This window comes from Pavona decussata, unplaced genomic scaffold, assembly GCF_977016875.1.
Source record: "Pavona decussata unplaced genomic scaffold, jaPavDecu1.1 SCAFFOLD_102, whole genome shotgun sequence".
In the NCBI taxonomy this organism is placed as follows: domain Eukaryota; kingdom Metazoa; phylum Cnidaria; class Anthozoa; order Scleractinia; family Agariciidae; genus Pavona; species Pavona decussata.
Window position 1 is genome coordinate 2,753,452 of NW_028145517.1, and position 64,049 is coordinate 2,817,500.

The 64,049-nt window shown below is 39.6% G+C and overlaps 3 protein-coding genes across 4 annotated transcripts; 1 reads left to right on the plus strand and 2 right to left on the minus strand.

Moving 5' to 3' along the window:
* The first annotated feature begins 19,742 nt into the window (after positions 1 to 19,742).
* Positions 19,743 to 40,266, plus strand: LOC146471628 (tolloid-like protein 1). Of its 2 annotated transcripts, none has more exons than XM_085120111.1 (8): positions 19,743 to 19,939; positions 22,545 to 22,589; positions 24,994 to 25,350; positions 26,987 to 27,376; positions 28,240 to 28,992; positions 29,935 to 30,324; positions 31,007 to 31,378; positions 32,265 to 32,669. In XM_085120111.1, exons 1-8 carry the CDS (start codon positions 19,924 to 19,926, stop codon positions 32,453 to 32,455), a joined length of 2,514 nt encoding a protein of 837 aa, XP_084976237.1. In that variant the 5' UTR covers positions 19,743 to 19,923; the 3' UTR covers positions 32,456 to 32,669. The 2 variants fall into 2 exon arrangements, with proteins under 2 accessions (XP_084976237.1, XP_084976236.1); XM_085120110.1 differs by lacking the exons at positions 31,007 to 31,378; positions 32,265 to 32,669 and adding exons at positions 37,896 to 38,267; positions 40,028 to 40,266 and having other exon boundaries at positions 19,756 to 19,939.
* On the minus strand, positions 39,974 to 47,291 carry LOC146471629 (tolloid-like protein 2). Its single transcript, XM_085120139.1, has 6 exons — positions 46,968 to 47,291; positions 45,536 to 45,568; positions 44,665 to 45,048; positions 43,600 to 43,956; positions 42,469 to 42,843; positions 39,974 to 40,869 (listed from the first exon to the last, which is right to left on the minus strand). The coding sequence occupies exons 1-6, from the start codon at positions 47,011 to 47,013 to the stop codon at positions 40,787 to 40,789; spliced, it is 1,278 nt and encodes a 425-aa protein (XP_084976265.1). The 5' UTR covers positions 47,014 to 47,291; the 3' UTR covers positions 39,974 to 40,786.
* A 2,354-nt stretch (positions 47,292 to 49,645) lies between these two features.
* Positions 49,646 to 58,027, minus strand: LOC146471630 (membrane frizzled-related protein-like). Its single transcript, XM_085120157.1, has 3 exons — positions 57,629 to 58,027; positions 52,618 to 53,013; positions 49,646 to 51,384 (listed from the first exon to the last, which is right to left on the minus strand). Exons 1-3 carry the CDS (start codon positions 57,669 to 57,671, stop codon positions 51,023 to 51,025), a joined length of 801 nt encoding a protein of 266 aa, XP_084976283.1. The 5' UTR covers positions 57,672 to 58,027; the 3' UTR covers positions 49,646 to 51,022.
* Positions 58,028 to 64,049: the final 6,022 nt, after the last annotated feature.

The following is a 64,049-nucleotide window of genomic DNA, read 5'->3' on the forward strand; positions in this document are numbered from 1 at the left end:
AAAGATTTGTATTAAAAAAAAAAACAGTCGCATTTCTCCACCTCTCTCTCATTTTGGTTGGTCATCGATCTGTCATGAAGTTCTATTATGAATTGTTCGTGAATAAACTCCAAGTTGTGTTTTCAGACTTGTGCAGCTCTTTGTACGTTTGTCAGGTTGAACTTTTTAACAGCTTATGGGCCCAAAACGTTCAATGAGCTAGTCGCTTATCGATTCCCGCCATATTTTTTTTTGCATTGTGCTGTGCTGCCCGTCCTAAGATGGCGTCCGAATCGCCAATGGTGACTCGTGACTGTTGTTCCTTTAACGGCTCGAATTATTCAGCGTGAAAAGTTGTGTTGAATGGCTTTGTTGTTCCTTTGAAGAGTTCCAGTTATCCAACGAGGAAAACTCAGTGTCCAATGGCTTTGTTTTAAAAAGAAAAGGTTTGTGAGAGGGATTGTGAGTCGTACTGAACAGCCTCATGGGCCGAAAAGAGCTGACACATGTATCCGACGTTTCGTGCTCGAAAGGACAGAGCGTTGGCAACCATTGTGCTTTCTGTTGAAACGGGGTCCGGTTGTTTCGTTCCATGGTCGTTTAGTTCCAGTCATTTCGTGCCATAAAAGAGTCGCTTCCTTGTCCAACAGAAATAAGTATATAGCTTACCTCAAGCCTGGCAGCAACGGAAGATTGAGAAATTTGTTTCAAACATGTCCCTCTCCCTAGTGTTCTAGGATGCGCTCGTATGCGAACACAATGGACTAACATACCGGCCACGAGCCCGGCGTTATTTATCGTGTAAACTTTGTTAGAAACGTAACATGACGGTCACAACCAATCTTTAATAGACAATAAGTATGATAAAGAAAAAGGAAAACAACTTTCTACTTCTTTAAACGTCTTCAACTGAAACTTTATTCGAACTATGTACGATGTGCGAACTTATGTTAATTCAAGGTGACACTTAAAATCATACACAATTTGTGAAGGGCAAACAGTTAAATGTAGGATTTCCCATCTCCTCTCCTTTTACCGACGATCTTGAAGGAAACTGGACCGGCGTAGTCGACACCCACTACTTGGAAGGAAACTGTTCTGGTGGTGCGGTTAATAGGCAGGTTCCCAGGTGGTGGACTATGGAAAGCTGTAGCTTGGAACCTTTTGCATCCGAAACAGCCTCTTATTGCCTTCTTTGTTAATTGTCTCAGCCGAGGCATTCAATAATCGCGTCTGATTGAGGCCATTGTGAGGTCAAGTACTCCCCCATGAAACGTCAAGAGGGGTACAACTTGAACCCACTTCTCCGATAACACTGCACTTCCTGGTAGATAAATTGGGTAGCTTCCTTGTATTCTACCACGGTACTCGTACAACCCCTCAGTGTCCTTATATGAATTGAGCCTCAACTGGTCTTGCATAAACTTCTCTGTGTTACTGTAGCTTCCTTGTTCCCGTTTGATCCATCATTGGACTTGCTTATCCATCGACTCAACTGTTGTCAAAGGCCCAACCAATCGTGCTGCTTTCTTCAGCTTGCAGTTGCTGGGAAATCCTCTGATCCATGCTGTCACACGGTTTGTCCTCCAGCAGCTGTTTCCCTCTAATATCTCATCTAGCTCGTCCTTGGTCTCCACTGCAAAAGCGAATACTTCCTTTGTCAGTTTGGCTTGCGCATCTGTTCTTTATTCTGTTATGTTAGCAGTTTGACTGGCCAACGGTCAGATCTTTCAACCAGTTAGGTCCCTTCAACCACCGCGCTGGTAACTTGTCTTCTTAGCAGCTTTAATTGAGATGCAACCTTGTGGTTCGTTTTGGTTTAGAATTCGAAGGGTTTGCCTTTCAGTTAGTTTTGTCATAGAATTATTCTGCTCTCTCTACCCAGGATCCCATTTCTCTAATGGAAAAAAGATCAAGATAAACAGTCAAACGTCTTAACATAAAAACTACTATGTTGAGATTCATACTGACAGGCCTGGGAGGAGAGTAGGAGGAAGGTACTCAAGACAGTTCTACACAGGGAGGCTCTACTCTGAGGTCCAAACCCTTAGTCATTTATATACTATTTTTTAACAGAACGAGTAACCCTGGTACCTTTCAATTGCAGTAGAATTTCTAGATCGCTTTGCCATGGGTCTGTTCCAGATATCTTGAGAGGCCTTTTTAAAACCCCAATTGACGGTTTCCTCACCCTTTGCTATGCTTCAGCTCATGAAATCCCTACCCTTTTATATTCCTCCAGCATTGAAAAGGTACCCTTTCAAAACTCCTCCCCCCTTGCTGGTTACCAAAAATCATTAGTTCTTTTTGATGGATTGCACAGGACCCCCAGTCAAGATTATGACGAGTGGAATCATGGCCTAAACTTTCTTTTAACTTCAAAATTCCCTTTGAAGCTGAATTTGGCTTTTGAGACTCCACTTACCCCCAACTCCCTCAACATCTCCCCCGCCCCTCATCGCCCAATTTCCTCCCATTTGAGACTTTCCAGGGGTTCACATTTTGTACTAAAAACTGACTTATCTGTCTGATCCCGAAATCTTGTCTCCATATATTTTTTTTTGCGTCAGGTTATCATTGATGGCTAGAAACAAAATATGGGAGAGGGGGAAGGGGGAGGCAGAGCTGGAGATAAAAGCTCAGCAAAACTTTCATCTTAATTTTTTTCTGTTATTTCTGTGTATAGGTTTATGTTTGCTGTTCAAGGCACTTGCTGCTCAAGGTATTTGTAACTGTACTTTCTTTTTTTAAATAGGCTTTAATTCCAGCTGTAGCCAAACTTTTCACCATTAATTTTGTACTGTGCTATTGAAATTAACAGGTCCTGTTTAATATAAACAAAAACATTTTCCCCTTACAAAAGGTGAAAGAATAGCCCATTTTATCAGCGTACTGCAGGTCTATTTACAGCGATTTTTGTTTTGTAATTTCTTCAGAAGTTTCTGCTCCGGTTTTACTACCAATTTTTAAATACTCATAGACTCAAATTATTGCTTTTACTTTAGACAGTCTGTTTTTTCAACCTTTAATATTAAAATTGTGCTGGCTTTTTTAACCTATATTTTTGGTTGATTTCTTTACTTTCTTGATGGGCTGGAAGTTACACATGAGACTTTATTAGAGATCAACTGAAAAAGTTATTTTTCTACTCCTGAAACATAATAATGATAAAAAACTTCCTGACTCAGAGAGAAGAGGAGAGAAAATAGAGAAAGATGTGAAGATTCCGTTTCCAGCAGGCCCGTAGGAGGGGGCTTCGAGGGGTTCGAACGAACCCCCTTTGAAGATCATTAATGGCGGAAGAAAAACTTTTAAATAAAGTTCCTGTGGTCAAAATATATCAACCAAGGAAAAATATAGATATAAACCTGTTCTTTAGGCCTTATGTCTTATCCTCAGTAAAAATAAAAATTGTCAAGAACCCTTGGAGATTAATTTTAATGACGTTTCATTTTTGCGGTAAAACCGCATCCGCCCGAAAAAGCCATAGAAAAGCATGCTTTGCGATACGTTTTGTTCTCTGAATGCGATTCACTTCAAACTTAATAGTTCAAGCCTTGTTGAGTTTCACTGGCAATAACGTACAAGTTCGCCTGAGAACATTCACTTGTGAATGTGAACTTCCATAAGCGTAATGTGGAGGTTGAACAACTACATGAGGTGTACCATGGGAGAGAGTAGGCTGTCCGCCCTGGCTCTAATACATATCAAATATGATATGCCTGTCAATCTTGACGAGATAGTCAATTTGTTCGAAGGCCTACACCCGAGAATGATGCAGTTTACCAGCTTGGTGTATGACTATCAACAGATTGAATAGCTATCGAAACTTTACAGGGCGCGAATTGTACATTGAACTTTCTTGTTTAAGTGGAAACAATTATGCCGTCGAGATGATGTTTATAGCGTAAAAAGCTGCTGTAAAACAAAGTTGTGATTTGCCTAAAATGGGTCTCAAAATGCAGGAAATGAGGTTCCTGGGAACCTAGATATTCAAACATTTCTGGGGAGCATGCCCCCGGACCCCCCTAGTAAGAGCGCCTCCGGCGCTCAGTAAGATTTGGGGCTCAACGAACACCCCTATCGAAACCTTAGCTTCGCGCCTATCTAGACACGTGTACACGTGAATGACGATGGTACAACAATGGTCACCGTGTACAGAAAACGGACTAACACAGAACAATATCTTAATTTGGCCTCTAACCACCATTTGGAACACAAAGCCATCTGTCGCACGTTCTCTCCTCCGCATGCCAGCCAACCTGGTAACAGAGCATGAAGATAAAAATAGGGAAGGAGAACAAGTCATATCTGCTCTTCAAATGAATGGCTACCCGGAATGGATATACAACCTGCGGACTAAACGAGAAAAGCAAGATGGAGTAGTAGCGGATGGAACGAATTCACCAAGGAGGATACATGTTGAATTACTTTATGTATGTGGACTGTCAGATAGGCTTCAGAGTCTTTTAGCTCACATGGGATTGCTGTGCATCACAAGCCGTTTGGCTCACTAAGATTGTAGTTGACACCAAAAAGATCACACCCCTCTGGGAAAGAGAAGTAGTGTAGTTTACCATATAAGATTCAGTGCCTGTAAAGACCATTATGTGGAAGAAACTGGTAGACCATTTGGGGTACCCCGTGGGTTTGCAAGAACATATGGCGCGCTCCAGTCTTCAGCAGTTTACTTACATTGTAAGACCTTTAAACATCCTGATCAAGCTTTGAGGATGTTAGAGTTTTGGAAACAGAAGACCACAAGGACAAACGCCTGGCCAAGGAGGCAATGCTGATTAAAAAAAAAAACTAAATGCAACATTGAACACCGGTATACGACGCTATATGATGGTCACGTAATGGATAATCACGTCACCGATTGACAAGTTCAAACGACTGAATGAAGACGTTGAGATAACATTACAATATTTTGTTCCGTTCCTATTTGCTCTGTGTCTAATTTTCTTATCATTATTTAGTAGAGATTTTCTAAAAATTAAAATCACTTTCATGTAGAGGCATTATGGTCAAATTCGATGTTAACTGAATTTTGTTTTTGGGATGGAAACTCAACATATGCATGAACACAAACGTTTGACATTGATATGTAAGGGATCTAAGCGGGTGACCGGGGGGAGGGTTCACCCCCTAATTTTTGGGAGCAGAATTGCGGCCCGTATGGTTGGGGAGGTCAAGATATTTCGTCATGTGAAGAGAAGCCAGTCTAAATGTTTGCATCCGCCACTGATCATGGTATTAATGCACCTCCTCATCATTTTGAAAACATGTTTAAGGTGAAAGTACTCCTCCCCTGGACCTATCCTATAACCAACTTTACTTTACCAATTATCCCATCTGGTGCAGGGTTGGATGGGGCGAGAACGGGTGGGATGGACGTTTTTACACTACAGTGCAATGGTTCTTTTAATTTTAACAGCAAGTGAAGTAGTGTACGTTAAAAATTCATAGGTGCATGATTGCGCTTGATTATTTAATTATTTATGTCATAATTGATTCCATTTTGATGGGTAGGATTTGCTTGAAACAACGCATTTCAAGTTCATTCAGTTTCTTTAGTGGAAAATTGAATTGGAATTAGATGTTAAGTCCGCAGGTTGAGCCTCTGCCAACAGAGATCACTTGTATGCTTAGGAAGACATCTTTCCAAACCAGACATCTTAGACGTTCCTGTCACAAACACTGTTAATGCATTTAATTAACATCACATTTCTTAAGTGGACATCTGAATGTGGCTGCACTACAATATATTGGTTGCACATTGTTCTTAAAAATTTACATTTCTATTTCTCAGGCTGCAGTGCTAACCAACAATCATTAGTAAACCTAGTAGCTGATCGGGGACGCCTACCAAATGGTTCTTCAGTTCTGCCTGTAAACGCTACTTGCCAATGGAACATCACAGCCCCTGTTGGGAAGGTGGTCGTGATTAGGGTCCTCTTTGCGCGTTTTTCTGGCTCCTGTAGTGATGAACACTTTATGATCCATGATGGACCTAACATCATTGCACAGTACTGCAATGGTACTCGGCCTCGGAATACGGCTTTCATTTCCAGTGGCCGTAGTTTGTTTTTGGAAGCAAAGACGGGATACTCCAGCTCTCCGTATAAGATGCGTACGTATTACTACATTTCAGGTAATAAATTCTAAGTAATTAACCTTCAATGTACTAGGCTAAGAGCCTTTAAGGACGGTGCCTCCTAAAAGAGAGTTTTTTTGCTGTTTATGACTATATAGGAAAAGCAGATCTTAGCAAGGGCTACTGGAATACAGAAAGAAAATGGGGGTAACCACGCTTTTAAGACTTTAACAGACATAATTAAGCACTAATAATTCTAAAACGCGTTAAAATACAAAACAATGTAACGCCCGGCTTTTTCTCCAACTAACCGAAGTGAAGCCATATCATCTCTGAAAAATGCGTAGTTATTCCTTATCATTGTCTATGATGTTTTCTTCTTGGTGCTATAATTTGTTTGAGCAAAGGAACTTTACCAAAATTTTGTGCAGTTTTGCTGAAAGCAATTAGCAACATCTCAGATTAATTAATTGACGTTTCAAAATTACAAGACGTAGATGTTCAATCACAGATATCCAATTGGAGAAATTTCTTAATTGGATAGCAATAATTTATTATAGAAGCACTGAGCAAAGAAAAATAAGTTGAATCCCAAATAGAAAAAGAAACCACATCTTTGACAGAAGCTTTAATCACTCGCTGCAAGGATTGAGACTTATATAATAGTGGCCTGTACCTTTTCTTGATGACATTCCCTAGAGGTTTTACTCAGACGTCCAGGCCCGTAGCAAGGCTAAAACAACTGAGGGGGCTTAGCAAAATGTTGAAACAAAACTACCCCCCTCCCCCCCGTCACTCAAAAACAGACTGATTTGGGAGTTTAAGATGCAACGAGAACATAAAAAAACCCGGTAGATGTATTAAGTAAAACAATAACTTTGCACCTGGATCACACTCTTAGGTACATGTTTTTTTGCCTTTTCTATAATGTGGACTTGTACGTGAAGTTTCCTAATTTTACGTTTGAAGGAGGACGTGGACAAACGACGACAAATTTTTGCTTTCTCTTTTTAAATTTGGAATCGGGCAGTAAGAATCCGACTGCAGGAGAATTTTTTTCTCTGGTCTTGAGGACATATTTGTGTGGCTTTTATGTGTGACATAGTGGGAACACTAAATTGTTATAAACTAAGGACATTTGTATTGCTTAAAATGAGCGGATGTCTTAGAAAACAAGTAGTTTATTTCGACAGCTTTCACGGCTTCAGATTGGTTGATTTCAATCCATTTTGATTCTTATTTCCGATTCACAAGATAGGAGTGCCTGTTAGCGAAGGGAACTGACAGGTAGTAAACAGACTATTAAAAGTTGTGAAAGGGCACTTGCAGCGTCAGAATTCAACATTAATTTGTTTTAATTATATATTTTTGGGCACATTGCTTTTTAACTTCCAAAATTTCTGGGGGGGCTCAAGCCCCTCCTGCCCCTCCCCCCGCTACGAGCCTGGGGCCCGTTTCTCGAAAGTCCCGTAACTTACCGGGCCCGGTAAGTATATTTTTAAGTGTTTTTTTTTTTCGCCGATTACACTGTGATTACAGACATGGTACTTGGCCAATGTGTTTATAGAATTATAAGACTTGAAATTTAGTATTCAAAGCTAACAAAAATTGACTTCTGTTAAGTAAGATTTTTCACCAAAGACACTTATCGGGCCCGGTAAGTTACCGGGTCTTTCGAGAAACGGGCCCCTGGACGTACAAAATAGCCGATATCTAGCATGTCGAATATCTGCAATAGACATTATTTCATTATTCTTCGTATTCAAATTAGCCTTACTAACCTCGTTCTTAAGCTCCAAAATCAAGAGAATATTTAAATAGGCCATTTCCGAGTTGCTTTGAACCTCACTATGAAATTGAGGCTAAGTGCAAAACTTTTTATATTAAAATTAGTTTTGTTTGCATATGAATGAAAACTAATTATCAAAACAAAAACTTTGCACTTAGCCTCGCTTTCACAATGAGGTTCAAAGCAACTCGAAAATGGTCTATTTGAACGAGCCAAGAAGAGCTAATTTGAATGCAAAAAGAAAACATTAAAAAGGAGGCCATTTAAGAATATGGTTTATGAAATTCGTCATCATTCGCCTAGTTTGTCTGCTCCCGTAATTTTTCACACTTGTCGCTCCAAATCATCGACTAATTCCACCAATAAAGATTGTGCGATTTGATCACATGACTTTTCAAAATGGCAGACAGCACAGAAGTGGCGTAGAAAATCCACGACTGGGGTAAAAAAAAAAAGCCTGGTGTGCCTGTTTCAAGTGGCTACAAAATTCACTTGTGATCAAATTCGTTGCGATCGGTGTATAAATTTGCCAAGTGTGTGGCTGGTTTAACTGTTTGTTTCAATGTTATTTCCTCAGCGAGCTCCTGTTCGTCTTCTAACTCAAGGGCACAAAACATGAACATTATACTGCGAGATTCCTCTGGTGTGATCAAAAGCCCCGGATATCCCTCCAGCTACAACAAGAATTTTATTCGCCAGTGCATGTGGAAGATCACTGCTCCAACGGGACAAGTTGTACAATTGACCGTTTCAGGCTGCATTGATATTAAAAACAGCATAAATGAGAAAGACCCCTTAGAAATATTCCGCTGTAGTAAGACGAGGCCATTTACAGTGTACTCAACTGGGAGGGATCTCAGCATCAGTGTCCGCACTTATGGTTCTTATTCAGAAAGAGGAGGATTCATTGCAAACTACACATTTGTGCCTGCAGGTGAGAAACAAATTCGAAGAGCGGATACAGTAATGCAATGAAGGCGTATTTCTCTGGGAAAGTGAACGCTTAAGCCACTATCTTGGATTTTAAAAGCAGAGGAAGATCAGGGAGAATAGAAAGTGCAAACAAGGGGGTGGGGGTGGTGGTGGGTATTATGCTGAAAGAAAAACGATTCGAAGATTTTGCAAATCCAAAATGGAGGCTACTATTAAAATGCCTGCATTTTAGGGTGGGTACAGTATGACATTACTTTACTTAGTTGCCACCATGCACTTCCCTTAGTTGCATGCATAATTTCCAAGGTGGTGGAATGGGGTGAATATTGTTTTGAAACAAAATATATTATGGAAAGTATTTAATAAATTTAGCCTGACAAACTTGTAAAAAGGTTTAATAAATCTATTATGTTTTATTTCTTTATTGTCCTGTCAAATTGTCGCCTTGAAAACCATCAAAATTACATATTTTTTTTGGTAATTGTGGCATAATTTTTTTTTTGTTTAAACATATTTTATTGTCGAAGTTTGCCCTGAGAGAAAAAAAAACTCATCGAGAGGGCTCACTTCGAAATAACATTGAATTGAAAAATTAACATTAAATAATAATTAGTCAAAGCGGCAGTAAAACAAACAAAAAGCAGCATTAAGCAATGCTAACAGGTGGAAAATACATATCTAGGTACTTTTATAAAATCTCTTCGATTCGGATGTAAAAGACTGGACATGAAAAAAATAGATCATTATTTTGCTTAGGAGAAAGTAACTGGATCCAAACAGAAAAACTGATACTTTTTGTGACTTAGACATGAAAAACCACATGTCAGCAAATATGCGAGCAGCAGAGAAGAGCAGATTAATTCTAGGGGCAGGATAAAGTGGACATTCAAGAAGAAAATGCTCAATTGTCTCGTTGTAGAAACCACAAAAACACACGGGGCTTCCTTTGCAACCTATTTTATAAAGAAAATAGTTAAGCGCGTAAGTTTCTAAACGTAAACGAGTGTGGAAAATTACATTAAATCTATCAATAGCAAAATCATAACTAGTGTTATAACTAGGTACATTGTAAAAGGAAAATAAAGGATAATTTTCCACACTCTTATTTCTTTATCCTATCCCTGACCTCAGACCTCCCCCCCCCCCCCCCCACCCACCGGCCTTAAATGTGTTAGACAGCCTTCAACACCACGCTTATATCCATTTCCTGAAATGAATCACCCCGAACGGGGGGGGGGGGGGGGGAGTGGTACTACCTATAATGCATTATACGGGGGATGGCACTGCTCAGCCCCAAAGGGTGAAGTTGTGTGTAAAAGGGTAGGGAGCTGAAGTATAGAGTAGGTTAGAAAAAAACTGTTATTAGCCCATACTTATTTCTCATCTCTGTTTTTCTGATATTCAAGGCTTGTCATCTGGAACTTGCATCCTCAAAGACAATAGCACCATACATTTGGCTGCTGGCGATGAAAGGAGCTTTGCAACCCCGGGGAATCCCTCATTGTCGGGGACAGGAAGTTGCAGCTGGAACATTACCGTGCCACCAGGAAAGTTTATAAAACTTAGCTTTTTAAGTTTCAGCTATTCATGCAGGACCAACTATGCAGAAGTCTTTGATGTGACAAACTCCACGAGAAAAAATCTGAAAGGAGCGTTCTGCAAAAAAACAGTTGTTTATTCAGAAGGCAATAACATACTCGTCAAGTACACAAGGCTGACATCAGATTATTTTGTAAAGGGTTTTATTGCCTCGTATGTAGCTGCCCCTGCCGTTTATTCTTGCACCAGGAGATTCCCTTATGTCTACAATCTCACGGGAACTGATTCTGGTGAATTTGCAAGCTTCAATTATCCCGTGCTTTACTCTAATGATGTTAGATGTTCATGGGTCCTGGAAATTCCAGTGGGGTATCGCATCGAGGTAACTTTTGATTCATTTGATGTACAAAACTCAGCTGAAGGCTGTTCAAAAGACTATGTGGAGGTGAAACAGGGCTTTAAAGAAGAGTGGGCATCAACCGTTAAGAAACTCTGCGGTTCTGAGCTCCCTAAGCCTGTGCATTTATATTCCAATATGTACGTGGATTTTGTGTCTGACAGCTCAGAAAAATACCCAGGATTCCATGCAAGCTACAAGGTGACTTCTAACCGTAAGTATTTGAAATCTTAACAACTGTTAAAACAGAGTAATAAGTTTGGGTAGATTGTCTCCACCAGGGAGCAGGGGAGACTTAAATTTCTAAGGTGATCAGATAGTAGTCTACGAGCAGTCCTTATTTTTCTTAGGGATACTAAAGCGAGCGAACCACGCACGCGGGCGATGATTGCCTCCCGCAAGGAGACGCGACCCGCAAGGGAAAGCGAAAAATAGCTTCAATCCGCGCGAGGGGTGCAATTTTCGCGCGCTCGCGAAATTCGGTCGCTTTATTAATCCCTAAGGAAAATAGACAAGTAAAAATAAACGATAAAACCGAACAACGTTTCGGGGTCGTCATGAGGAAGACGATAAAGGACTGCTCGTACCCTGAAGTGATGGGGAAGTGAGGATGAAGTCATTATTCCATTACTTTTGTCAAATGCAAAAGAATCACTTGCCACTGTCGAAAATGATCTGGACGTTTGCCATGTTACTAGTAAGGGCACAAGATGAAAATCAACATTTATGAATAGTGTCCGTTCACTAGAATAGTGAATTTTATTAACATTTAAATGCCTTGGGTCATATATGACGTAGAGTGCTTTTTTGACCGCTATTTGATATTGTGGCTCAGATCTGCCGGATTTGTTTGCATGTGGCCGGCCTTTATTCGTGTAGGAAACGTTGCCCGATCTTTTCGTTTTTTGCGGTTCGTTTGGAGTAAAAACTCATATGAGCAAGATTGGATTAACTTCGTGATATTTCCCACGTCATTTTGAACATAAATAAACCCATTCTCATCAGGCAACCTGAGTCCAGATCAACCATAAATAAATCAGTTTTGCTTACATTTAAGATTTAACCTTGTTACATGGAATGTCGAAAAATAGTCGCTGTTCACGTACCTTTGCCAATAACTGTGATTATGTAATTTCAGCGGACATGGGACCATGCAAACTTCAAGGAGTGGACAATGTTATTCCGCTGACTGGCGAAACAGGGAGGCTTTTCTCTCCTCTGTATCCGGATGCTTATCCACCAAACATGATGTGCACATGGATGATAACAGTGCCCAAAGGGCGGTTTGTACAACTAAGCATCAAGTCCTTCAATCTGGAAAAGGCTTGTGATGATCCTTTTCTTGACATCCGAGATGGTCCAACGTTATCAAGCAAGTTGCTGAAATCTTTCTGTGGAAAAGATTTTCTGCCGTCAGTATTTGCCAGCGGCCACCAACTGTGGATTCGGTTTCAGACTCCATCGGATAAGCATTTGCGAGGAACTGGCTTTGATGCTTCATTTAAGGCAGTTACTCAATGTAAGACTGACGATTTTTTAATGTGTAGTGTTGCACTGTTCTGTATATTACCGTATGTGTTTTTTTTGTGTCCTCCACCCCATCTTCATAAGGTCGTTTCTATTTGCAGATGGATGCTATCTTGCATTTCACATGTTGTTCCAACACGGAGCAATTGCGGATCAAATCCGGAGTTTGTGGGTTAGATTCTTGCCGAGGTCGACCCATTTCCCCACTAGGGATAACGCGTTCACTCTAGTTAGCACTCTCATATACCCTCGGAGTTAATTCTCTGATTCATCATTTGAGTCTGGTTACAGTATAATATCTGTAAGGTCATCTAAACCACAGTTTTTGTTTGTTACAGTACCAGCTAGTTTCTCCTGTACTGGGGGCCGTCGCGATATTAAATTGGATTCGGATCAGTCTGCCGGTAGCCTGGCCAGCTTCAACTATCCTCTGCCCTATGAAGGTAAAATGGAGTGCACCTGGGTCATCCAAGCAGAGTCTGGTTATCAAGTTGAACTTACATTTGACGTCTTCAATGTGTCCGAACCCGATGGCACGTTCTGTTTTGAGGATTATGTGAGGATTGAAAGCCCATATGAAGAATTTTGTGGATCAGAGAAACCGGAACCGGTAACCTCGTATACGTATGAATCACAATTAACTGTTGTGTTCAAGTCAAGTGGAAAGAAGAAATATCCAGGATTTAAAGCCACTTATCAAAGAAAGAGTAAGTTTAAGAGGTTTGATGCGAAGGGAGGATAACTGAAGGGTCTTATGCAAGATGTATCTCATGTGACTTTTTTTGCTTTGAAATCGAAATTCGAAAGATAAGCTCTAGTTTCGCACAGAGACTGGTTATCATGTAAGGTGGCTTGATTTTGAATTTAAATTTGACTCAAACGCTTTTAAGGGAAAAATTAGCCTCTTACTTTTTACTGAAAACAGAACCAACATTACTTGAGTTAAACAAAAAAATCGGTCAATAAGCATCGAACCTTTCCACTTATACGTAGGTCACTTGCATGCGTTTTTTAAACAATTAAGAAACTAATTCTTTGTTTTCGCAGTAGCTACACTGTGGCAGATTCCTGGGGCCCTTTCCTTTCAACCAAAATTTTCGGTTAGACCTTTTGAAATGCAAAGGGAAGGTGCCAATATACCGGAATTTTCCGGAAGAAAGCGGGCGACCTTTGAGGTACTACAAACAGTCGAACGGAAATTATTGTTCCAATGATTTGCACAAAGTTTCCATTTCCATTTAACTGGCTTTGTACTACATCATACTGAAGGTTTTTATCTACTATTTGTATTGGAAGTGACGCTCTTCTCCTAGATAGCAAATAGATTCTCCATTTGACACAGTTCCTGGAATTTCAACCGCAAATTTTGTCATAACGGAAAACACCCCAGATTAAAATGGCCAGAGTTTGGCATCTCTGGTTCATATTGCCTGCACAGTTTCTCTGTTTTTCTGCCCTTACTTCTGTTTCAGATATTTGTGTACTGATGTCAGCCTGTTTTACCCATTTCTCTTATTTTAGAGACCCCATTGTCCTTCATCGTAATCTTTGGGATTTGCGTTGGTGCAGTTTTCGTTTTAAGCCTGGTGATCAGTGTGGTGAGTTATAAGTGTTGGAAGAGACATAAAGAAGTTGCTGCTGCGAGGCAAGAAATAGCCCTAGGAGTGAACCAGGGTCACGAGAGCATTCAATTAGGGGAGCATGCTACCTGACTTAGTGTTGTGTCAAACTTGACACTTACGACTCGGGATGTCTCAAATTTTCAGACTTGTGAAGATTTTCTGAATATTTCCGAGGAACATTCCGAATTTGTCAGAAGACCTCCTCAAGACTTCCGAAGGCGGTCGATAGTGCCCTAAACATTTCTGAAGATGGAAGCCGGGAGATGTCTTGAGCATTTCCAAAGATTTCCGAAGATGTGTCGGCGTTTCCCGAAGATATTGATTATTCCCCCATATACCAGGGATTTGTCAGTCGTGTAAAAAAATCAAGTAGTGCGACTAACTTAGATTGTTCCTTTGTCGAATTGATTTACCTTTCTCAGATTTGTGAGCCAGGCGGGGTAAATTGGCCCTTCTTGCCTGTGAATCGCTCATAATTAGTGATAGTAGACCGGTATATAGCTTCTTAGTACCATTTTGATTTTTAGTGAAACTCCGTCATATGCAGGGTTTATTTTAAAAATTGTTTTCCGAGGTCCCACCAGGCCCCCTTAGAAGATTTTAGAGGGCATATTTAATAGGGGCTTATTTTAGAGAGGCTTCTTTTAGGGATCCTTTTTTACGTAAAAGGGGTCCAAGACATTTCAGCTTCTAAAATACACAAAATACAAGATTGGTAGCGTAAAATTAATATTTCGAGATACGTTCAGGAACTTTTGATAAGTTGTTTTTACATTAGTAGTGGTAATCTTTACTGACTCACACTTTGATTTATTACAGTAGGAATATTATATGCATTGCAGGTTAATTAGCTAGAGAAGAATAGCCGAAGTCATAGAGTAATTGCTAATTGGAGAATAGAAGCTAAAGGAACCGCAAGGTTTTCGAGTTAGCGCCGTAATAGCTGTTTAGAGTCAATTATATGAAAGAAAAAGAAAAGAGAAGCAAGAGAGAGAAAAAATGGTAGTGTAGTCCTTTTAGTTACGCTAGCCTGATACAACGCAGCCTGAACCGTTGTATACGTCAGCACGTTTTTAGACTTGTATTTCAAAATTAATTATCTTGCCCTCAGTTATATACACAATACCAGTGTGGGGTGGATGTACAAACATTACAGAGCTACCAAAAATCACGATAAGCTTAATGCAGCGGTGCTCGACGAAGAGAGGTGGAACTCACTTTTCACCACACACAAGCCTGAGTTAGTAACATTAATATTTAAAATATACAGTGATGCGACGCTGTCATGTATGACAAACATTATTAACAGTAAGTATAATCTATGGGAGTTAACGTAAACGTAAACTTGTTGTGCCACGCTTCAACACGCACTACATGAAAAATTCAGTTGCACACAGAGGATACGTTATTTGGAATGCTTCAACGCCATATTATCAAAAATGTTAACAGCACAGGAGATTATGCAAGACAATTTCGAAGCAGAGCGTACGTGTTATTGTCAACTAGACTGTACAGTATTATTTATATTAGTGTTATAGTGTAAGGGAAGAAATTAGTATCAAGAAGTTTATTTGCATTTGAAGGAAATGATCACCAAAGGTAAAACATCTTGATGTTCAAACGAATTCTCCAAACTAGTATCATAACAAATATAAGGAGCACAGTGAGGAGATTATGTACTTTGATACTAGTTTAACAAAGAGAAGAGTAAACATGAAGACCAGAAGTCCTAAGAGCCCTTCGTTTCTCGTGCCAAGCAACCGCCCGCTATGAGATTATTACCAGCCGCTGTTCGGGAAACGAGCCCGCGCTCCTTCCCGAACAGTCTCTTTTCTACCCGAGAGAGCGTAGAAAATCTATTGTATGAGACCTGCTGGGTCGACATAAATTTCGGAGAAAGTTACAAAGTTTGGTGGCTGTTGCTTGGATATTGAAAACGTTAGAAATTTAATTTAAAATTAACATTTTGGCCGGCACTTCCTGCTTTGCCCCCAGGCTCAGAAAGACAATTAAGCAATGTTTGTAAAATTTGAAAGATGTGTTACGCATCGTGCAAACTAAATATTGCATTTGGAGCATCTTGATGTTTATTTCGTTTTGTCGCCTTTTTCGATTAAACTTAACCTTCTTGCTTCAAAACATACTAAGTGAGAACTGGATGGTGACACGTGATAACGGGTTTCTGTAAAATAAAAAAATATCAAAAATAAAAAATATCACCCCAGGGCGTACTTAAATTAATTTCAGCCATGCTGATTAAAGTTATTAACCTTAAAAAAGTTAGAGTGGCTGTCTTCTTTCTGGAGTATTGAATTGACCAACTATTTCAGATGATATTTGCATTTCAATAAAAACCAACAGGCAAACAAAAAATAATGCAAAATAGAACAAGGCTGATTTAACGGAGAGGGCAATATAATTTTCCAATACTTCGAAAGGCAAAACCTTTCTTCAGTTCTTCATGGTATTTAAAATATCCTGAAGAAGAAAGGCCTTGCCTTTCGATATATTAGAAAAATATACTTCCCTGACCGTTAAATCAGCCTTGCTCTTTTTTTTTTTGCATTATTAATTTGTCCTACAATATGTTGCTGATTAGATCCTTCACTTCAGGATCCGGTACTTTTACTTTGTCGCGGTACAACACAGTTACTGGTTTTTACTAAACAAAAAATAGCAAGTCATAAAAATTGAGTGCTGTGCTATTAGCTATTGTACTAGTTGTCAATTGATTGATAAACGCTTCGTTATGGTTTCGACTAAGTTATTCAAGATCCGGGATACTACTGGCTAGAGGGAACTCTTTGAGGCCCGATTACCCGGCATTATTCACCTAAAATACTGATGGAAGCAACAGAAAAATACTGATGAAAATTGCAGCAAATCAGTGCAATGACCACTCGAATAACAAGTTATAAATCGCTTCGAGATTGAGAAGTAAATGTCTGAAAAGACTGACAGAGTACAGAGTTCGTTTCTTATCTGTGTAATATATCTTATGACGTATAAATACGATCAAAAACAAAATTAAGACATTTTTGTTTATTTAACACTAACGCTGGATAACGGCAACTCGGAAAAAGGGAGGGATAAAGTAAAGGAAAAGAAAAAATACACGATGGTGATTTGGCAAGATTGTATCTCTCGCGGCATATTTTTTTGAGATCCTCTCGAGCCAATGAAAAACAAATCGATCATTGAGTGCAGTTCTTTTATTGACTCCCAGTCCATTAGTTCCAACTGTGATTGAAAGAAAACCACGGGGAAGCTATCTTAATTGCTTGTTTTGTCGTCGCTACGAATAAAAGACATATTTAGCGTCTTTTGTTTTTGGCTTTTTTTCCATCGGGGAAAAATGAATCACGCGTTAGAATCGAGTTAGAAGCAATTCATTAATATGTTGGAAATGAAGCGTGAGATCACAACGGGAAAAAGCTGACAATTTTAAATAGATGATGCACGTCATTGAGTATTCAGTCTAATGAGATTATTCACTGAAGCAATCAGTTCAAAGGCATTATACACTATTCATGCAGTTTTAAAAGCTACAGAATGATACTCTCTGAAAAAGCATGGAGAAGCAATTTATCACGAGCGTCATGCAAGTCGTTACCTCAAATGGCACCTGGTCTTTTCACACAGTAGACAACAATAGTTAAAAAGACGCAAAAACAATTTTCCCGGCCTTTGTTATCATCATTTCGAGCTGTGCTCGAAGAAGACCACAAGATGAACTCAAGTGTAAAATTCTGCGTTGACTCGACTCTATCAGCAGAGCTGACTCGCTTTAAACTCTCCCCGACTATTCATGGGATCCTAATGGCAGTGTGCGTCATAAATGGTATCTTATCGCCTGTTGCAGTGTTGGGGAATGGCTTGGTTCTTACGGTTATTCTGAAGTTCTCTAACCTGCACACAAACTCAAATATTCTCATCTTCTCTCTCGCTACAACCGACATCCTTGTAGGACTGATTGTGCAGCCATCATTCGTTGCCTACATTGCTAGTAAACTCAGACTGGATTTTTCTTGTGGAGCTCTCATTTCGTACTTATTCACCGAGATCTTCTGCCTTGGCCTGTCCATTTTCATGTTAAGCCTGATAAGCTGTGAACGTTTTTTTGCAATTATGTATCCGTACAAGTATTTAGCTTACGCAACAAAACGCCGTGTAATCAAAACAATTGCGGTCGTTTGGATCTCATGGTTGGCATTCAACGTCATTTGCCGGGCACTGAAGGTCAAAAACGATGAGTTTTTCTCACCCATCGCCTCTGTAGTTATTACCATAAGCTTCTGCCTCAACATCGTCTTAAACTTCAAAATCTTCAAAGTAGTCAGGCTTCACAAGCGACAGATTTTCGCCCATAAACAAGTAGGCCTCGAACTGCAATCCCGAAGCCATTCCAAGAGTTCGGGACAACCGGCTGATGTCCCTCGGGTGCGCGTACAGGATGCCCGCTTAGCTGTTAGCGTGTTGTTAATCTCCGTGGTGCTGATAATCTGTTATTTACCGCTTATGCTGACCTCCGTGGCTGATATGATAGTGGACAGAGACGACTTGTTCGATCACGTAATTTATCCAATGGCGGAGACCGTGGCGTTTCTGAATTCGTCCTTAAATCCTTTTCTGTACTGTTTGCGGTTTAGGGAATTACGACGCAAAGTGTGGCAGGTTTTATGCTGGTGGACAACTTCAGACAATGGTTAAATTTAATTATTCTACCGGCTAGGACTTGAGTGACATCTTGAGATTCTCAACTTTGTAGTGTAGATCAAATCTTTAAAAAGTGTGACCGTATTAAAATGGCGTTAAAGTAACGTTGTTTCTTACATAGTCCAGTTTGTTGTTTTGGATGCAGGTGGGATTGAAAACGGCTACATATGTCGCACAGTTGATATGCTGCATTCGCTTTAATAAACGGCCCTGATTCTTTAAGTTAAGGCCCCTCTAGAATTTGCAAACCTTAAATCTAATCTCCTCATTCAGACCATTAATTTGCCCTAAGAAAATAATTAACAATTTCCTTCTCTGTGACCGTGCTTTAACAAATTGCGTTTATTAGAGTTTATTAAAAGAGTCCTTAATAGGGCTCTTCAAGAACGTATTTTAACTCACATGCATTATAAATATTAATTGAGGTCTAATTACAATACTGAAAATTTTGCAAGTGTCAAAAATTATTTTTTTTATTTATTTTTCATTTTATTTATAAACTTCGCCAGAGGAGAAAAAACAACACGAAGAAACCTCTGACAGGAGAGAACTCACAGAACAATATGTTCCAATAACGAGACCCCTTGCATAAATGAAATCACATCATAATAATTAAGTATTGACAACTAATTAACAACACATTTTAATACAAGGTACAATAATACAGGTAATGATCTGCTTTGATGACATTTTATGCAGACACTTTTGAACGTTTGAGGTTCTGCGGGATCATACACATTTAAAGTAATGGTTGGTTCAGGGTTGGTTGCTGTTGTAGTCTTGCAAATAAATAAATAAATAAATAAATAAATAAATAAATAAATAAATAAATATAAGTCTGGATAGCAGTACCGTCACAATTTATTATTATAAACTCAAGATGTCAGAAGATTGTCGATACATGTTTTCAAAAATCAAAACTGTTGTAGTTTTCCTTAAACTTGTAAATAAATAAATAAATAAATAAATAAATAAATAAATAAATAAATAAATAAATAAATAAATAAATAAATAAATTTGCATGTATCTTCTTCCTACGGTCGATCGCGGTTGCAAATCCGTCACTCCCACAAGTCCGCGCGCGTTTTACACTCGTTCCCAGCACTCTACAGCGTTGCGTTTGAATGTTCACAGGATAGAGGCAGCACATGGCCTTCTTTCTTTTAGAGTTATTTCAAACGTGAAAATGTTAAAAGCGGTGTATTGATAACGTCCTTGTGTTAAATAACAGAAGGATTTCATCTCATGCATGATCGTTTTTGAGGGTTGACACGGCAGACCTAATTGCGTGACTTTGCCTGTTGTCGTTGTTCACCTTTCAGCGATGCTTCTCTTTTTCGGTGAGTAATATTGGAATTAAGCGTAAGCAATATTTTTACTTCCCTTTCTAATTATACTCGTTATTGATCCTTCATTTCTTAAGAGATACTCTACGTTCTGTACTACGTACAGTTTTAATCGGCTTTTTCTCGCAAAATCAATAACAACGCCCTAGCATTCTATGAATATCCCATACATCAATAGCCTACGGGGCCTACGTGTAGGCTAATACATCAATCGAAATCAGAAGCATATAACCCTGTCAAAACGTAAAGAAAAAAAAATAACTTAACAATGGATGAAAGAACGAGGTATTGTTGTTTTTTATTTTCATTGTTGATTTATCATGAAGTGCCCTAAAAAAAAAAAAAAAAATGAAGTGCCCTGTATATAATCCATGTATCAAATCTGTTTGGTTGCCTGTGATTGGTCACATGTTAAGCAGTCAATTGTCAAAGTCCAATATCTAATTATTATAATTTTGACCTCTATTAAAACGATCACCTCTATTAAGCAATTGCGGTCACCCTTTACTAAGTCCCGACAAACTGTCTTTTTATTGCCTTGCTTGACCTGTTTTAAACAGTCACTGTGAAAAAGAAAACCATTCAAATATGGTAAAGAATAGCCTACCACATAATTGAATTTCTAATAGCCCACAACACTGTCTGTTAGGCCCAGTTCAGACACCAAACTTTTCATGAGCCGAACTTATTCAAATTAAGGTCGGCCCAAATCACGAAAATCCCGCCTTTTGATTCAGACGCCGAACTTAATTAGCTGAACTTAATTTACTTGAAGCAAAACCAATCGAAATGTCAGCGTTTTTTTTTTTTTTATTTTTTTATTTGAAATATGTTATAATAATTTATGCATTAGGTTCGGCTCATGAAAAGTTCAGCGTCTGAATCAAAGCCGTTCCAAAACCGAAATTCCCGGCTGAGCAGTTCCAAATTGAAACAGCCGTTCTCAACTGATTCAGACGCCGAACTTTTCATGTACTTAATTCAAGGTATTAGGTTCGGCTCATGAAAAGTTTGGCGTCTGAACCGGGCCTGAGAATTAAGTCTATGTTCTCCTTTGTCATACCATTATATCGATGCGGTTTCTTAACCGGGTAAGTGATTTTGTAAGCATTTTTGCACATAACCTGCATGCATGTACACTAAGTTAAAAATAAAATAAATAAATGGCTTTTATTTAAGTGTCTAAGTATTTAGCGCTGTAGCGCTAATTGAGAACACTACAAATCAGTGAAATAAATATGCAAACTGAAAATAACATTGTTAACAATCCCAACTGGTGGGAGGCAAATCAGTTGGCTATTTACAAAGCGTGGCGTTGGAGGAGGACTAATGAACCTGGGGCCTCCAGATTACACAAGGGAGGCCACGCCGCCTCCCACGAAAATGTTATTAAATGTTATTGAATGGTGTTTTTATTGTGTTTCATGTGTATTCTGTGTAACCCGTATTAAGCAGTCACTAATTAGCCATTCCTGAGGGTGACCACTTAATACAGGTTCGACTGTAATACCCTAGCTAAAACATGGGCACCTACTAATATTAATTTCTGCATGTTCTCATTGGACAAAACATGTCACATGGTACAAAATAGGACAACGGTTATCAGACAATAACAGTTGTCTTATTCGGTTACATTCACCCAATTTTTTTTTCGACAAGAAAATGACTTCACAGTGTAAGGTTTTAATAATATCAAATACAGAAAAAATAGTCATTCAATTTTCTTGCCAATTTGGAATTTGTGAAGTTACCTTCTTGGTCGTGTTTAACAGCTTGAACATCCCCTTGTGCATACAAAGACAAAATTGGGGAACCAAATTTAAGGTTTTTGCAACAATTACAAACTTGAGTGCTTGATGGTAGCACAGTCTGTACCTAGCTGGAAAAGAATTTTATATTAAGCTTATAGTTTTGTCAATCAAATTGTCGTGATCATCTTTTTGTCTTAGTGGCAGCAGGTTGGCAAGGTCAGCTAGCTAATGCCCTGCACTCCCTCTTCAATGTGCAAGTTTGGAGTAGTTGTAATAGGGCTGTAATATGTAATGCTATGTCCCACAGTTCCACAGAAAATCCATCAGTCTGACAAACTATTTTTACTCAATGAAGAGGCCATAGGCGAGACTATCAAACAGTGGACATGAAGGAGGGGAGGGGTCTGATCTAAATGTCCAGTGGACTTTTAAGCTGGTAACTTGTGAATAGGTTGATGGCTGTGCAAACTGAAGAGCTTACTGTAAGAGCAAGTAGACAGGGAGACCTACTTTGTCTGCAAATGAAACATGTTGCTTTGAATCACTGCTATTGGAAAACGTTTTTGAAAACACTGATGCATGTTAACATTTCAGTTAAGGCTGCTTAACGTTTTTGTAAACTACTACATTTGACAGTCCGGAAAAATTTTGAAACACGTTTATGAGCAGAGCTCATTTTGTGTTTATTAGCTGTCTGTTCCCAGAAATTAAATGAAAATAATTTGCTTTTTCTGATAATTATTATAAGAAAAAGCAAATTTTGCACTATAAAAGTATTTTCTGGTTATTAATTTATATTAAGTTGATAAAGATTTAATTTTGTTCTCGTGAATTTGAAACAATTTTAGGTTTGCAGATTGTTCTGGTGATGAGGGAACTGGCTAGTGCACAAGGTAATCTTTATTTTAATGTGCATTTATTAATTTTATAAATTATTGATAAACAAAAATTCACCTTCTACTAGCTATAGTGTTAAGTATTGTTACCAGGGAGTTTGTCGGCCCTGGTGTCACTGTATTGACTTGGAGACTTATATCTAACCACTTAACACCCCTCTCTGCAGATGTTTGGGGTATTTTAATTTAAGGCAGTTTATTAAAAATTCTACAAACTCTGTAAAAGACTGAATCTTTTTAAAAATGTAGGTGGATTCATATAATAAATAAAATATTACTCTCACTAGTTAAAAATATATGAAGAATTTTTACAAAGAGCACGATGTATACAAAGAAAAATGAAAATTTTGAGCCTTGAGTTGAACCTCGTTATTAAGGACACCAAGGGGACAGGAATAAGTGTCCATATTATAGAGGTGTCCTTTTAGAGAAGTAGGCTTAATATGGATTTAGGTCTCTCAGGGACCATGTACAGATGTGTCTGTAAATTATAGAGCTGTCTGTAAGGAGAGATTCCACTGTATAATTTGTCCTTTAGTGCTAAATTCAAATACTCATGCGGCAAATGAATGCTGTTGTGACCCCGATTGAGCGAATTCTTGCAAATGTTTTAATATTTGCAACAGATAATTAATCTTCTTGCAAATAAATTATTAATCCTTATCACAAATAATGTAGAACTGAAAAAGCCTATGTACTTAAATGGGAGGGTTGGACGGGAATGGTGTATTGCAAGGTCCTGGTGTCATTGACCGAGAGCCATATATAAAACCAATTTAAACCAATTTATACTTGATTTGGAAGGCGTGATTTTGACAGCAAGCTGTTTGCTATCATTGTATAATTTCAAGTCAAAATTTAGATCAGTTGCATTGAAGAAAATTTTTTTCCAAATCATATTGGGTGGGACTATCTGTGTCTTTAGCAGGGCCGTACAGCGTTCTTTAGTCCCCAGCTTGCATTAACGCATATGGTCCTCACAGAGGATTTTCTCAGATATAGCTTATTTGCAATAGAAGTGTGTGTGGAGCTGTTTGGGTCATACAACAATATTAATGGCTAGAGGCTGAGACCCAAGGTGAAATTGGAAGTGTAATAAGTGATGTACTGAGATAATGAAAGTTGTGAAGCTACTTAACTATCCTGACCAATTTCTGTAAGGTGAGAGACAAGGCTGGTGTAGCAATTTTCATTTAAATTAGTTTTGTTTTCGGCTTTGTTTGTCATATGCCCCACCCCTTGTTCAATGTTGGATTCCCTACGAAGAAGAATGTGTAAAGATTCACCGTTAAAACTCAACATTGACACAGGGGGAGCGGAGGAACGTGAAGGCAAGGCAAGACTTAGCAAACTTCCTAAGAGTTTTGGCAATGATTGTGGGTATGTTGTTGGATAACTTTGCATAGGATGATAGTGTTAATGTAATCATAAGGTTTAAAATGGCAAATTAGAATAGAAAAAACCAGGAAAGATTTATTACTCAACGTTTCGGGGTCATCGTGACTCCATTATCAAGAGACTAGTTTAAAAAACATGCAGATAAGGAAAGGTACAAGAAAAGCATATATTAGAATGAACGGCTTAAACAAACACCTTGGCACGGATGGAATCCGTTTGCACGTTCAGTGTTGGCTTACGCATGCGAATATACAGCATTTCTTTAACGAGGCAATCAAATTTGCCGCTACATTTCGGGATGACGTTGAATTGCTCGATGAAGCATTCAGGCATTTCACTATTGTGTTGGAGGTTGTAGTGTTTGTAAATAGAAGATGATTTTCTAGTGTGCCCTTCTACGCGCTCGTGTAAGTGACCACGTGTATAGCCCACATACCCTGCATCACACAGGTTACATTTAAATTCATAAACGATACATTGTTGGTTAACAATAGGGAGCTTAATTTCGTGTTGCTTAAGTTGTTGCTCGAGCTTAGGAAGTACCCCACTGGAAATTAAGCTTCATATTTTCCTTTAAATTTTGGGCTTTTGAGGGTCCCCCAACCCCTGGAATTTCCAATCCCTTCTGTAGGGGGAGATGGCCATTTTCGTGAACTACACATTCAACAAATTCATAACCCAACAAAAGGACAGGTCAAATATGGTCCATTAAGAAGAACTTGGCCATTTAATCCCTAGTATCAAAAAGCAAATTCTCCTATCTTGTCCCCATATTTTTCTTATAAAAGTACTTGGGAGAAGTTATTAAAATATCAAGAAAATTCACCTTGGATAATCATATCCTTAGTTCTCATGACCTCAGGAGTTGGATAACCATTGATATTACAAGGAGAAATTTGATGCTGATCACTGGGTTAAGGGTGTTCTTTTCTGCAGTGTCAATGGATTTTTGTTACCTGGCTTAGATCACAATTTTATTATAATTGTATAATTTTTTTTTCAGATTGTTCTTTGAACAGCACTTTTAATGCCCCGCAGTCACCTACAGAAAACAAACTCTTCAACCCATTCTACCCTAGTGGCTTTCCGATAAACAAAACCTGTGGATGGTACATTAGGGCTCCAGAGAATCACATTGTTAAGCTACGATTTGCGTTGCCGTGGTTGCAGTTTCCATTTAACAGTGTGCAAGTGTTTGATGTTTTTGATTTGGATGCTTCCGATCGCAGCCTGATCAATCTTGAACGATTTTATCCGAACATCACCTCAAGGTCTCCGTTGGTCTACATTTTATTCAAGAACAGCAAGAAGTATGCGATCAAAGATGTGATATTTGCTCGTTACACGGCTTTAAAGACAGGTATAAAAATGTAGAATTAGTTTAGAAGGAAGCCTATTTAAAGAAATGTGTCTCCCATATAAAATTTCTAAGGAATAACATGTTGAAACTGTTGAAAGGCCTTTTTTGCACATGCCAACATGTTTCTTCAGCTCCTGCTGCAATCCAGAAAGGAAACATTTTTGATGAATGTGAAATTAACCCTTGAAGTTTTGCGCCGATCAAATCGAAACTTCAACATCCCCCCCCCCCCCCCCGGCAAACCCCGGGCATTTGACTATTTTCTGTGCCCGGGAGTGGGGAATTTGACGGGTAAGGCCTTCCCGGGGGTGGGGAATTTGACCTTGCCTGGGTGGGGTGGGGAAAATTGAACCGGAAGTGTCAGGTTTCAAATCGCTTTTTTTTTGGGGGGGGGGGGGGGGGCGCCGAAGTCGCTAACAGCCATAAACACGTCTTTAGACGAGATGGAAGAGTTTAAAGGAAGAGATACAGAATTACAAAAAAAGCTTACAAAAAAAGGTCCTCAAAAGTGAGAGTGCTTAAATATTAATTATTTTTATAGATTGTATATAAACGATGTAGATTTCTTATACAATCAGTCTTTTTTATTGGTCTTCTGGGGCCAGATGGTGTTAATTAGGAGCATTGTCACGGGGGATTTTGCTGTGTTTTGGCCAAAACTGTAACAAGTATTTTACAAAGTACCTCAACTGTAGCATAGTAACTATTGATTTCCGAACATTGAGAAGAAAATTTGAAGTGATTTGACGAAGGAAGAATAAACCACAATGTTATCACACTTGATAGCTGAGTTTAATCGTTTGTTTCACGATTGAGTCACATAGATGTGGATCGCGACGTTTCGACCGCTATACTGGTGGTCTTCATCAGGCGATGGTGTCGACTGATTGCGTAACAGTATAAGTAGCACCTTGGTTTGTGTTGATTGGTGCGTTTCAATCCTCTCTTAGGCTGTTGTTGATTGGATCACTTCTTATAGATTTTGCTTTTGGAGATGGATGAACAATTTTTTTCAAGTATGAATGGTTTGAACCCAGAAGTTTAATGTCATGAGTATAAAAAATTGTGATCATCCGGGTGAGTGTAGTCCTGAGAAGGACTGTTTAAAGTGACATGTGCTGACATTGACTGATGTTTCGACAACCTGAGCTGTAGTCATCTGAGCGGAAGTTATCTGACTGAAGTGGGTTGACCCTGATGATGACTTCTGCTCAGGCTGTCGTAACGTCAATCAATGTCACCCCGGTAATTTAATCATAATTTACGTAGTTATAATTTTTTTTCAAGGTGCATTCCATTTGCATCCTCGTCCTCCACAGCCAAATATATTTAACACCGTTTTCGTTAAACTGCTGAAGTAATTATTTAACAGAACTCGACGATTATTTTACCGTATCCATTGTTACAAATATCTTTTGGCTATCCATACTGACACAAAAATAGGTGATATTGCCCCTCAACGCACTTTTTTTTTAATTCACCCTGTCATACAATCATGTAACACAACTCTTTGCTTATGGCAGTGAATTTTCAATTAATTTTCCCAGTTATAATTCAAGGCGTTGAAGCTTCTTGTTTTCCTGATTGTCTTGAAGTTTTGTTGTATTTAAATGAATGATAATTCCTCTTTAAACAGGGCGCGCGTGTTCTTCTCAGAATTCCCATGAAGAGAACATGAACATTTTACTAACAAACCCGTCGGGTGTCATAAAAACCCCTGGGTTTCCGGCCGGTTACACCGATAGTTCAGTCCGTGATTGCTTCTGGAAGTTGATAGCTCCAAAGGGAAAAGTGGTACGCGTAAAGTTCTTGACCTTCCAGATACACGTTAACGACCGAGTGAGAATCACCGATAACTGGAATTGGTGGTATCCGTGGTATATCGACAGACAGGAGCCTTGGCAGTCCTTCACTGTTTACTCAACGGGACGCGAGCTTGGTATCAAGGTTTACGGACACAAATATCCTCCAAGGGATTTAGTACCGGGTCAAGGATTTATTGCAAACTTCACGATGGTGCCTGGAGGTAGGACGATCATGTGGCGTATAGAGAGGTTTTCAACCCACCGTACCGAAAAACTTGGCGACTGGTACATTTGCTCATAATTCGTAGCGTACAAAGACCCTTCAAACGCTCATGAAAACGCACAGAAAAGTTCTAAAACCTTCAAACCTAGCATGCACAATGTTGTTAGTACATGGAGGAATTTCGCAAAAAAAAATGTGGCTTTCTATTTTCCTATTGGCTGTGTTAGGCTCTCAAGGTATTGTGGTGAAATGTACAGGCGCCATCTTTTTCCGTACGGTAATTGCTTTAGCCAATCACAACAGACACAAACAGCGCAATGAGCCAATCAAAATTTGAAGCAAATACATGCAGCCGGTGCCAAGCGCGGGAAAACGCGTGCGAGCAAGTCACAATTGGTTCTGTTTTTGCTTCTCATTGGTTGACAAAGTGGAGCGAGTTTTGTCAACCAATCATCACTTGCTCGCACACGTTTCTCCGCGCTTGGCACTGGTTGCAGGTATTTGCTTCGAATTTTGATTGGCTCACTGCGCTGTTTGCGTCAGTTGTGATTGGCTAAGATTTTAAGGATGGATCCCTCCTTATGTTAGTGCGCAATTTTATGTTCTGTACAGTATGGGATGGTGCTTTTGTTAGGCATTTTCCGAGTTGCTTTAAGCCTCATCGTGATAGTGAGGTTTCTTGCATAGTTTTTGTTACGAAAATTAGTTTTCATTCAAATGCAAACAAAATTAATTTTCACATGAAAAGCTTTGCAATTTGCCTCACTTTCGTAATGTTGTTTAAAGCGAGTCGGAATTTGCCTATTAATTAGAAATCTATCCACTTATTGCTGACGATGTTTTGTTGTTGTTGTTTATTAGACTCATCAGGAACTTGCGTACTAAAAGAGAACAGTACTGTACACTTGACCGGTGAAGGAAGGAGCTTTTCATCCTCGAGATATCCAGCAAACCCTGGGATAGGGACATGCAGCTGGAACATCACTGCACCCCTGGGGGAATTCGTGAAGCTGACCTTTTGGAACTTTGAGGGGCCGTGCGAGCAGAACTACGCAGACGTTTTTGATGTGGCAAACGCTACAAGCAAGTTTTTAGGAAAGTTCTGTGTTAGCAAGTACTTTAACCAACAAGTAATGTACTCCGATGGAAGCAATGTAATGGTAAGGTATTCCTCACTCTCTACTTCGTCTCAAAATGGTGGATTTACCGCAACGTACGAAGCCGTAAAGGCCCGCCCCGCCCGGTATTCTTGTTCCAATGTGTTGCCCATTCGCATGAATGACACTCGTGGTGGCGAATTTGCGAGCTTTGACTATCCTCTTCCGTACCCCAACAACGTGAAATGTTCGTGGGTGATTGAAGCTCCTCTTGGATACGTTATCCAGTTAACTTTTCATTCATTTGCCCTACAACAATCAAAGGACTGCCAATCAGACCATGTAGAGGTTAAACAAGGCTTTGCTGAAGCCACACCTTCACCGATTGGCAGATTCTGTGGCTCTGAGCTTCCCTCTGTTGTTACATCAAAGTATTACAAAGTGTACGTGGATTTCGTAACGGACAGCTTCCAAAGATACCCAGGGTTCCACGCAAGCTACACTTTCGTGTCTGACCGTAAGTAACTGTTAGCATGTGCAGTGCATGTTGTTGTTATGGGATCGGCGGTGCAACATTACACAAAAGTTACACAACGTGAAATCGAAGAAGTACCCAACCCTTAGTTCCGCTTCCATCTTTCTTCTCTGCTCTGCACTTACTCTACTCTACTATCTACTCTGCTCCGCTCCCAGATCCTGGTGTTTGGCCTTAGGACCCCTGACTAGCGTTAAACCCCATCGGAAAAGAAATCTCACCCTCATATGTCGCGTTCGTAGCTTGGTGCCAACCAAGAGACATAGAAATTGATGATTTTCAACTTTTAATTGTTATGGTTCGTGTCGTTCGGTGATTCACAGTGAGAAACGAAACAGACTCTTGAAGGAAGATGACGTGGTAAAAAGAAACGAAAACTTACATGGATGGTCCTTGAAGCGAGCGGTAAAAACAACAACTTACATGTAACTCCGTAATATCTTTGGGTGCGCTCTTTTGGCATGATCCAGATCAGGATCAACGATCCAAGATCTCTGGGCTCATGGTGCATCAAAGGAACCGAGGAATCCACTCTGGGCAAGGATTCCTCGGTTCCTTTGATGCACCATGATCCGAGTGATCTTGGATCATTGATCCTGATCTGGATCATGCCAAAAGAGCGCACCCAAAGATATTACGGAGTTACATGTAAGTTGTTGTTTTTACCGCTCGATCTGGATCATGCCAAAGGAACGCACCCTTAGAGACTCCAAAACTTCGATGGTAAAAAAGCACGAGGTTTTTTGCTGAGGGACCCTGAGAACGTAAAGGAAACCGGAAGTCGGTCCCAGGCCCAAAAAGGTGAACGTAACCGGAAACAATGTCCAAAATAATGTTCTTGGCGACTAATATTCCTGAGACTGACACTCAACAGACATCAGCTTTCTTGGCAAAACCTACACGAGTCTTTGTCTTTATTTTCAGCGGCCGTAGGACCCTGCAAACTCGAGGGAGTTGATAACGTTATTCCCATGTCTGCTGAAACAGGAAGCCTTTTCAGGCCCGAATATCCCCCAGGGACTCCCCCTAGAGGCATCATGTGCACTTGGCTAATAACCGTGCCGGAGGGTCAGTTTGTGAAGCTGCGACTTAACGACATTGAGCTTGGAACGGTTTGCAGAAAGTACTCCGTCCTTGCCATTCGTGATGGTCAAAGTACATCAAGCCCATTGGTGAAATCCTTCTGTTCATATGACATCGGTCCGATGTCGTTCTTTTCCAGCGGTCGCCATCTTTGGGTCAGGTTCCAGTCTTCCAAGCAGGATTGGAGTGACCACTTGTGGTTCACTGCCGAGTTTGAGGCGGTGAAACAATGTAAGGTGTCTTTTTTTTTTTTAGACAATTTTTATTAGCGTTAGGTGACACAGAATACAATATTTACAAAACTAAACACTACTTACACTCTTTACGATAATTACAGTACTTACAATACTTACAATTTATTTTATAGACAGGAGTGTTTGACTGGAAAGTACCCCACTCGAAGAATTCATACGAAACTACATCCGGGACCCGAGTGGCGTATTTTCCATATGCTCACTAGTGAGGGTATTGATGTTGTCATTTCCCGCTTGAAGGGATAAACCGTTTGAATTCCTTCAAAACGTCATTTCCTGGAAAGGAAATTGGGATATCGGGAATCACAGAAAAATCTTTGACCTTAAAAGCTTTTCATGCGAAAATTAGTTTTGTTTGCATATGAATGACAACTAAGGTTCTTCAACAGGACCCCGTTGATAACAGTACTCTATACTGAAGGGTTATCCTGTATAAATACTCGATTATTATTATTATTATTATTATTATTATTATTATTATTATTATTATTATTATTATTATTATTATTATTATTATCATTAACTTTCGTATGATAAAAACTTTGCACTTAGCCTCGATTTCATAATGAGGTTCACAGCAACTCAAAAATGGCCTATTAGATCAGTCTTCCATCCCTCCAACCTAACAAAATGTCTTGGTCTTTTTTCCACTGTTTCAGTACCCGCTTCGTATTCTTGCACAAGGAATAACCGAGCCAGTGAATTGAACTCGGAATCTGGAAGCCTGGCCAGTTTCAACTATCCTCTTTCTTACGATGATTTCGGCGCATGTGACTGGAAAATTCGAGTGAGCGTTTTTAAGCGGATAGAACTGTCGTTTGACTTCTTCAATCTGTCAGACCCCAGTCCGAAGTGTTTGGACTACGTGCAAATAGGAAACGATAAATTGGATAACGAGAGGAATATACCGCTGTACTGCGGATCGGAGAAACCTGCACCTTTCACGTCAAAGGGCAGAGTCATGTGGGTGTGGTTTTATTCTAGCGGAAGGACGAAGTACCCAGGATTCAAGGCCAGCTACAAAGCAAAGTGTGAGTATTGTAGTTACGTGGGAGAATCTTTTCTGGCGCTGAATGGTTACATTTTGCCTTATTAGCACATATCAACGTTATTAAAAACTAGATCATTGTAAAATGCAATTCCAGCGATTTGATTGGCTTAGCGGCCATGGTATATGAGCCATCACACCATGCTTGAGAAATAGCGACCATTAATCTGTCTTCACGGTTTGTTCTTGCAAAGCGAAATCAGCAAGATGTAGCAATATTTCTTTCAATTATTCCACTCGCGCTATTTGGAAGTGCGGTGACTATATCCAACCCGCCTCGTTGGCTGTCTATCATCTCGTATCTAACGCGCGCTCGTGGAATAATTGTTAATTGTAACACTGCCCAAATATGGTCGTGGTGCACTCAATATTCGTCGTCCATACACAACAGATATCCTGCGATATAAGTAATTTTGTGTGTCGGGGAGAAAAATGGCAAGGCGCTTTGAACAAGGGACGACCTCGGAAGACCGTCTCCTGTTTTTCTGGCAGTAAAACTGCCCTTTGTTTTCGATGTGTTGAATAATAAAACAATTATCCTGCTTAACCTTGTAGAATATCCCCTGATTTTAACCACCTCGGCCCACGACCTCGTCGGCTATTAGTATCAGGCGATGTTCCGCACGATTTTGGTGGATAATTGTTGAATATACGAGCAAATGGACACCATGAACTAAATTCTGACCCGGTGCCTCTATGGCGAGATACTCACATCAACAATTTTAGTACTCTGGGGTGGTAATTGATAGCAAAAGTGGATTTTTATTTTAGCTTTCTGTTAAATGTTTTGCCCGGGGTTTTTGAAAACACCAAATCTGCATGACCCATCACCTATTTTAAAAATCGCATCGTTCTGTTGCTCTCCACAGTGTCCACAGTAGGAGCTGTGATTATCGTGGCCATCTGTCTTGGAGTAACTATTATATGTGCCGGGATTGGAGTTGTTTGTTTCAAGCGCTTTAAGTTGCGGCAGCGTTTGGCAGCCTTGCGTGTCAGTCGTGAAGCACTCTATGGTGGTGAAATTGAAAGCGTTTCTCTTCATCAAGAGGAAGCCTTATGAGTTTAGTTTGGCAACTGAAAGAGAGGCAACTTGGCCGAGTGGATGAAGGATTTAGGATTTGTTGCACTTTTCATAATATACTATTAGGTGCTGCTACAATTATAGCAGTAAGGTTGAAGGACACTTGTCTTTCGCATTTAGCGTGGGCTAGCAACCTTGCGTCTCAGTCAAGTCTGGAGACCATCAGTTGTGTCCCAATCCCCGATAATCACTTTCAACCTGACCAACGGAACCAAACATAGGGAGCTAAAGCGACGGCGACAGCGACGAGAGCGCTACAAAACTGTATGAGCAAAAACGATCGCCCTACACGTATTTTATAAATTTTGGTACATTTCCTTGCCGTCCTTGGCAAAACAAGGACGTGAAATGACCAAATTCAAGGTTTTATAGAGAACATGAGCACACGATGGTGAATCTTGTTAATTCTCTTTCTTATCTCAAACGCCGTTAAATGCTACCAATTTATTTCCTGGATGATTCGGACACATTTTACAGGTTGAAGGAATTGAAACAATCCCGAGGTAGTTCAAGTAATGTGAACGTATATTTTCACGTGACGTTTACGTTGATGTTACCGCGGTCATTGCTAAAGTCCCCTAACTGACAGTCGTAGGGTATCGAGGCTAGGTCACGCAACACCACGGTATCTTGTACCATGTCTACTATAAACTACTGTTCACCCAATCACTGGACTACCAGTTGCGGGTCCAGTCATCAGTTTCCATTGGAAGGGTCTAGAAATGCCTCGTCACTAAGGAAAATACATCTCGCAGTACCTGGTACGTTATACAAATCGATTGCGGTAAAAAGGGTACTTTTAACCCTAAGTTATGAACTTTTTAAAAGTCAAACTGAGTCAAAACAGATGAAGTAATAGCAGCAGGGAGGCAGCGTCGGCCACTACTTGCAATCCGGAGGCCCTGCGTTCAAGTCACAGTCCGACCACTTGGATTTGTTTCACAGTGGTCCTGTTTGCAAATCCTAAGCCACGCTTTGTAAATCGAAAACTGGTCTCCCTCCCGCCAGATGGGATTTTTAAGAGTAATTTACAGTAATTAACAGTAATTTACAGTGTCCCCAATTAGCACTACAGTGCTAAATACTTTGACAGTTAAATAAGTTATTATTATAGTTATTATTACCCAAGAGGTTCCCTGACCCGGACCCCCAATACAGTTTTGAGTTCATGTGCTTAGGATTGAGTAATTTCACAGTCGTGAGGTGGAAACTCGGGATAATGTCCTTACAGATTGTTGTAATATTAGTAGTAAGGTGAGCGAACCAAAGAATAACAAAGTTCAAGGGGAACGCGAACCTTTTTTCGTCCTCTTCTTTCGATTCCTTGCTCTTTACGTGTAACATTATAGTCATATTCATGGTTTATTTTACGTGGTCAATATACTTGGCTTATATCGGTGCGTCCAGTGAACTTGACGGGCAAAGTTAACAAAAACGCACCATATTTTATAGGTAAAATTTCCGGACTGTGCGCTCCCTTATATAACTTGAACTATATAGGCATGTGTGGCGCCATAGGGTATGGTTTTTGAGCCAATTGGTCTGAAATAGTGTATAGATTTAAACTATTGAGGTCTGACAGTCTGTCGGAAAACGGTTAAAAACCAGGTCTGAAAATGGACATGAAGTTTAGAGGCCAGTTCTAAAAAAGGGTACGGGAAAATTATATATTTTGGTCAGAAGTAGGGTCAGAGTTTGGTGAAGCAAGCCGCACACACCCATCAAAAATTCCGAGGAGTTCTCCCCCCCACCCCCCCCCCCCCCCTTCACCCTCCACTTCCCCGGGGCTAAAAGTTTAAAGCAAAATAGTTACTAAAGAATCAGAAGTATCAACATAAAATTAATAACAATAGGCTAGTGATAAAGTAGAAGTAAAATATATTAAACTGTACAGAAATGTATAAACTGTGTGAAATGTGATACAAAATGCATTTATTCCGGAATGTAAAAATTGAAGTGATAAGTCGCTGAAATTGTTAAATAAGGCCACAAAAAGCCGCTTTCTTTTTCTGGCTAAATACCAGCTGGGAAACCTTCCTGCAATTTTGCCACCCTTTTTTGTGCTTTTGGATTTGTTTTTCTTTCGGATTTGTCAAAAAAGATACGTTATCCTTTTACGCAGGAAAATCATTGGTCGAAAGAAAAGTGTGCTTTCACACAAACTTCTATTTCCCTTTCGTTTTGTAATTTATATTATGAGTCATTCTATCTTACATAAAGACGGGCTCGTTCAAATAACGCTCTTACCTCGAAAAAAAACGTCGAGGGCTTTTTTTCAAACTTTTTGCAGACTTTTTGTTTGATCGAGAAAATATGATAGGGACTTTGTCATGTGCTGGTCCTGTAAAATCTAGCGAGAAATTTAAGTGCTGGCCCAAAATAAGCAAAAACAGTGAACAAACAAACAAACCTCTTGTACACCTGTTGGCCGCAGTCCAGTCCAGTCCAGTCCAGATCTTCGTGGGGGTTTGGTTTTGGTGATGTTATATGGTTCCCAGGTAAAACGAGTGACATAAGGTGATTGAGCGGCTCACTCCAAGTGCGAGAGGACGCAGTGCAGACGAAGGTCGCTTGATTTACTCGTTTTCTACGATGCTTTACATCTGTGGTGAGTAGGACTGTTTTAATATATCATCTTTCTTCATAAAGTTTCGCCGAATGGGATAAATACTCGTGCCATTCACTGCAATTCGCCCGGAATTCGTATTGAAGCTGTGCACGTGCGCGCGACAGATGACCCTTGGTCCGCGAAATTGGGAGCTTAAATACTACAACACAACGTTCTTTTTATGTATTCTTACGTTAATTTCTTGTTTTGTGTTTAGTTGTTTTATGGAATAGTCATAAAATGCTAAATACCGGGCTAACAATACGCGCGGTAAACAATGGTTGTTTGTAATGGAGAACGAGACGCGAAATTGGTGCGAAGCGTATTTCGAGCGGAGAATTTTGCTGATTTTAACACTTTTCTATCCCTGGGCTACCTCGGGTAAAGCGTTAATCGTTTGCAATTCAAAACATTTTTACTTAGTATTTTCATTTGCAAAGAGCCGTAAACAACTACGCGTGACTCACATTGCTCATTGCGTGAAATCTTTCATCATTGGTAATGAGGGCGGGGTTGGGGTTTCGCTGAGTACGTGAAACATATTACAGCTACATTCTTTTTTTTATTATTAGTGACAAAAATGTCTAATTTTGCGACGGAGGCTGAACTGAATGTTCCTATTTTTCATCGTGTTTTGAGCCTGAAACGTTCTCAGCATGTTCGTGAACGTGGTATAGAGTTTCAGAAACCTGATACGAACATGACCAGGATTGACAGGAAACTAGCTGACAAAGACCATTATCATGTCAAATTCCTTTGACATGCGTGCCTGGCACGTACTCTTGATTAGTTTGGCTTCAAAAGATCTATTCAGAGGAATGCACATGAAATTTGCGAAGAAAAAAAAAATTGAGACACAATGGAATATTGTGCACAGTGTAGGAATTATATAGCCAGTAATTTTCAACTGCTAGAGTTTGTTCAAAGCACTTCTGATCTGAAATATGCTTTATACAGTTTGAAGGATGTATATATTTTTTCTTTTAAATTCAGGGATTTTTATGCTGTTCAAGGTGTTGGCTGCTGAAGGTAATGAATATCTGAACCCTAACTCACTAACTTCAGTCCGATGATCTGTGTCATTGCAATATTTACTGAAAGATCGTAAATTTTGTAAAAGTTCTGTTAAGCCCCTGAATCAGGGATTATTTATTTTCAGGCCTAAAATAAGAGGGGCTTTTTAGAGGCTGGCACTGGTCTTAACAGTTACTTGGGGGGCAATAATTTCCATGTGAAACAAGAACAAAACTTAACTAAGCTTTTCCACAGTTTAATTACTACAGAACTAAGCATTAAGTTGTGTACCACAAATATATCTTACCTATATAATTGCAAATACTTCTGCACATCAAAGGCTCAGGTTAAAAGTCTTAAAAAGTCTTTATTAAATCAGTCACAACATACGTGTGACTAACAACCAGTAACCAAACATATCCAGAGGGTGAGATTGGACGTCAGCATATACAATGCGCCTCTGGCTGCCGCCTCAGTCCATATGTGATCTCACCCCACCCTCCCAGACCAGGTTTCATCTCTACAAACTGTGTGATGTTTTGACTGTTGGTGTGCCTGAGTTTTAACAGATGGGGTTAAAGTACTGATTACAGGTCATAGGTCACAATTCAAATCACAGGTCTTTTGTTTTTGTCAGTATATTAGTATTTTTTTTCCTTTAAATTGTTTTAAAATTTTTTCTTCATTTTTTGTTCTGACCAGTCACCTGTGACCTGTACTTTAGCCTCACCAGTTTTGAAGTATTTCTTTTGTGAACTCTAACATTAAAATTGGAAGGGAAGGAAGTGGAGACTTATTAAAAAAATCTGACCTGCATTTTGCTGCACTCTTTTATTTCAGTGGTCACGGGACCTTGCACATTCCAAGAAGGTGATAATGTTATTCCCATGTTCGGTGAAGCAGGAAGGCTTTCCTCGCCTCGACATCCTAGAGACATGCTCTCAAGAAATATTACATGCACTTGGATAATAACAGTACCAGAAGGACAATTTGTAAAGTTACGACTTACCTCCATTGAACTGGGAGAGGTTTGCAAAAACTCCACCCTCTCTGTTCGCGATGGTCAAAATGTGTCAAGTCCATTGGTGGAATCATTCTGTACAAATCGCATTGGGAGGTCAATTTTTTCTCGCGGTCGCTATCTTTGGGTGAGGTTCCAATCGCCGAAGGAAGACTGGAATGACGACTTGTGGTTCACTGCCGAATTTGAGGCAGTGAAACAATGTAAGACCAGTAATGATGATTGTAAAAAATAATTAACTTCATTTACCCACGGCAGTTGACTTCAACAAAGTTGGTTATTTTCAGATGAGCCACATATGCTCTTTGAACTTTACTAAAATAGGTTCACATGGTCATGGAAAGTCATGAAATTTGAAATTTGCACTCCAGGTCTTGAAAAGTCACGGAAATTAGATTCAGATTTTTCCCAATATTATTTTTTGCTGATGATTGAAAAGTAAAGAAATAGCAAACTTTGTGTCAAATCAAATCAAATAAATATTCTAAATTCTTTAGAATGTCTAGCATTTTGTTTTGAAGTGTGGTCCATTATAATAATAAATTATTATTACAATATGTTTGGAGATGAACTACTGCTATTAAGTTAATGATATAAGGCCTGACTAACAGCTGTGAATTTTGAGGTTAATATGGAATTAGATTAAAAATTCATAGAAAATTCATGGAATTTTCCATCCCAATTTCTGTGTAAACCCTAGCCAGTGTTAAAATGATACTAACATATAAGTAAATCTAAAACGGCAATCTTGTATGCTTTTTTAAATTTTTTTTCAGTACCCGCTCCGTACTCCTGTACAAGAAGTAACCCTAGCAGGGAATTAAACTCGGAGACTGGTATCCTGGCCAGTAGCAACTATCCTCTCCCTTATGATGACCTTGGAGGATGCATCTGGAGGATTCGGGTGTGCGATCTTAAGCAGATAGAGCTGTCGTTTGAATTCTTCAATCTGTCGGACCCCAGTCCTGAGTGTTTGGATTATGTACAGATAGGTGACGATAGATCTGATTTTTCGAGCAATATGCCGCGATTCTGTGGATCCAAGAAACCTCCATCTTTCACGTCAGATGGTTCGGTCATGTGGGTGTGGTTCTCGTCCAGTGGAAGGATGAAGCGTCCAGGATTCAAGGCGAGCTACAAGGCAAAGTGTGAGTAGTAGTGTGTGAGGACAAGGTTCTTGTTTTCCAGAAACTCCCCCCTCCCCTGATTCCTTTAGCTGGTTGGTTCCCACTGCTTTGTGGTTTTGCTATTGCAAATTTTAAAATAAAACAAGCCCAAGATTTGAAATCATGGTAGGGTAACATTGTCTTGGTTAGGAAAGAAGCTGAAAAACTTAAAGAAGAGCAGATTTGTTCAAGAAATTTTGCATTGAGTCAGGAAACTTCGCCTTGCCACTAGCTAGGTTTTATGATAGTGATGATGATGAAATCTTTATTTAAACATGTTATCACATTCATTTCTCTGTTAGCAAGGCAGCATTCTGCCAAAAAATATTTTAAATCAATTGATTTTCATTGTGTGGGTTGGCTGCCAAAGGATTTATGACCCAGTGAAAAGTGAGGGGGGTTCTTTCCTCTTTTTTTATCCCAATGGCTGGCAATCTTGCTCTATAAAAACCAAGGTTTAGTTTATCACGAGATTGATGTTGAAAACCTACATGTAGCAATTTCAGCCTGATTCCAGTGTTCACACTAGTCTCTCACTCAGTTATTTGACTTACATTATTTGAGTCACATCATCGCATATTGGATCACGTGTGATATGCGTTGCATGATGACCCAAATAGCAGCTGCTTGGGAGACCATGTACACACTAATCCAGACTTTTTTTCTGTTTTCAAAACAAAAAAAGGCAAAACGTTTTCCGAAAGTTTCCATTCACACTATTTATTTCGACGTTGTTTCGATTTCCAGGAGTGTGTGAAAATTGAACTTTTCCTTTTTGTCTTCCATTCACCCTAAAATAGCCTTTTCTGTCAACCAAACACGGGTTGATGACAGCTAATATGTTTCAGCTTGGATGGAAAGCCAAAATGAAAAGAATGGCTTCTTTTGCAAAAATACCCAAATTTTTGAGGACGGAGCATGATTATTGACCGTTTCAAAGAACTGATTGTAGCTAGTCTGCATAGTTTACAATGAATGTTGCACGCTAGTGCTTATAACATGAATGACAGATCAGCGAATTAATCAAGCAGCGTATATTAGAGTGTTAAAGTGAGCCCACTGCAGGGCTGATTTTCTGGTCCATCATTTTCATAGTTCTGTTGTTAGCCTGAACTCAGTTGTTCAAAGCTCGATTAAGTTAATCCTGGATTAACGTGAACTTTGATTCAAGTTTAATTACTAATCGGTAAAAATTCTTCCAAAAGATTTTTTGCTGTCAGTTTTGACTTAGACTTTTCTTTACCTGTAGCTTGGAATTAGGCTTTAAAACCACTTTTCAACAGCGAGATGAAAACCTCGATTTACTTTTAACCATAGATTAGCGTTAATCAGCTTTTGAGCAACCCGGCACTGATTCTCAGACGGTCGTAGGTGGGAGCCAGATCGATGAACAACTTCGGATCGGACCCTGTATGAGAATCAGGCTAATAGTTTTCTTGAGTTTAGTAATTCTTGGTTGGTACATGGTTCTCCTTCTTTATTTGCTAGACTAGTAATAATCAAAGATTAGAGAGTGCGTTCAATGATCTCGATCCCAGGCTCTCTTTTCTCCTTTGCCAAGTTTGTGATGATGTCATCCGCCCCTGCAAAATCTGTGGGGGATGCCAGATAGATAATTGGGAGTTAACGCAATTAGGAGTGCGTTCTTTCTACGTCAAACGCAATAACAAAGAGACAGGGGAGAGTGGTTGCATATAACAATATTTTTTAATTAAATCGTGTCATTCTTTTGTTCTCCTCAGTATCCGTGTTTGGAGTTATGGTTATCGTGGTTAGCTGTCTTGCAATAGCTTGTATGTGTGTAATGATTGCTTATCTTGGTGTTCTTGCGTACGAAAAGATAAAGCGTACTCAAGCCTGGCTCCAGTTAGTGACACAGCGCATGAACGAGACTGAAAAGATCGCGTCTGACGTACAAGAAATGCTCCAGAGGTTAGTTTGGAAAAGCAAAAGCAGCGAAGCAGGACCTACAGGCGATTGAAGGAACGGTTTGTTACAAGTTTTTTCCGGACCTGTCATCAAGTTCGAGCACGACTAGTACCTATTTTCCTTGGGGATACTAAAGCGAGTAGACCACGAGAAGTCTCTCTTTTGCTTTGGAATCCGCGAAAAAGAAAGCAAAAAACTTACGGCAGCGAGTACGATATTCGGGGGACAAGTCGCGCGCGCGAGCGACCCGCGACTTAACCGCTTGCGCGCGCGACCCGCGCTTCGAATATCTTTCGTTCTTCCCCACAGATTTTCGAGCAAAAGAGAGACTCCTCGTAGTCTACAAAGCGAGCAAGACATGCGAAAAGTTATCGCGCGATTTTGCTTTGCTATCACGACTGAGGAAAAGTAGGAGACTACGGTGGAAATTTTAAGCTTTTACGAAAATATGAAATCGAGAAAATTAAGATTTCAACTGAGTTCGTTCACCCATTATAAGGAGCTGCCATCAAACTGAAGTGCACAATGATGGATTTGTCATTTAGGTTTTATTACAGTTTTGTTTACGTTGCTCATCTTATTCCGAGAAAAACCGGCAACACAAGCACTGCAAGCAAATAAACGCTTCTTCCAGCTGAATGGTACACACAAGATCCTGCGAAAGAAAAAGAACCAGGATTAGCTTGTGATATAAAATGGCTCATTCCGTCCCCGGAGCCCTTCCTCAAAACAATTACTCCCGTTCTTGGGGGTGGGGGTGGGGAATAGGGGGTACACCTCGGAATTTTTGGTGGGTGGGTGTGCGGCTCGGTTTTTCCAATCCCTGACCCTGTTTCAGATCAAAATATCTCAAATTGTTATCCATTTTCAGACCTGGCTCCGGTTGTTCAAAACCTGGATAACTTTATCCATTGGATAATTCTTTATCCGGTGGATAAAATGTATTCTAACCAATGCATTTTATTCGCTGGATAGCGACTTTTCGGCTTGATTAAGTTATCCAGTCTTTGAACACCTGGTTGCTGGATTTTAGAATTTATTCCTTGTTTTTGTAAACTCCATGCCCGCTTATAGACTTACAGCCAAAATGGTCAAATGCATACCCTATTTCAATTCGAAACGGCTGAAAAACTACACCCGTTGCTGCTGCACATACCTACAAAGCTCATTTTGGGGGGTACCCCGGGGTTCTTGGACAAGCCATTATTTTTGTTACTTTAGTGCTTTCATGATAATTGTGGTATTCGTAACTTAGGAATGTTTGATATTGATTGCGTGCTAAGTGCCAGCGTCCCATTTTCCGTATCTCGTTTCAGTTTATTAAAAACATTTGATAATGCTTTTTTGATCTTTGATTGGCTTAGCAGCCTTGGGTATCAGTCGTTATATCACTCTTGGGAAAAAGTGTCTATAAATCGACTCCTGGTATTTCTTGAAAATGTAATCAGCAAGAGCTAGCAATGTTTTGTGGCTGTTTTTATTGAAACAATAATTGCACGCACTCATGTCGGATATGAAATGACTACGTTCAGAGTTGGTTCAGTAACTATCATCTCATATCCGTGCGCTTGTATTTTTCGCCAATATGCTATAATTCAGGCTGGAAATCCACTGCTTTCGCATGTACCGAAACAGTGATTCCCTTCATTTTAGGTGACAAGTGATGGATATTATTTTATCTGACTGCTTCGAGGTTCGGAAATAGCCAGCTGCTTTTCCACTTCATTTTCGGCGACAAAACGGAAAAAGTTATTTCAGAACAAAACATCCTCAAAGCCATACACTTCGAAAGATGTCTGTCTTGCTACCTTTCAAGAAGTCAGGTAACAAGCAGCTGATATGTGGTCGGATTTCCAAGGTGATCATAATCCAGCCAAAAAAATCACCGCGGATTACGCCTGGTGATTTTCACAAATTGTCTACTCGGCGAGCTCTCTGTCCTCCATGTAGGTTCCTTCAGAAAAAAAAAAGAGCGAAAACAGAAACGGAAAGAGAACTAAAATGGTGGCGCAGGGGTCGACGGGAAGAGAGTTCCCAGTGTTCCCCGCGCTCCTCATTTCACTCGTTCCAGTCTCCGCTCAAACACTCATTTTTCCCTGCCTCGCTTCGGCTTGAGCAAAAAGAAGCACTCTACAAAAGACAGAGTCGCGAGCACATTAATAACTTGCTGTACCGCTGACGTTGGTGGCCTAAACAGCGTTGCACCTACTTTATTTTCTATTCAGCATCACATGTATATTTCGATCGATCATACCTCCATTAACGGCATATTGCATCACAAATCCCTTGCGGCGTTCTCTAGGGCCGGTGACGAATTGCACCATAATCTCCTCAGAAGCCGACACGACATCGGGATGGTCCCCACAAAATTTACCCCTCTGTTCTGAAGCCCCAGTGGTTACGTCACTTACTTCGACGTAGTCCGTGTTACAGGGACTTTCCAAATCGAATAAACTAAAAGACAACTTGACTTGTTTTCCTGCTGGGGCGCGAACTCTCCAGACGCAGTTCAAGTTGTTGGGGTAGAGGTCAGGCGCCCATGGAGACTTGATAGTACCCGAGGTAGATTCATTGATGTTAATTAATTTGTTACCTTGTCCAGTGCAGTGATCGCTTATGTGGCCTTTAACTGCAAAGTGAGAAGGAAAAATGTTTGCGGATAATAATCTATTGGGGTTATGCTATTATATCAGTCAATCAAATCAATCAATCAATCAATCAATCAATCAATCAATCAATCAATCAATCAATCAATCAATCAATCATTTTATTTCAATAATTTAAAATTTAACAAATTAGAAAAATGTACAACCTGCATATAGCAAAGCTAATCGAGGCGGGTTGTATATACCTTCATATAGTTTACGATTTGCGTCCAAAATAAAATACTTGCGTCAGTTCATTATGTATGAATAAAAAAATGAAATTTGTGCTTCTATAAGTTCTATTGTATATGATATAGTTTATGAATTCATGCCAAAAAAACAACAACAACTAAAACAATAGGTAATTCATAGCAAAGGTATAATGTGAAACACAAATTTTGAAAACGTACTTGTATAGCTTATGTTAATTAGATAATACAATTCCAGAGTTTTGATTTGTTTAGCGGCTAAGGGACATCAGCCATTACACCACGCACGAGAAACATCCTCGTCAGGTCTTTCCTGCAAAAGGCCAACTCGCCGATACAGGTCACATTGGCTATCTATCAGCTCACATCCAACGCACGCTCGTGGAATAATCGTTAATTTCAAAGAAGTGGAAAGAACGTATTAAAGCGAGCAAATAAGCTAACCCCACCCCCACTCCCACCAAAGGGTGGATGGATATAAGCTTAACCACATTATTTTTCAGTTAACTCGTCCGTATAAATAACACTTACATGGTAATGCTTCATATGTTGCATTAAAACCACGCTCTGCAGACAGGATGATGTCATTATCAGATGTGAATCGCACCCACAGTTTCCCACCACGAAACACCGGCGGTTTCTGCCCACCGCAGAATTCCCCAAGCAGCTGACCGTTCTGATCGTTGTCTCGGACTGTCACTTTGTCGTTGGGGCACTGGGTTTGAAAAGCATCGAAGGTCACTCTCATGAAATGCCCGGGAGGGGCCTGAAGGGTCCATGAGCATACCCTGGAGGGTGGGTACTTGGATGGGTATGTAGGAGACGTGAAGTATCCCCGAGAAAAAAGATTAGCGAACCTTCTTTCTTCGGTACATTTAGCAATCTCAACTGAGAAGAATAAGGAAAAACAGGACTTGATTATTAAATGAAAAGATGCTTATCATTAAAAACCGTTTCGACGGACTGCACAACGTCAACCTCGTTCCCAGGGATAGGGGAAGAGGAGAGACCATGGAAACGAGGCTGAGCAGGTCAGAACATTTGACTATATGATTTCTGGCCGACAAACCGGGCAAACCCACATTCAAGCTTTGGAAGTCTTAAATTGTCTTCTAGTCTTCCTTGCAAAATGTGATTAACAAGATTTAGCTTTTTTTTTTTTTTTAAAGAAAATTATTCCACTCGGGCTTGTTGGCTATGTATCATCTCATATCCAATGCACCCTCAGGGAATAATTGTAAAGTATAAGATAGGAAATTTTTCGTATAATCACGTGCGACAGAAATACATAAACACAGGCGAAAACACTCAGGAGCGAAAAGCAAAAATAAGAAAGGAAATCCTTTTTAAATCAGCGGTTGCACTCATACATGCGTTGTTACGTCGCCTCGTACAGACAGATGATGTGCGCTTTATTGAAGTGCAAGTAAAATCAGCGTTTACAGTCTGTCAAATTAGATTCTTGTCATGTACGAATGACCAAAGTTTAGACTGGGCTGCAGTGCGCTTACTCAAGTCGCATTGTGCTTGCACTTATGACGTATAAACAACATTGTGGCAGTGCGCAGGCATTTGCTCGCAGTCTTCCCAACTCACCCTCACTTGCGGTTCTGAACGTTCCTCTGAATCCTTGAAACACGAATCGGTCGTTCGACTCGAAGAACAAATAAATGGAATTTGCTGAAGAAATAATCGGTACCGGTTTAATGGTTCCGCATAACCTTTTGATCAAAGTACTCTTTTCACTCGGGCCGTCTCGGACTTCAATGTAGTCGTTGGTGCATTTTGGAGAGGCCCCCTCCATGTTAAAGGTACTGAAGGTCAACTCTATTCTGTGGCCCCTTGGGGCCGTAAAAAAATAGGTACATGTGATGCTCAAAGGGTACGCCCCCGGGTAAGAAGGGCTGTTGAAGTTCCTCAAAGTGCTGTTGGCGTGGAATGTGACATTTCGTACCGTACGACTGCAACTCATGCGAGGTGCTAAAAAAGAAACAAATTAGCTTAAACTTGAATCATTTACATAACAACTTCTGGTTTCTTGAAATTTAGCGAAAAACAAGAAAATGATGCAATGGAATAGACTTTAAAGTTCTCCGTGTTTTGTACGTTCTGTTTCTGATCCTATGATTTTATAGGCTTTGTGCTTTTTTAACGCCAATTGTTGGGTCAGTCCCTGTAAAGCTCGCTACTCTTATACCCAGATCCCACACAGTCAACGAGGTCGTACCCAGAGTCCTCTGGCTCTTTGGCCAGCGGTGGGTCTGGAGAGCTGGCAACTGAATAGCCGGATATGATAATGATATATAGCAAACGTAAGAAGAAAACTCTGCCTTTTTCAAATAATTCTTTTCCTCCCTCTTTTTACCGGCAAAATATTTCTTTCCTCGCTTTTTGTGGTGCCCTCCAAAATGACTTAGAAATTTATATATCTACAAGTTTGTATGATAAATCAGTTATTTCCACTCACTTGTTGTCTTCGTAGGGTGAATGAGCACAGCACCTGGATGAATAAAATCATTTGGTATTTATTAGCGAGTTTCAATCTCAATTTCGGCGATAGATCGACTAGCTGTCACAAATGCCGTTCCTTTCTTTGCGCATTAATTACCGTAAGTTACAAGACAGTAACAGCAGCTTCCCCATCCCACCCCCCGCGTAACCTGCGGCATGCAAGAGCGTCAGCTCCCAGGCACAGCTTAAATGTTTTCACTGAAGCATGACGTTATTGTATTGTGTCAGGCACGCGCCTTTAAACCATTATTTGCATGTATAAACGTTGTGTATAAATAAATAACTCAGCTGAATGAATGCGTCCAAATTCCTTTAATAGAGAAGCTAGTTAGTCCCTTTGGCACTTACATCTGAATACAAGCTGCCTCGAAATTTCAAGTGTATTGATTAATACCATTGTGTCGTAAATCCCTATTAGAATTAGCTAGAAATTGTAAAAAAGACCCACTCATCCACTAAGCTGGATATTGTAAATATTGCATCAGGTTGTTTTTGTATCGAGTCTGTCAAATGCGGTTTCTTGGTGAGTCTCTTCATGGTGGTCCGCAAACTGTCTGTCTTTTAATACCGTCCTGTTACAACCGACAAGGATGTCCAAACCTACGGGGTACTTACTCCAACATGAGCGTTAACGCGTTAAGTCAAACTTTTGCTTTACAATCGGAAATAGTATTTGGGTGAAAATACAATTTTCGCGTGCCTTCAATCATCTTCCGCAACCGATCTAATCTCTTTTAAGTCGACCAAAAGACGAAGAAGCAAAACTCTGTAGACACCCGGTTTGTCCTCTTTGAAAAGCTATTAAATTGGCTCTGAGTGGTAGTGTTGGATATGCGATCCAGAAACAGACAAGTTCAAAAGCCCGCGACTTGTACCAACGCAAAGCGAAGCGCTCAGTCTCATAACAACCAGTACGACGCCAGAAAGTTCCTTTTTAATTAATGACGGGAAAAGGCTGAATTAGAAGATATAGCCTCAGAAAGTACTTTCGTTTTAAGCGAACATTTTTACTTGTAGTAAGTTCAGTTGCTCTAGTTGAATTGTTTCTTTCGCAACTTTACTTGCTGTCGCTGATATCTGCTTATATTATTGATTTAAAGTCTTTCAGTATTGTCATTCTCTCTTTAAGGCCTTTAAAAATGAACGTGTAAAAATTATTTGCCTGTCATAATGGCTATATTTAGTTAGTTCATTTAACTTGAGATAACATGTTTTGAACGAGACGCGACGGTTTAGAACTGATAAATGTCTAAACTTCAACGTTGTCAGTGAACTAAAGTCAACTCAGTTCCGTATCACTATTTACACTTTTGATAAACGATTTATAATGATATGAAATCAGAATTCCAACACGCTGGATTAGAATAACATATGAACTATATACTTACCACAAAAAGCAGCAAGGAGGAAAACAGAGGACGGCGTCTTCTTCATTGTGATTTAATCTTTTAACAACTGTAGTTTGATTCTAGTGTGTAAGCGCTTGCTTACTCGTTCCGCTTCGTTTACTGTTAAAAGCTATAACGAATTTTTGACATATTTTAACGCGTTCTTTTTTTTGTTCCCATATCATCCTATTCACTTACGCCAATACATTTCATGACGGCGTCAGCTTGGGTCAACTATGACTTGACTATCAAGGTAATACCAACATAACTGAGGGTCAATACTCAACACAGGAAGCCGGAACTGCCTTGCTTTGCGCCATAAGCTCCACTTCAGTAGGGCGAATTGGTTTTAGACGTTGACGGTTTAATTCAGTCGAACTTATTAATTACTGCTCTGAAACAAAACGTTTATCTACGGTTGAAGGAGTAAGTGCTATAACGAAAAGTGTTAAAATGTATTAACAATTCAGGGGGGAGGGGGGTAGTATCCTGTATGACCTCTGAAACCAAGTCATGCTACCGCGCGACTTGGTTTTACTGAATGCTTGGCAAAAGCCTTTGATTGATTGACGTATAAAGAAAATGCATTTTGCAGTAACTGTCAAAATTCCCACGCGCTGATTGGCTCGTAGCTATTGTCTATAAGAGTACAGACATTAAAAATGACGTCAGATGTAACGCACGCGTTTTCTCAACGGAATTTTAAGCCAATTCCTCTCGTACTTTTTCCATGTTCAGCTTATAGACTTGGTGATACTTTTGTTGGCACGTACTTTACATATTTAAAAACACAGCCTGAAAAGCTTTTGGCCGCTCTTCTAATTAACAAATCGACGGCAGTTTTCTATGGTCTATACTCTTACAGACCATAAAATGTTCAAAACTTGGTAGTGAAACCACTCGCCTGGTCTGTAAGAGTACAAACCATAGAAAACTGTCGTCGATTTGTTAATTAGAAGAGCGACCAAAAGCTTTTCAGGCTGTGTTTTTAATATATAAAGTACGTGCCAACAGAAGTCAAGTCTATAAGCTGAACGAGCCAGCAAGTTGTCACGGGAGAAACTTCCGATCAACCGGTCGCTCTATGGCTTGCTGCAAGTCAGCAGTCATGAATATTTCTAAAGAGGCTCGTCCGGCCTTACAGTGCAACGAACTCAACCGGGGCCACCCAACATTGATCAGCCAATCACAGGTCACGTTTACAACAAAGGAGTCTGGCTTTGGTGGTTTGTAAACCAATCAAAAACGAGAACATTTCTTTAAATTTCAAAGTGTCGTTTTTTTCGGTGGCCCCGGTTGAGTTCGTTGCACTGAAAAAATCTGAGTTCCTTCATACGAGATTTTCCTAACAGTATCATCCGGCGGACAGTGATTTGTTACATAGTCATTAGAAAGTGCCACAATATTTGACAAGTTTCAACACGCATGCGCTTCGTTTTTTCCGCCATTCCAGCCACTGTCACCAAACTTTTCAACTTACACCGATCGACCACCCGTTCCTACGCGCTTTTCGCTCGCCTACAGAAGGAAGGGAAAAGGCTGAAACAGAAGCATATAACTATGCTTCTGACTGAGGCCAAACTCAATTGGTTCTATGATTGTTTTGCCAAATTGTCCTTAGAAACTGCAAAGACCATATACCGTCAATGGCGCATATGAATTGGTGAGGGTGAGGAAATCAGCTCCCGTTAAAGAAATTTTAGACAAACCTTTTCCGCGAAAATTACTGTTGACGATGCGTCCACTGTCCTCGCATGTTACTTATTAACAATTCATTACGCAGTCGCTCGTGATTGGTTATCCGAAATCTAAAACTGAACCAAGCTGTGAAAGTGTCCATAAGGAAGTTAGAGTGGAATCGTGAACTGGGTTCAGTCCTATTAAACACTTTATCACGAGGCTTCTGCCGCGGCGCATTAGAGCTACCGCGTGTCAACCGTATCTAACAGAAATAAATGAATGACTCTTCCATCTCTAGGGTAGATTGCCGCAGCTTTCCAGCTCTCGAGGGGGCTCGTTTCCCGAATAGCGGTTGTTAACCTTTTATTGGGGACTTTAAGCAGCCACGACGAGGACGTCAACGAGAACGTCCGAAAATAATAGTTTAAATAAGCAAAACACTGTCTCTGCACGTGCGTTATACACTTTAGTACATTTCTTAGCTGTCCTCTCCAAAGCAACAACCTGAAATGATCAAATTCAAGGTTTTATGGAGAACTTGAAGGCATAATGATTAATTTTCCTTTCTCTTTCTGAACTTTAAAGTCGCCCCTTCGACGTTCGCTCCTGGATTGTTCGACCACATTACAAAAACTAAATGAGTAGAAATTTTCGCGAATTTATTCAAAAAGCGCGAATGTTATTTTTGGGTTCCGTTTTCGTTGGCGTCGTCGTCGTCGTCGTCGTCTCTGCTCAAGGTCCCAAATAAGCCCTAACAGTGATCAGCAACAAATTTCCCCTTGTAATATCAATGCTTATTCAACCCCTGAGGTCATGAGAATTAAGGATATGATCACCCAAGATGAATTTCCTTGATATTTCAATAACTACTCCCCAGTACTTTTACAAGAAAAGGATGAGGACAAGATAGGAGAATTTGTTCTTTTGATATGAGAGGTTAAAGGGTTAAGGGAGGCTATTCCATCACTATTCCTTTCACAAAAAATTGGGTCACGCACTTCGTTAGACTTGAAATATTTTATTTATACATGAAAAACATTTACAATTATTTTTTTAAGAAGTAATATATACATTCTTTTTATCTTAAAACGTCATATTCAATAATGCCTTAAACAAGAAGTTCCGCTAAAAAAGGGCAAGCCCCTTCTTTATTTCACACCTTTGCGGGCGTCGGATGCAAATTTAGACGCTGTTCAGTCGTAAGCTGTTGACTCAAGCGTCCTCTTAAAAATATTCCTCAAAATTTTATAATATCACCACAGCAATATAAGATATCAAGTTCTAATTTGTTTAACGAGCACATGTTGTTTGTCAGTTGTTTACGCTCTGATGGTTGATTGACAACTGAAGGTGAGAATGGCCTGACCAGGCCCCTTTATACCGGAACTTCCTGTTTAAATGTGTTATACAACCGAATCAGAAAGCTGTAATTGTGATTGTGATCGATGTCACTTGGAGTGTGTTATAAATCACCAGTTTTAGCTCGGAATCAATGTCGCGGCCCATATATATAACATTCTCAGGTTTCCTGTTCCCATATCGTCTGCAATAAGCATCACTGTACTAAACACTTTGACACTTGAATATTTGTTGTTTTTTTTAAATTTTTTTTTAATTTACGGAAACAGTAGCGTTTATCGATAAATTTGAGAGATCTTGTTACTTCAAATATACACCTTTTTTTTCTCTCTATAAGTTTTCTACTGGGTTGTAGTCGCTCAGAACAGTTTGATAACTGAGAGATTCTCCCACGTGAGAATTCGCAAACAACGGGCCAGTACACATGGATTTTAATTCGTCCAAAACCAAATCAGTAAACTCGTCTATACACTGCCAGACATGGCGTTGATAACGGTGACTCTGGGCAAATGAACTTTTATCGTATTTTGCGAATCAGCTGTTGTAGGTTACTAAGTATTAATCGATGAAAGCAATTAATTAATTAATTAGTTAATTAATTGCAGGCCAAAGAAAGCTTTCATGTTCTTGTCAGATCCAATTTGCAAACATGTTTCGGTTATCACATTAGGTCTTGTATTTTTCTCAGTAGTCTACTAATGACCTATCACTGATTGTGTTTGAGTTTAATTGTTTAGCAGGTGAAGTTCTGTTATCTTCTCCTATTTCACCCCTTTGAATGCTCGCCACCTGCAACTATTTGCTACTTTTTTCCACTTTCATACTTCGGTAAGAGAGCAAACGCCTTTTTAGGAAATTCCCTATGCTATGAACAAGTCACAAGATCGATTGTTTGCTATTCATCTGCCTATTTGTCGAGCAAGAAATGTACAAATAGCGACGTTGAGCTCTCCTTGTCTTTCAAATCCTTGCAACAAAGCCTCATTCTGCTTACTCACATTTTCTTGACGTCATCTTCACTCCGCGACAGGTGCAAGATTTTCCCGCGCAAAAGCGCCAAGCGACTGCGAGCGCTTTCTTTCGTTCACGTGACTTGCAGTAACTACTAGCTCCTGTTCAGATATTGATTGCTTGCGCACTTCTGTGTCTCCTGCCACAGGAGAGAACTGAAGGTCTATGTTTTCTTCGGACGTCTCAGTTGTACCACAGGCATTGCAGTTCTGCTGATGTTCTTGGTTTTGAGATCCAGCGAAAGATGTGTTTTCTTCATCAGAATTTCTTCGCTTTCTTTTAAGGTAAAGTGTTAATAGTAGTAAGATCACCATTAAACCAACGATGGTGGACACTCCAGCAACCACTAGCAGTGTAGATGGAGAATCTGTGATAAAATGGGGAAGCGAACATTAGTATTGAACACTAGTCCAATCTAATTTAGGGCCTGTTTTCATGGGATGTCCAAGTTTAAGCTGTCTGAATGACCGAAAAATCTCACTTAAACCAACCAGCTTCCTTAACGGGTTGAAAATCATGATTTCCCTGTGCAAAATAACCGTTATTGAATAGTCACTGGATTTTATCCACAGTCTTGTAGCTGAACCAAGTAGTTTACTAAGCAGTAAGTACAACGGAGCCCAGTTATTGAAGGCACGATTAAGGGTTACAGTGAACTTTCATTCCAGTTTAATTGCTAATCAATAGTTTTTTTCCAAAAGATTTTTGCACTTCAGTTTGGCCTAATCTTCTCCAGCTTAGCTTAAAATAAGCTTTAAAACAGTTTTAAAGAACGAGATGAAATCGCAGTTAACTTTTAAAAGTGGATTAGCTTTGATCGCCTTTAAAAGACTGGCCGGACAAAACCCCAGTAAGTACCACAGGAAATGAAGGTCACGACCGCTTGTGAAGCTCTGAGCCGTAGCACATGAGTCTCAGGCCAAACGCGAGCAAAGGTTTGAAATTCAGTTCCATTAGCTGTGATTCTTGTGTGGCTCAAGATTAAAGAGACAACGATGTTGGCGTTCACACTATGCCCAATCGATTTTTGTGCAAACAGAGAAATTCATCCAGTACAGTGGAAAACGGAATGGCACAAAACTTCACACAGCATAACAGATAGGTTTCGTGCTTCCGGAGCAGATGACATGATGTTAAGACGTAAGTTATATACGGCCTGCCAATCCGGTAATGTGTGTCCACATTGCACTTGGAGAAGCACGAAAAACGTTCCGATACAACGCGTTAATAGAGGGGAACAGCACAGCAGTGCTTACGCTCAAAATTGTGCCAAAATCGGCGTCTCATTTGTGAACAAAATGGTTGCTTCGTCCCCGGACGTCTCAGTCGAACGCGGTGCGCATTGTGTTATGGGGCTGCCCTTCCCATCAAGCTCTATGCTCCTGTTTTCCCGCTCTTTTCACGAAATACGTTGGTACCCCGAGACAAGGCAGTTTATGGTTTCCTTGCCAGCACCGCACCTATGCGATGTGGTGTGAATATAACGAGGGCCAGACGCAAAAACAACATGTAATTTGTATCCAGTAAAGTGGGATGACACTTGCTTGAAACAAAATCCCAGCCACATATAGACTAGACACATTGCATTAACTTGCCTTACCTTTTACAGCCCTATACTTCGCTTTAAATTTAGCAGACCTGTATCCATTCAGTTTAAATCTGATTCGCATTTCGCGACCGCTGGAAGACGTCTTTCCCGGTTTTGTTTCACCGCAAAACAATCCCAACGTTTCACTGTCAGTGTCAGATCCATCACGAACTTCAAGAAAACTTGATTCTGATTCCGCGGAGCACGGCTGGGAGCGTCCAAAATCAAAGAATTCAAATTCCAGTTCAATAGAGTATCTCCTAGCAACGGAGATGTACCACGTGCACTGAATGTTGTCCTTAAAGTACTCAGGGTACCCAGGGCTCGCAAGATGGCCTTCCTGTGCAGTGAACTTTATGTTGTCATTTTCTGTGTTGTTCTTGAAACAGTCTGCCGCAGATCGTTTCACTGATGGGATAAACGCCAGAATAACAGTTATAACTCAAAGGTGAAATGAGATTTTGGAGGCTTAAGTGATGACTGTGAATAGAAAAACCAGAGACAACTAACGCAATGATGGGAGCTTGAAGCAAAATTACATAGCGCAGAAAAATGTTCATGAGACAAATTCACGATTGGTTAGAAAATGTCGCGCCACGATTTTACTTTAATAATTGGTTTAGTGCTGAGATTGGTTAAATAGAGTGGTACCATTTTCCAATTCATAGTTTTTTCAAGGGCTAGAAAATTGTCTGTTTTGGTTAGAGCAAGCCTTATCTCATTAACTCTTTTTACTATCATGAATTGCCTTGACAAGAAGAAGCCACATACAACCTTCTTGAAACTGTGACATGCTAGAATAAGCTGAAGATGTTTGTAGAATTTGTTTTCTTTGTTAAAGTTAAACGAGGTGCGACTAATCGAACATGAGAGTAGAAAAATGCATTGTACTTTTCTAAATCTATTTATTATTATTATTATTATTATTGTTATTATTATTATTATTATTATTATTATTATTATTATTATTATTATTATTATTATTATTATTATTATCATTATTATTATTATAAAGGCAGTATGTCAACATCTAAATGCCAGATATAAATATTATATTTAACAATTATTCCACGAGCGCGCGTTGGATATGAGATGATAGATAGCCAACGAGGCGCGTGGCGCCGAGTTGGCTGTAATCATCTCATATCCAACAAGCGCAAGTGGAATAATTGTTTTATTAAAAACAATCAAGAAATATTGCTAGACCTTACTGATTTCGCTGTGCAAAAATAACCAGAAGAAAATTTAGTGGTCGCCATTTCTCGGCCATGGTATAATGGCTCATATACCATGGCCGCCACTCCAATCAAATTCCTTGAATTGCATCTTACAATGATTCAGTTTTTAATAAAAAATAATAGTCTAGTTTCTAAATTCATAGTAATCTTTCTTGGGGAAGATTCCAAATATGACCAACCCCAAAATTCCCTCAACAATCGCAAGACATCATCTTGTTTCAGAATAATTTTACGGGCTTTCACGCTGATGGCGTAAGTCATATGTATTTGCACTTTCATCCCCTTGAAAACGTAGCATATGTTAATAATAATAATAATAATAATAATAATGATGATGATGATGATGATGATGATGATGATGATGATGATGATGATGATGATGATGATAATAATAATAATAATAAAGACTTTATTAACAGCATTTCTACAAAGTGGCTCTTCATCCGTTAATATCTAACTAAAATTAATTACAACTAAGACAAACTTAAGAAAAAACGGTGTTAAAATGAATAACAAATTTTGTGTTCCAAACGCTAAATGAAAATCAATCACAGTCTGGACCTGGCTTTATCTTGTAGCAATTTCTTCGTCTCCTTAAAAAATAAAATTGGATCCATGCAGTTTCTTAAAGAGAGGGGAAGGTTATTGAATAAATTAGCAGCTTCATCTTGAAACGTATTGGCGATCATTGATCTTTGGAGCTGTATACCCTTGCTGGAGCGTAAGTTTCGATTACTTTCGATAATTCGATAATCGAACTTAAATAAGTTATCTATCTGAACTGTTCGTATTCGTTATCGTATTTTCTAATCCGGATAAATTTAAAAAGGGTGACCTCAGGACAAAAATAGACGATGGAATACGCGCAAAATACGTCTTCAATATTAGCGTTTTCAAAAGGATCCGTTTAAAGGGGAAGTATCACGAAAATTTGCTGTCATTTCAAAACCCAAAAAATGTTTGACTGTTAGCGGAAACAACAAAATAATTGTCAAGTTTGTTAAAAATTATCACCCCAGTACAATAAAACGGTCGATTAGTGCCTCTGGCTAGAGACAGGGTAGGCCGGTTTCGATTGAAACTTGAAAAATATTAGGCTAATGTTTTTCAAGTTCTCGCATTTTTGTTTCCAAAATGCGCTAGAACAGATCACAAGTTGTTTCTTTGAAGAATTGAATTGATTTTGTTCCTCTCGTCATTCTAGAATTATTTGGCAGGTGATTGAAGGTCTTATTTCATCATTTTTAACAAAAGATATCAAAAACCCCATGATACTTCCCCTTTAACTCGTTCACACTCAACCACCTCTTCAGCTGGCGTTTTCGAATTGAAATGGAAGAAAGACCCTCGCAGTTTAAGCAGTTGTGAAAAGAAAGCCTGAAAAAAATTCATGCTTAAACGGGATTCGAACCCATGACCTCTGCGATGCCGGTGCAGTGCTCTACCAAGCCACCTAGGAGCTGGTCATATTGTGAGTTCGTAATTATACCCGTGGAGGATGAATTAATGAATGTGAATATATGAAACATATATTCACATTCGAATTTATCCGCTCTGAAGAGCGTTTTCCAAAAGATTCCGGCGAAAAAGCTTGATTAATGGACGGCGGAAAGCCAAACCGAAAAGGAGAAAACATTGTTTTCAAATTTATGGGGTTTAGTGTCGACAAGACTTTAATCAAGAACACAACACGAAATCCAGACGTAAGATTTTTTGAGGTCGAAGTCCGGACTTCCTTTATCGATAACCCACAAGGAAACCACTTGGCATTGCCAACACGAAAGGCGCCAAGCAGCCACGAACTTGTCAGTACTCAATACCGAAATGATTTGAATTTAATGACACGCCTTATTTCAAGAGAACAGCAAGATGGTTGCCAACTTGTTTTTGTTTAATACTCAAGTGTTGATGTCGAGGTCTTATGTGAAATAGATTTAATGGCAATGGATGAGACTTTAAGTCGACAGCTGAAGCTCAAAATAATACCCTCAAGCAACCGAATTTAGCTAAGTAATTTTCTTCTTGTCTCCATTTCAAGCCACTCAGTCACTCCAACCAATGGCACCACTGCACTAATTGAAGTCGATCTTATGATTCTTTGTTTAAGACTTGAAAGATCATCGAACTTCTTTTTGAAAAACATTCGAAAGCAATTTATGCTACTGTAAGAGAAACCGCGGAAGGTAAGTCCCTGCTCAGTAGCTTTCATTTGAGTAGGTCCGATGCAGAACACCTTGCACTGCATAACAGAAAAAAAAAAACCCACAGGAAGCCACAAGGGCTCAATAGCATCAACAGATTCGACTAAGAACCACCCAGTGTAGCGCTTAATAAACAGTGCCACAGGCAAATGATACTGCTAAACGGTCACACTTCAACCTAACCTAGCATTTGTACGGTTGATTCTGAGAAAGATGGTTGAAATACGGAAAGAGAAAACAAAGTTTACTTTAATTATTTTGGTGTATGTTAAACAAAAAGGTTAGAGGGCTTGTTTAATTCACTCACATTTTGACGTGAATTGTGAGCAAAGTAATTATTTACGCCTGGAGCCTTTTAACACTACCATTTGATATTGTAAATTGTTTAAGCCCTAAACGAACTCCTTTTTCTCTATTTAATATTGCGAAACATTAAAACCATTTTGCTTTACCCGAATCACGTCATCCTTTCATTTCGGAAGTGATATTCTGGAAAACATAAGAGGTCGGAGTTTATTTTTGACATCGGTTCATGTGACCTCCTCAATTCATTTCCATATATACACAAGACTCCACGAAACCTGGGCAATTAATTTACCGAGAAGATCAACAGAGCTTGTTCGTTCAATAAGTGAAAAATCGTTTGCGTAATCTGTTAAAATCCGTTTATTTCCTGTCTGGTCGGCGTTAGTCGTGTTTGAAATATGAAAATCTAAAGCCGAATAAACTGTGAACTTGACGGCCCGTGTTCGAGTCTAAATCTTGCATTCTTCTGACATAAAATCAAGATGTTAAAAACTGGTCTTCGAGTGTTCATTTTTACTTCGACACGTTTGTGCAGAATGGAGCGCCTAGAAGCTAGAATCATTTTAGCGACAACTCTGAATTCTTCATGTTGAACAATTAGCGAGGTCGGCTAGTGGTGTTTCAGAAACTCTCGGCTACGTCGGCCAACTATCGCACGCTTGATTCTGCACATTACAGTAATCTATGACTCGAACATTATGTCCTCTTTCTCAGTGGCTGGCTGAGGCGAGGGTTCTAGTGGTCGGGATTTCGCAAATGTGTTTTTTCACTACGGAAATATCTTTTGTAACCATTGTTTATGTACGAAATTCCAAGCGCGTTAACTGTTTACTAACAACCGAAGGTTCACTGGCTCAAAGTTTGACTGCATGCAACTGAAACGATGAAGAACCTTGATGATCCCATGTAGCGAAAATGTGAAAGCTGTTCAGCATTGCTGCTCTCTCGTGCTAATTTGTTTGTTTGTTCTTCGATGCGTTTTGAAAATGGAATTTTGGACCCTCCATTCAGTTTTAAGCTATGCCAAAGATAGCAACATAGTATTGTGTCAAGCTTGCGCTGATTCGAGACAAAGAAACGCAGTTTGAGTTGAGCAAAAACTGTTTGGCAACCATAACCGCGGTTATGGACCACTTAGGATTTTAAATAGTGTACACACCAGCCGTTCCGAGTTGTATCATTTGGCCAAAATTTAGAAAGGATATGTCCCTGGAAAGAACTGACGGAGAAACATCAATTAAATTAGAAAGTTATATTCTATTGTATACATGTACTTACATAAGCAAATCGCCGTCACAATCAAGATGATGCTACAATTCATCTTAGCGATCCACCGACTCAAGGAGAACGCCAGTCCGCACAAGTGATGAAATCATTCCGTGGGGAATTTTTGGGTGCAAAAGGATTTCTCACACAGAATTCAGGTCTCAGTCAGATTAAGTCGCCGAAACTCGATATCATCGCAAACGCAATCGTGAAGTCAAGAATAACTTCTTTTCCCTGTGCAAACAATTTTGATGAATTGTTCAAGAGACCACCAACGTACAACAGACGAAATTTAAAATTCTAATTACTCGGTGAGCTGACGGGGACAAAATTGAACTTCAAACATCACTTTGTGCTGCGACAACTGATATTTACAGGATTTCAAAAGATCAGATGAAATCCCGCCCTCAATCATTTACCACTGACAGCAGAAAAGGTATTATTTTCCGTTTTATGTTGCGCAGTGTGGTAAGCTTGGCACTGGATTGGGTGCACACGAGTTGACATTTCTGACAATGCTGAAAATAAACGAATTTTAACCGCAATTAAAAATAGACTCCTCCATTGTATAGTTTAATTATACAAAATGTTATTTTTCTTATTTCATAAAATAGGCGATGGTTATTTCCCAATACTGTATTGCCACTATGATTTTTTGATAAAGCTCTTTAATTTTTAAGATCATTCCACAGAAAAAAAAAACAACCGTAAGTAACAACTGCTTTAAAGCGGCCGAATTAGACTAGCAAAGCTTCCATAATTCATTATTTTAGATTTTAAATCCTGTCTCAAAAGGTTGTTAGTCTGCATCAGCGATTATATGACTCCTAATATTTTATATTTTAATACTGTCTGTCTTGTTGTGAATGCAGTCGACAGTACCAGTGACTTGTCTATAATATGCGCACATTTAGTTTCCGCAGCTGGAAGTAGCAAAACAAAAAACTGCCAAAATATAATACAACTACCTGAGAAAATAGCCAAGATCGCCAGAAAGTATATTCTTTTTCAGTGGATTTGAATAAACAGGTTTCAATAATTCTTGATATACTGCAGTGTTGAAAAGTTTGGAGTTGTTCCTCCAATGAAATAACAAGGAGGGGCTTTAGAAAAAATTGCGGTTTGTTCGAAAAACAAAGACGAAAAGGCTTTTCACTTCGGCTCAATCAAGAATGTTCCAACGTGCTCTTAGGCGTTGTTACAGATTGAAACATTCAGTCACAGAAACCGCAAAGACAGTAACTGTATTTTCCAGGCTATGACACGTTCTATCATGATTAGACCAAAGTTTGTAAAGTGACAACAGAAAACTGTAACGAAGATACAGGTTACGGCCCGAATCCGCCGATTTATTACATTTAATGTAAAATTTCTGAAGGGAGAGGAAACACAAACAGGGGCAAAGTTAATCTGATATTTTTAAAGCACTGCTCAAACGCTTGTGAAAGGTCGCATTTTGGACTTTCATCATGAGACTCGGGTCACGCCATCAGATCAAACTGCTAATGAATTTATAGCATCTCCAGATTTAAGTCGGTGGACTGAAACTCCACGATCCCAAAGGTTTTGCTCCGTAATTTCTTCTCAGTTGAAGTATAAGTGTAGTTCATATCGGAAAAGCTAAAAAGTATCGATAAACGGCTGTAATTGTCTGCGTTTTCATCATCCTCTGCGAAAGGAAATGTCGATCTATGGCAAGTATCTTTTACTGATGAAAAATGCCGTGACTTAGCGCCGGTGCCCCCACGCAGCGCAGGATACCATGTGTCAATTTAAATGTGTTAATCCCTCGTGCAAGAATGATTAATGAACAGAGCATATAGCTGGAGTGTCTGATATTGAATTGTGTCTAGAACGAGATTTACTTATCAGCTAAGAGGTCAGGGTTTTTTTTTTCTGTGCCCTATCGCATAAGGCAACTTAGGATAAGTGGTAGCTTTCTACAAACTTTCTTGAATTCCAGAGGATTTTCCCACGGATCGAGTAACACGGTTCGGTGAGCTGACGAACACAAACAATGAGAGAGAGTATTCCTTACCTAGCTTGTAGAAATCTCTTACTTATCTGCCGTTTCTAAGCAATGATGGATTAGTCAGCTGAAGGGCGATTGACGAATATGAGGAATACACAGAGGGTGAGGAAAAATATTTATAAACCAAGAGAAATGTTCCGGGAAACTCGCGGGTGAAGCTCCATTGTCTCTGTTGTTCTGTGTTGATTTGAACTCAACACAGTACAGCACCGTACGGTACCATACCATACAGACTGGCCCCGGTTGTTCGAAAGCCGATTAACGCTAATCCACGATTAAAACTGGTTAATCGAGGTTTTAATCTCGCTCGTTTAAAATGGGTTTAAAGGCTAATGTCAAGCTAAAGGTAAAGAAAAGTCTATGTCAATATTGAAGGACAAAACTCTTTTCGAAAAATCTTCATTGATTAGTAATTAAACTCTAATCAAAGTTCACTTTAATCCAGGATTAGCTTAATCGGGCTTCGAACAACTGGGCCCAGAAATGTACAGTACGGTTTACTGGACAGTTTTAAAAGATCAGTCAAGAAAATCAAGCCTAAATTTTGCAGTTTTTAATTCCATCTTTAGTTTTTATTTGCATAATGTTAACTAAGGTATTTTTAATTCCATTTTATTGTGTTAATAGTTTTTAATGTTATCCGGTACAAAAAATAACCGTCAGGGCGAAGTTTAATTATTCTGAACAATCAAAATAGACGTCAGTGCTGGATTCGCTCTGACAAAGGGCTAACTCTCGGAACGTCAGCACTCGAATCTCTTTATGGCGGCGTATTTACCTTAAGTTAAGTTCTGTTGGTAAACCAAACATTCGTAAAATAACTTGAATTAAGTTATTCCCGGTGTTACCATTTTTAGGTATTAAACTGGAGTAAGTACTAATCATCACATGCAGAAATCACGAGTCGAAATAACCTTGCAACTTTTTTTGGATCGGAATGTCTCCTCTTCACCCTCTGCGCTACGGGTATATATTTTTGTCATGTAATTCATATATATGGTATCAATGGCTACTTTAAGAAGTTATTCGCCGTTTTAATAAATTTTCAAAGGCAAAGGTTACCATACGTTCTAAGTTTAGAGTTGGATTTCATTACGCTAATATTACGATGTGTGATCGCAAAGTCGTGAATTAGAAAAGTTTGGGTAAATCTTTTAATCGGTTGTTTTATTGACCAAAACCATGACCAGGCCAGGCAACAGAGCGCAGATTAAGGTAAAGTGTCGCTTTAAAAAAATCTAATCCACAGCTACAATTAGGTGCAAACTCCACAGCATTCTTTCAATATCACATTTTTTTTTTTCATTTCTAAATGGAGAAAATATGTTCACCACACGCCAATTTTGCGCCAGTCGTGACGCAGATGTAAATCGCATTAGTAACAAAATAGCTTCACCAATACGAGCCTTGCCACTGCAACCGTTTGCCTTCAGGCTGTTTGTAGTCAGCGGCTAAAGGCAGGGTTCGTGCTACTCCTTGAATTAGTCCTTGAAAAGCCCTGGAATTTAATTTTATGTCCCATTCACACCAAGGCTTAAACACGTTTAAAAGCTGTTTAGTTAAACACAGTATAAAATTGTTTCCTTCATAAAAGCTGCTTTCAGATTTTTGTCGACTACAGATTTAGCACAAATGAAAACACAAGTTAAAGTTTATTTGAATCATATGTCAAAGCCAATGGTTCAGCTTTCTGTTACCAATTTTCATTTCGTTAAACCTGGTTTAATTAAACATGTTTTGTTGGTGTGAATGCGGCTTTAGATTTCAAGGGCACTTGACAAGCCCTTGAAAACTCCTTGAATTTTTGTTCGGATGGGAAATAATGTAGGATTGTATCAAAGTAATTCAGGGACGGAGCGCAGATTTCAAAATCGGGGACAGATTGTATCGGGGGAGCTTTTTTAAAGTTGCTATTGACCAATGAAAACATTTCGAAACATAGTGCAAGACAAAGTAAACTTGCTTTGAATACTCCTTGAAAAGTCAGTTTTAAGTGTTTGAATACTCCTTGAATTTTATGTCCAGAAACCAGCGCGGACTATGAAAAGGATCCTGGTGTTGTCGACGTAGTTTAAACTGAAATAGGAACCATTAGTAGCATTATTTGGGGTATGATTATTTTTCCCATAGTCAACCCTAAGGGCTGGTTCACATTTGCAAACGCAAGTGCCAGCAATGTTTACACTGACGGAAATGGAAACGCAATCGCTTGGAATAACATGTACGCGTGCACTGCGCTGTTTGGACTGGTCTCCAAGATAGCGGATTGGTCACTTTTCACTTGCTTGCCTTTGCTTCTAGTCTATTCACACGTAAGACAAATGCAAATACCAACGCAAGAAAAAGGAAAATGTTTTCTTTGATGCATTTACGTTGTTTATCGGTTTTCGATTGACTGTCGTAAAACCAAAACTCAAGTACTCACTCTGACCAATCAGAACAAACGTAAACAACGCAATGAACCAATCAGAATTCAGAGCAAATACATGTAACCAACGCCAAGCGCGGGAAAACGCTTACGACTAAGTCACAGTTGGTTTTGGTTTGGCTTCCGTTGGTTGGGAAAATAGCGCTAACTTTGCCAACCAATCATAGGGGCCTGCCGCAGTAAAATAAAACCAACACAATCGCGAATTACTTTAGACACTCCTTTGAAAACGGCTCAATATGTATATATACTTGCACTTAAGTTTGCGTTTGCGCCAATCGTGCAAACCAGGCTTAAGTTCGTTAAGGTGGCTGTCACTTTAAGACCTTCGTAACCGTTCAAATAACCTCTAAATTGAAGTGCTTTCTCTGTGGTGTTGCACTGAGGCTGCTCTCCGAGTCTTTGCATGAAATGCTTCTATTTCTTGATATGCTGTACCAGTACTGCTTTTGATTCAGGAAGTAGGAAAATTAATTTGTTCGTTTATTTTTAACTTCGGCAATCTTGGGATTAGCGTTTATTGCCTTGAATTTAACACATGTATTCTCTTTACATGCATATCTTGCTGTTTTTAACAATCTAGTTAATTTTCGCTTTTTTTCTGGCATCCATTTCCGCATTTCAAATTCTGCCAGACGTCATTTGCCCCCGTTTTGCACCGGCCATGTTTCGGCCTTCTCAGAATCCACTACCTCCTTTTTCTCTTCGGTTCCATACCTCCACCTCTTAGTCTACACTTCTCAAACGTCCACGGATTCCCGCCTCTTTCTTAAGTCCACTTTCCTGCCTTTCTCTCAACTCCAACGGCCTTTTTACTCTATCGATCTCTGGCATCTTGCAATTGCCTGACTTCTATTTCTTCATCTTTTTGGCGGTCATTTTCCTTTCTCTTTCTCAAGTAATGATAATTTCCAACTCCTACAGACATTCTTCAAAGTTTATTTTCCTACCATATCTGCACGCTTAGCATACATCGTCTTCCTCAGCCTTGCTTCTCTCGCCTTGATACCATCAAAAGCAGTCTATTCCGGGCCATCCATTTCACCATTTATTTGATCCAAAAGGCTGGAATTCGAATTCTTGACGAGGCCTTAGGGGGTACTAGACCACCACACGCCACAACTTTACTAGTCAAGGACTCTTCGCTATGATTTCGACTCACGATCGGTGTCGCGGGATAGATCTTTATCGTAATCCCTGGACGAGTTCTAAATACCTTCACGCGGCCTGCCGAGCGAGATTTCTTTTTCTTCATTGCAGATGCTCCGAAAAGCGCTGCCACCAAAATGGCAAGTATTACTGCCACTCCCACCAATATAGCAGTAGCTGATAAGCCTGCAGAGAAAAATCAGTAACGGATAATAAGAGAGCTGGTATTTGTGTTGAGTTTTTTCTTGATATATGTAATGAGTAATTTTAAAAACTCATTAATAATTCATAAGTCCATTGACCTATCAAATGGTCAAGTGAATTTATATCGATAAACCTCCTTCTTATTGGTATGCGGTGCTTTATCAGCTGATAAAACACTCCTCATTAGTATGCGGTGTTTTTCTCGCATGCTAATTTCCAACGTTCACAAAAGCATAGTTGTCATGAACTCTATTGAGATTGACACACACTTTTCCAGGAATGTTTTGGAAGCCGTTCAAAAAAACTCGCAGCACGTGTTTTATCGGGTCTAAAACCCGATAAAACACTCCTGCTCGGTTTTTAAACATTACATAACGTGAAGGAGAGAAAACATTAAGTCCCCGATTAACGTCTAACCAGTAATCTTTTTAGGTCCTAAGCATTACACAAACCTTAAAAAGATTCTCGCTCCGAGAGTAGAGCGGGTTTTTATTAAACTAACTGGGTACCAGGATGACTGAAGGAACAAGGCTGGTGTGACACGTCATGATCGCAAACAGGCGCACTTGGTTTAAAAAGTCGAACACGTACTCATTCTAGTTCCCAGAACCCGCAGTATA

Coding starts and splice junctions, on each gene's coding strand:
- LOC146471628 (XM_085120110.1), top strand. Junction 22,590..24,993: donor GGAACTGGCTAGTGCACAAG/GTAATCTTTATT, acceptor TTTTTTTTTCAG/ATTGTTCTTTGAACAGCACT. Junction 30,325..37,895: donor GTTTGAGGCGGTGAAACAAT/GTAAGGTGTCTT, acceptor ATTTTTTTTCAG/TACCCGCTCCGTACTCCTGT.
- LOC146471629 (XM_085120139.1), bottom strand. CDS start 47,013: ATGAAGAAGACGCCGTCCTCTGTTTTCCTCCTTGCTGCTTTTTGTG. Junction 43,957..44,664: donor GTTCAGAACCGCAAGTGAGG/GTGAGTTGGGAA, acceptor TATTCTTCTCAG/TTGAGATTGCTAAATGTACC. Junction 42,844..43,599: donor AACATATGAAGCATTACCAT/GTAAGTGTTATT, acceptor CTCACTTTGCAG/TTAAAGGCCACATAAGCGAT.
- LOC146471630 (XM_085120157.1), bottom strand. CDS start 57,671: ATGAATTGTAGCATCATCTTGATTGTGACGGCGATTTGCTTAT. Junction 53,014..57,628: donor TGTGACGGCGATTTGCTTAT/GTAAGTACATGT, acceptor TTATCCCATCAG/TGAAACGATCTGCGGCAGAC. Junction 51,385..52,617: donor GAAGTATAGGGCTGTAAAAG/GTAAGGCAAGTT, acceptor ATTTTATCACAG/ATTCTCCATCTACACTGCTA.